Source organism: Centruroides sculpturatus, unplaced genomic scaffold (assembly GCF_000671375.1).
Source record: "Centruroides sculpturatus isolate CEXI.00-Female unplaced genomic scaffold, Cexi_2.0 scaffold395, whole genome shotgun sequence".
NCBI classification, from domain to species: Eukaryota; Metazoa; Arthropoda; class Arachnida; order Scorpiones; family Buthidae; genus Centruroides; species Centruroides sculpturatus.
The window spans coordinates 223,608-295,696 of NW_019384792.1; the positions used below are offsets into that span (position 1 = coordinate 223,608).

The 72,089-nt window shown below is 33.2% G+C and overlaps 4 protein-coding genes across 6 annotated transcripts in view; 3 read left to right on the forward strand and 1 right to left on the reverse strand.

The window, feature by feature from the left end:
• The first annotated feature begins 13,038 nt into the window (after nucleotides 1-13,038).
• LOC111629345 (RNA-binding protein MEX3B-like) lies at nucleotides 13,039-16,515 on the forward strand. 2 transcript variants are annotated; one of them, XM_023373236.1, is made up of 2 exons: nucleotides 13,039-13,974; nucleotides 14,096-16,515. In XM_023373236.1, the coding sequence occupies exons 1-2, from the start codon at nucleotides 13,759-13,761 to the stop codon at nucleotides 15,329-15,331; spliced, it is 1,452 nt and encodes a 483-aa protein (XP_023229004.1). In that variant the 5' UTR covers nucleotides 13,039-13,758; the 3' UTR covers nucleotides 15,332-16,515. The 2 variants fall into 2 exon arrangements, with proteins under 2 accessions (XP_023229004.1, XP_023229003.1); XM_023373235.1 differs by having other exon boundaries at nucleotides 13,039-13,906; nucleotides 14,028-16,515.
• Nucleotides 16,516-27,188: 10,673 nt separating this feature from the next.
• On the forward strand, nucleotides 27,189-35,215 carry LOC111629332 (patched domain-containing protein 3-like). The gene is made up of 3 exons (XM_023373222.1): nucleotides 27,189-28,065; nucleotides 32,060-32,380; nucleotides 33,855-35,215. Exons 1-3 carry the CDS (start codon nucleotides 27,189-27,191, stop codon nucleotides 35,213-35,215), a joined length of 2,559 nt encoding a protein of 852 aa, XP_023228990.1.
• A 6,448-nt stretch (nucleotides 35,216-41,663) lies between these two features.
• LOC111629348 (patched domain-containing protein 3-like) lies at nucleotides 41,664-60,313 on the reverse strand. 2 transcript variants are annotated; one of them, XM_023373239.1, is made up of 4 exons: nucleotides 60,073-60,313; nucleotides 53,766-54,753; nucleotides 46,490-46,810; nucleotides 41,664-43,799 (listed from the first exon to the last, which is right to left on the reverse strand). In XM_023373239.1, the coding sequence occupies exons 2-4, from the start codon at nucleotides 54,742-54,744 to the stop codon at nucleotides 42,475-42,477; spliced, it is 2,625 nt and encodes an 874-aa protein (XP_023229007.1). In that variant the 5' UTR covers nucleotides 54,745-54,753; nucleotides 60,073-60,313; the 3' UTR covers nucleotides 41,664-42,474. The 2 variants fall into 2 exon arrangements, with proteins under 2 accessions (XP_023229007.1, XP_023229008.1); XM_023373240.1 differs by having other exon boundaries at nucleotides 60,069-60,313.
• Nucleotides 60,314-70,288: 9,975 nt separating this feature from the next.
• Nucleotides 70,289-72,089, forward strand: part of LOC111629333 (patched domain-containing protein 3-like) — an 11,904-nt gene continuing 10,103 nt past the window's right edge. The window contains exon 1 of the mRNA XM_023373223.1: nucleotides 70,289-70,348. Within this exon, the coding sequence (XP_023228991.1) occupies nucleotides 70,289-70,348 (60 nt within the window). The remainder of the gene's footprint in view (nucleotides 70,349-72,089) is intronic.

A 72,089-nucleotide genomic window follows, 5' to 3' on the forward strand; every position in this document is an offset into this window, starting at 1 on the left:
TAAATCGCCACCGACTAGTTAATTACGAAAAAAAATGACGTTTACTCCAACTAATGTAGTTATCAACAGTTTAACTTAAACGGGTTTTTTCGATGTTAGAATATCACAAACAACCAGTTAAAATCATCAATCATTTAATTAAAAACTATAAAACTTATCCAACAATTGGAATATCCCAAGTAATATTAAAATTCGTTTCTCTTTCACTGTTAAAAATTTAATATTAAAAATTTTTTGCTTGTAAGAGAAAAGAAAAGAGTGTGTCTTCACATCCATTTCTTCTGCCAAACACACTATTATGTCAGAAGCTGGGAACAGGTTTTAAACGAAAAATACTTGTTTTCGTTTGCATATACTGTACTAGAAATATAGCCTATAGTTATGTAAGAGACCATCAATCAAAAAACGACCCCCAAAGAGTTTAACATTCTTGGACTCGAAGGACATTGAAACCTCGAGAAGTGCAGAAAAATTTTGCACGTTTTTCTGTATGTATGAATGTTTATGTTTGTCTTTGTGTAGGTGTGCAGAGGAAAGGAGCGAATTTGTTCACCCGATTTGTACCTTAATAACTTATGTAACTTTCATCGAAAATTTCTGAAATTATGCAAGGAGGTTTACGAATTAGAGGAATTTGGTGCTGTTAAATTTTGGAGGTTAAGGATCGAGGGGCGAATAGATAGAGAACTGCGTGTGGTATTTCGAGTGGAGTCGGATTTAACGATTTTACTCGTTACTAGCATTTAAAATTTTTTAAATAAATTCATAGTTACATTCAAGATTAAGATTTTTACCATTTTATAATAATTAATAGACGAATATAAAATTTTTTAAACAAAATGTCATAATAGATGGCGCAACACGTAACTAAAATTTTCCAGGAAAGTGATGCAAACGATTTTTATTTATATCAAGAGCTGGGTTTTTTATTTATATCAAGAGCATCGTTTGTAATTTACGCGGATGGACAAGAAACACGCCTGTTCTATTGCTGTAAAATTTCATTTATTTAAAGTTAAAAATATGTGCGATAATTATCGCAACCAATAACAATATTCAATTTCATAAAAAGTATTTAGTAACAGACAAATACTGTAAAGTTAAACGTATCAAATATATTATTGAAAGCCTTGTTACTGATAATCATGGACTGTTATACTAGTCACTTCGTCTTATTAGCGAGTTGCCTTGTAAAACGCGTGAAAATACACGTCTTTGACACGATAAATCCTAAATATATCTTAAGAATAAATTTAAATCCGTTAAGGGTTATTTATAACTTTTCGAAAATATTCGAAAATGTATAGTTGTTTGTATTGAAGGTGAAGTGTAGCATTAATTTATCAGTTTTTGTAAGAGACTACAGATATAGTTCTATCTTATCAAAGCAAATTACCGTACTACCATACGTAGATAAAAATAGCAGTTATCGTGAAAACGATTAAATTTATATTAATTGAAATAATTAATTAAAAATTTTAACTCTCCTTCCAAGGATAAATTATGACTAAGGGCGCCCGAAGAAGGGGCAGAAAAATCGCTTATCATTCGTGAAATGGGTTTATTATTCTTTTCCTTTTTGCTGTTTCGAATAACAATCTCGCACAAACAATGCGCGTCTACGAGAATAAATTTACGTCGATAATCATTGCAGTAAATTGATTACAATATGCCGGCAAGTGAATGACTTTTATTTCGACCCTGAAAATCTGCGTATAGACGAATGTAGTGTTTTAATTTTGACTAGCAGACCGCGCCACGCGTTGTTGCGGCTCAAGATGTATCTATTATAAATTTATAACACTTCCCCGTGGGGGGGAATTTTTCGAAAAATTTCTTCTTAGTGTACATTCTGTTGACGTACCCTATTAAAACGCAAAAAACCGCGTCTAAAATAGTATAAATAGAAGCAGAGTTCTTTACGGTAAGCCTTAATCTTAACCATCTCCCTTCAGTGGGGGGAATTTCGACACGTATATTATATAAAAACATGTCCGTATTCGAATGCAGCGTTGTGTCAAAATTTCAAAGGAATCGGTAGGAACAAACGAACATTACATTTTTATTTATATAAATAGATAGAAGATGATCCGCTTTAGTTCATTTTCACAGAAAAGCGTAATGCCTCGCAGAAAAGCAAACTTAGGGCGTCGTACTCGTAGCGCCATCTGTTGAACATAAAAGCCTTAACCTAGATTATATCTTTTAATTTATATGAATGTTTAACGGAATAATATACAGCCTACGCCCACCCTGAGGTTCCATTCTAAATATTGGTGAAAGAAGTTTTTAATCGGATGAGTAGTTTCGGAGATTACCTGCTGTATACAAACTTACATACATACACACATACATACTTACAAACATTACCTCTTTATAATATTAGTATAGATAACAATCACTAAATTCGAGTACAGAATTATCGGGAGAAGGAACGTTAAAATATAAAACGAGTAGACAATTCTCTATGCAAATTAACTACGAATTCTCGTCCACAGCCACTCACGCATCTTTTATGTTGAAATGTAAGACTGTGTTTTCCACGAAAAATGATAGAAAAGGACAACGATGTACAGTACAATATTTATAATCATTATATCGAATACGTTTTTCTGAAAGGAAAGTCGTCTGGATTGTGTAGAATAAGGAAAGTTAAGAGTATTTCTATAAAAATTATAAACATTACAAAGTATGTGCGTACGGGATGCGATTTTATCGCCATCGTTCGAGCCTAATGACTCGTTCGTCGAACATTTTTGAAGTTTTGCGGCGAGGTTTGCGATTTAGGAGGATGGACGCTTTTAAATTCTGGTGTTAGAAGTCCAAAAGTCGGATAAATAGAGAAGGGTTACGCGTCGTATCTCGAGTGTGTCGGACTTAACGATGATTCTAGTCGTTGCAATTTTTTTCAACCGATTCTTCATTTCAAAATTAAGCTATTTGCCATTTTATAATGATTAATGATATAAAAGGTTTTTCTGGCCAATGTAATCATTCTCGCTTTAAACGTTGAACGGAAAACCCGTATTTAGCTTTTAGCCTCACGTATAAAGCAGTAATTATCCTTTAATCCGCGGAACACTACATTACGAAATTGCTGTGTGAAAACTTAATTCCGTTTAAACGTAATAATCCCCCTAATTATCAAAAACGTATCGCCTAGTAATGTAGGGGAATTCGTTAAATAGGAACATCTGAAATTAACAAGGACACGACAAATTGTTACTCTGTAATAGAAAAATATGAGAATTAGCATTGAAATATTTAATAACAGTTATGTTAACTGTGAATTTCGACGTATTATATTTCCAAGTTTACGGGTTTAATAAAAAACTGTTATAAAATAGTAACAATATTAAGTTGTATACGCTTACGTATAGAGACAGTCCTCACTTAACGATCGAGTTTAATTCTTACAACGAAGACGTTAAGCGAATTGGACAACAACGGGGATCTTCATTCTTTTATTCCGGTATTTTATTCCGTCGTGAATTGGCGCCAGGCCGAGACTTCGACCATGCATTCCTACGTCGTACACCAGTTGTTCTCAACCTTTTTTGTTGATGTACCCCATTTTCCCATTGGTTGTTTCTCAAGTACCCCTGATATTTTGGTAACGCAGAAATTTTATAATTTCTGTGTTTCTGCGTTCTCATTATTCCTAATACGAGTAATCCAGTAAAAACACGAAAAGCCCCAATCTTATCGAGCAATAATTATAGAATATTTAACATAAAGGGGATGAAGAATCGGGACTACTCATTGGTATTGCGCGAGTATGAAGAAGAGTAGAGAAAAGGTAATTAAGGGAAGAGGAGAAGGAAAAAAGTAAAGCGAGATAGGAAAGAGGATGAAAACTATAATTATAGAATAGAAAGAAATATTTTTTTTCTCTACTCTAAAATTAATGCTCGGTTAAACCGTAATTTTACTAGACTACAGGTTCACTCGTGTGAGGGTCGTAAAAGCGCGTAGAAATTTCGACTAATTACAAACTTTAACGGCAGAAAGTTTCGAGGATAGAATCAGGGCAAGGAGACGTGTTAGTGACAAAGCCCAGATGAGACGAAAACTTTCTCGAATTGTAAAACAAACGCGACGCGACGATAAATAACAGGGGGGAATGTCGACAGAGAGAGAGGGAGAGCTTTGTCCGGATGCGCGCGAACAAATATCGGGTCGAAGCAAGCGGGAGAAAGGGGGGTCTAAGAACAAAAGGGATATCTGTTAAGTAAGAACGCGGTAGGGGATAGATGGCCACAAGAACATCTGGTGAACCGTTTGGGTTCAAAGATGACAGAGAAAAGGGACATAACGGAGTAAAATACGAGCGCGAACGTTAAAGGACCGTCATCACCTCTCCGACCTATTCCCGACCCGAATCGGTCTCGGGTTTCGCCTAGAAACAAAGGAATGACCAATCGGGGTAAGGGAGAGGGTGAAAGGGACCAATCAAAAGGGTGAGATTCGGGGAAAATCTTATAAAACCCCCGAATCTCAAGGACACGNCTAATCCAGCTAGCGGTACTTATGAACTAAGGAAAAGAGCTGAGGAAGTTTGGGGAGAAAAATACCACTAATTGAGTATTTGTCCATTTTCTGTCTCTTAAATTAAGAAACGGAATTACTCTCCGCGCAAAAAACAATAGTTTTTCTGCATAATTTCAGAATAACATTTTGTTTTCTTAAAAAGTGCTTTTATTTAACTAAGATAGCTGCGTGTTGATCGCCATACATTGTTAAATGTATTTAAAAATAAATTGGTATTGCGCGCAAAAATATTTTGATATAAAAATATCTTTACCTGAATATGATTGAGAATAAATTTTGAATTAAATTTCCTTTGATTTGAAATATAATACCTTAATATTATAGCGTCGGCAAAGATTGCTGAGCCGATATCAACTTGTATTTTGTGAGGAGAGAAGACGCTTGGATAAGTGGTCTGTGTCGCTCGTGTTTTTCCAAAAGTGCCTGTTGTCTGTTGTCGGTAGCCGTCGTACGTACACGTAGTTTTCTAACCTGTTTTTTTCCTTACAGTTAAACGTGTTTGTCTCCATTTTACCAGGAAATCCTTTACGGTAGCAGCCCGCAGTCGTTTACAACGTGAAAAATTATACACGAACGAAATTGGCACGGTTCCATTTTCGTGAGCATGCGTCGTTTCTGCATATTGACGGTAATTTTCGCTTCCAGACGGGCATTTTTCAATCGTTTTACAACGTTTTTAATCTGACAATAAACAGGTTCGGGTGCACGCGGTCTTTTGTTGTCAATCGTCGACAAAAAGCAAAATATTTTCAAATGCATGATGAACTCAGGATATTTTTCTTCCAAAATATAAATTAGAAGTTCAGATTATTTACAAAAAATTAATTTAATTTTTGAGTCTATCAATTCATCCTTTTCACGCACCATAGAAGTGCACCTTTTACATTGGTTTGAAGAAATCACTTCATAAAAACAATTAACAATAGGTAAATATTACATTATTAAAAATGATCAGAAGTCAGCCTTTCATTTTAGCCTATATCAGGTAGCCACTTTGTATCAGGTTCAAGTGTACAAAGTGTATAAACTTCACAGTTGGGTGAGAAGATTTACTTTGATTTTTAATGTTATAGGCGTCAGAACCTAAAATGAAAGGCTGACGTCTGATCATTTTTAATAATGTAATATTTACCTATTGTTAATTGTTTTTATGAAGTGATTTCTTCAAACCAATGTAAAAGGTGCACTTCTATGGTGCGTGAAAAGGATGAATTGATAGACTCAAAAATTAAATTAATTTTTTGTAAATAATCTGAACTTCTAATTTATATTTTGGAAGAAAAATATCCTGAGTTCATCATGCATTTGAAAATATTTTGCTTTTTGTCGACGATTGACAACAAAAGACCGCGTGCACCCGAACCTGTTTATTGTCAGATTAAAAACGTCGTAAAACGATTGAAAAATGCCCGTCTGGAAGCGAAAATTACCGTCAATATGCAGAAACGACGCATGCTCACGAAAATGGAACCGTGCCAATTTCGTTCGTGTATAATTTTTCACGTTGTAAACGACTGCGGGCTGCTACCGTAAAGGATTTCCTGGTAAAATGGAGACAAACACGTTTAACTGTAAGGAAAAAAACAGGTTAGAAAACTACGTGTACGTACGACGGCTACCGACAACAGACAACAGGCACTTTTGGAAAAACACGAGCGACACAGACCACTTATCCAAGCGTCTTCTCTCCTCACAAAATACAAGTTGATATCGGCTCAGCAATCTTTGCCGACGCTATAATATTAAGGTATTATATTTCAAATCAAAGGAAATTTAATTCAAAATTTATTCTCAATCATATTCAGGTAAAGATATTTTTATATCAAAATATTTTTGCGCGCAATACCAATTTATTTTTAAATACATTTAACAATGTATGGCGATCAACACGCAGCTATCTTAGTTAAATAAAAGCACTTTTTAAGAAAACAAAATGTTATTCTGAAATTATGCAGAAAAACTATTGTTTTTTGCGCGGAGAGTAATTCCGTTTCTTAATTTAAGAGACAGAAAATGGACAAATACTCAATTAGTGGTATTTTTCTCCCCAAACTTCCTCAGCTCTTTTCCTTAGTTCATAAGTACCGCTAGCTGGATTAGGAGAATCGTTTAAAACGTAGTGTTTTCGATCGGATTTGAATATGATAATTAGGGATCAAACACAAAAATTCGGTACGCAACTTCTGAAGCAACGTTTCCAGCAAATTTAGCCACGTGTTTAGAATTGTTATCCTGTTAAAAAATAATTTGTTTAGGCTTTAATTTATATAACTGAAACGCACTGACCAAATCATATTTAAAACATCGTAATGTAACTGAGAATCCATTCTGCCATTAATTCGAACAAGATTTCACAACACCATTATACAGCGGTTATACAACTCCGTTCCATGCTTTATAGTTCGTATCACACGATGAAAGTCGTCTTATAGTTAATTCTACTCGTAGCTGGAAACAATGATTACGCTTTCACTCGAAAACTATTTTGATGGAATAAACGTTTTAAAATAGTTATTTAAGTTTGAAAATGATATCGTTGAACGGAAAGAAAATGTTAAAGTTACCGATCGTCAAAATCCTAATAGTCCGTGCTAACCGTAAGTGATTATTTAATGCCACAACCCGGTACAATAATGTTTAGAGTATGCAAAATTTAATACATATTAAAATGAGCGTACTCGTTGGAATTTTGTCGTTTAAAATTAAAAAAATCAAAATTATCTGAACATATTTGTTTTTTGTATTGTCCACGTAGAGATTGTTTATAAATTGTGTGACGATATAAAAAACAAAATTCAAATATGAAGGACATAAAGGCACCAAGAATTATGTGAACATTTTAAGAATCACTATAATTAATTAATTAATTTAGATACTGGTTTCAATTCGTATGGTTGGTAAAGCAGTTTGACTAGTCCATAAGGAAAATTATACGCAAAACAAAAAAAAAATTTCCTTTGTTTATGAATTAATTTATTGCAGTAACGAAATTTTTATTTAATTTATTGCAGAAACGCAACTACATTTTATTTATAGACGTAATTTATGTAGAAACATTGAAGCTGTAATTCGCGATTATCTATGGCGAAACTTCTGATAATTATGAAAGTCTGACACTCTTCGTTGTCTCGCACATCTCAGCAAGGTACAAAATCAGTTAACAATAAGCTTTTGTTAAGAGAAATGTAATTTTCTTGATAAAAGACGATTTTATCTACAACTATTTTTTATTGCTGTTAAATTTTTAATGACGATTCGATATATCCTTCGTTTATTAACTCTCTTGCTACTTTCCAATTTTTGATATTAATGTAATTAAACATAAATTAAAACTGAAAAAAACGAAAGAAATGCGTTAATTTTGAAGAAAAAGCTTCAAACTTTATTTTCCATTGTCTCGCCTTTCCGCGAAATCTGGCACCCATAAGTCATTGTGTTTACAGCTGGATGACCTCGAGAACAGCTGGTGTTGGAATTCCCGGGACATTCTCATAGACGTCTCGGGAGGACAAGGGTTTAAAGTAGGGTGAATACTAGTGTGGGTAGCCTGAGGTAGGACGAAGTCGTACCTCTTTTTGATAGACAACAGTTTGGTGAGAACTGTCCACTGGTCAGTGGATGGCTTGTTTATGGGTTTTTCTATCCCGGAAAGTCCGGATTCTTTTGTCAGGTCGAGTGGAGGAGGTGAGAGGGGTCGTCGGTAAAGTGCGAGCGATATTCCAAGTAAAAACGACTTTTAACGACAAAACAAACATTTATTTAGACAACATACTATCCTAACATACAGGGATTAACTATTCGCGCGTAATTCGAAGTGACCGCGCCGAGAGAAAGTTTACAATAATTGGTCATACCTCCGGTTGATTCGAACTCGTTTCCTAGGATCGGTTGTCGCTTCGGCAAGGTCAGGAACGTCTCCCTGGGGCGAGGTAAGGCGTGGACGAGTTGGCTGGCGTTAGGCGTTGTCGGCCATTTTCTATCCGGATCAGACAAATTGTCTCGAGGAACGGACGGCGGCGATGAGGATCGGCACGGAGTTTCGGCGATCACGAACGGTGCTAATGGACCGTGTTCACGGACGGCGACGACGGACCACTTTTTCTCGTCGTCGCCCCTCTTTTATACCTTTCGTCACGTTACTGGCTTTCGCCAATCGCCGATTTTTAGGATAAGTTCCTCACGAATCATTTTTCGGTTTCCTGAGAGATAGGAAACGGCTCCGTGAGAAGGAAATGTGTATATCCTTTTTCGTAAAATTTCGAAAAATGCAGTTTTTCTTTGTTTAACTTTAATTAATTAATTAATTAAGATATTATATGACTCGATAAATACAGAAAAATAGCTATTTTTTGTAATACAGTAATACCTCAACTTACACAAACCCGAAGTTACGCTTAGTAAATTAGCAGCTTTAACAAGTAATGAAAGTCCAGATATCAAAGATGTGCAATTAGCTGGTATGTATTAAGTTTAAATCATTAATTAAATTTAATTAATTAATTAAGATATAATATGACTCGATAAATACAGAAAAATAGCTATTTTTTGTAATACAGTAATACCTCAACTTACACAAACCCGAAGTTACGCGATTTTCAAATTTCGTCGATTCGTCTCTTGTTTGAGTGNAAATCGCGATAAAATTTTTTCGCGCGGGTAAAAATTTTTAAAAAATTTGGAGACAAAAAACATCCAAAAATACAACAAAAAAATTTTTTCAGAGGGTCCAAACGCCCGAGTTTTATGTAACGCTACGGAACTTGCCCGAGTTATCTCCGGATAAGTCCTTAAAGCTTTTACGATTACTTTTTTGGCTCTGTTACATATAACAGAAAGAAAGTATGACGGTTGGTCAAACAAATGATCCCAGATTTTTATATTTTTGTATCCGAGACCGTGAAACTTGGAGGAAAAAAATGTAAAAAAAGAAAATCGTGGGTTTTCATTATTTTCATATGTGTGGATGTTACTGTTTTTGTGTGCCGAATAATCTACTTACAGATGAGCAATATAGGCCTACGTTATTAGAAAAGTAGTGAATTTTTATACTATTTATAGTTTTCTACTCGTTCACAAGATTCGCAAGAAAAATATTATACTATTAGTTTAATAATACACCGATAATACAAACTAATAATACTGTACACCGAGTGGTATTAGTTTTCATAAAAGCGTGCAAAGTATACTCTTTTCCTAAACCTGCTCACCAAATAAATGAGGGACATTTATTTGTGTAATCACATTTATTATTTATTAAACGTGATACTCATTATGTGTGAGGGTCGAAACGAATAAAATTAAACAAAACAACATTAAAATTAAACAATGAATCAATTTATTTAGAAAGAAACCCTCCCTTTTTCTCCTTTTCGGAATCTCGTCGAAACCTTATAACAAACGGATGAACACATTTCCTTCTCCGGAGCCGTATCCTTTCTCTCCGGAACACGAGAATGAATCTCAGGAAACTTACCGAAAAAAATCTGCTATTGGCGAAAAACGATAACGATAACGTGACTGGAGATATAAAAGAGGGGTGACGACAGAAGAAGGGGGTCCGTCATCGCCTGCCCGTCGTTCGCAATTGCGGTCCGTCGTCACTGTCCTACGTTGTCGTCTGTAGAGAAAGACGTCCGTCTCTGTCACGTCAGTCAGTAATCACAACCCTGGAGGTATGATAACAAATATTGTAAACTTTCTCTCAGCGCTCACCCATCCACTTCCGCTTGTAAGCTCGATATAATCTCAACGTAGCTATGTTATGTAAGTTGTTGTCCAATAAATTCTTCTTTTGTTGTTAAATAGTGTTTTTTACTCGATTATCGCCAACGCCCTACCGACGACTCCTCTCACTTCCTCCTCTCGACCTGACAAAAGAATCCCGACTGTTCGGGATAGAAAAACGTAGACAAGCCATCCACTGACCCGTGGGCATTTTTCACAAAACTGTTGCCGACAAAAAGAGGAACGACTTCGTCCTACCTCAGAGGCTACCCACGTACGTATGTTAAAGCACAAGTCATTAACATTTATAAAACAGAATAATACGAAAAGCTCATTATTCTGTTTTTAGTTGTGAGTGTAGTACTACACTGACAACAGTGTACCGTTAAAGATAAGTGTGGATAGCTCATTTTGTACTAGGGCATAAGATTTTATGCCGTGCTTGTTCGTCTGTGGAGCTCACGATTTTCTTTGAGAAGCGTCGAATTGTTCTGGAGTTACGGTAGGAAATTTTACCTACCTAATGTAAGGTAACCGAACCGGTAGAGATAGGGGACTCGAAAACCCACTCCTCGGTACCAGTGTAAGGTTGCCGTCTCTTAGGTGGGATCGGTTAATCGCGCGTCAGGATGAACTTAATATAAGTTTGCGTGTGGGCTGTGGCGGAGGAGGCAAGAAATGACGAGAGTTTTCCAAATAAAAGTTGTTTATTTTGTAACATTTATGCTTACATCGAATATTTGATAGTTCCACTTCTTTAAAGTCCTCCGGAGAAACGGAGAACTTCGAACTTGGTGGTAGCCCGGGGCGGACGAGATGGGATCGCTGGGCGAAGCGGATGGCCAATGATATGATGCCGCGGCGTTCTAGGCGATAACACAGCACAACTCAATAGTCACGACTTTTGACTTAATCCAGAGAAGACTGTCCTTCGACCTCGAATTTCGATTTTTATATGTTTTCTCCCGCTATCCGTATTTCCGATCGGCCCCTCCTCCCATTCCTCCTTTCCGATTGGTCTCTCATTTCGTTCTAGGTGACAACCGAGACCGACTCGGATCACGGGAAAGATCCGTTTCGATGTGTCTATATATACGTTATTGTCGATTATGCTCGGAGATTGTTGATAAAACCACAAGACTCGCGCTCATAATTTAGCCCGTTGTTAGTGTTTTCTGTCGTCTTGGAAGTTTAACGGTCATACGCGATTGTTTTTATATCCTTCAAATCTTTCCTCTTATCCGAAATTGTTTTACTAGATTGATGATTATTTACGAGCGCTCGAGTCAGAAAACCATGATTTTTTTTAATGAAATTACAAGTGTATCGGCATTAAAACAATAAAAGTATATAGTGTATTTTATAATTTAACCAAATTTATATAATCTAGTTTATTAAAGATTTGTTTGTTTATATTTTTAGAATGAAATAACGCAAAAAGTAATCGTAAACATTTTCTCTACTCGATTTTTAGAAGCGTGTGGTTTGGGGCACAACGGGACGGTTTCTCGTAAGGGAAAAGTAAAAGAAAAAGGTAAAGGGGAAGGAAAAAGCAAAGTCTAGTAAAAAAGAAGAACAAGGGGATTATTAGTCGAAAAAAGAAAATACGACCTGCCTTTACTTTACCCAGGCTTACAGTCGTTGATGGTTAACGTTCGCGTGTCTCTGAAAAAAATGGGCTCGTATGTCTTGCGCGGGTTTTGACAGCGACGATCACGATTTCGCGCTGGTTTGCGAGTTTTATAAGCGACAAAACTAATATTTTTCTCCTAATATTTGAGCCTTAATATCATACCTGATTCTGCCCCGAGTGCGGGACGGAACGAGATGTGGGCAAGCTTTTTTTTAATAATTTATTTTTCATACGAAATTATTGGTGTTTTAAAAATCTAATTTAAATAATTATGTGCCAAATATAATAACTAAAGGATATAATGTAATATTTTTATTATTTTTCTTTTATTGTTGACATACTTTTAACATCTTCGTTAGCTACTCCATTTTGCCCCGGGTTCCCATAAATCTGCGCATCATCTTTCGACCAACCGTCGTACTTTCCCTCTGTTATATATAACAAAGTCAGCCAGGAAAGTCATCGTAAATGTCAAGTACAGTACATAGTAAGAAGGCTAAAAAAGTGATTATTTTAGCCCGTGTAATTGCCGGAATTCGTGGACCTACATTTGTTCCAATAATTATTTCTGTGATCGACAGAATTATTCAAAAATGTATCTATTTGAAATCCAAGAGGAAAAGTTTAAATTTTTTCAGCCCTAATTATACGGTAAGTACTGTATACAGTAAATCCTCAGGAGTAGATAGAAGTAATAGTAATTGTATTATTAATAATAGTTTGCAACTCTTGTAATACGTTTTATTTAAATTAACAATGAAATTCGTTTTTCAATATAACCTTTTTAAAGTATTTTTATATTTGTGATACATTTTATAAATTATTCTATCCCACGATATAAATATGAAATAGTGCAGCCCTTATTCTGAAAGCTGAAGAATTTTCAACAGCTGTTGTAATGAACTAGAAATAAATATTTAAAGTGCTTTTTACTGTTTTGTTTTTTTTTTCTAATTCTTATTATNCATAATTATGACTCTGTTGTTACCATATCTTCTAGTACGTATTTACTCATTTTAAAAATGAAAACTTTTCGAAGTAAAACAAAGACTTTATCAGCATATTGTTTAGATTTTATACAGCGATCTGACAATTTTGTTATTTACCGAACGAGTTTTATAATTAAATTTATCTAAAAATGCAATCTTAACGATTTAAAAGTACCATAAAGATTTTAATGTTTTAAAACAAATCTGTTCAGTGTCTAAACGCTTGTAAACACAGAACATCCATTTTCTCTCACAAAAACTAAAAAATTCTTTCCTTTAATGGCCAACTTTTAAAAAACCCTTCTTATTCGCAAATCACCTAATTATTTTAAAAAATGGTAAATTGTTCAATTAATTAAAAAAAACTTTCATCCTTAACGAGACGGAGCCGAGATAAAAATCATTCGCAACTTATTTAATTTATAATTAAAGAAAGAACGGTAATAAATAAATAAAATAAGATAAAAAAGCGACCACGTTTCGAGTCGAACGCTAACAAATCAATTTCAATTTTTCCGCAAACGCCAACTCCACCCTAAGGAAAAAAAACAAGAACCAATTAAAATCCATCCGCCGGCTAATCAGAGCCGATAACCAATAGAAGCGAGGCCGGTGTTAAAATGACCAATGAGCGGAGGATCCGTCGTCACTGTGACGACACAAGTATATCCCGGGCCGAGGGATGATAATTTTGGAGCAGTGCGGCGCGGAAGCTGTGCTGGTTTGCGGCACGGCTGCGGATCCCGTTTGTAGATTAGTTTGGTGTTATAAAGGAAAAGAAGAAAAGAAAAAAAATTTATTTGTCTTTATTTTTATACATTTAAAAAGTTTTTTAATTTCATTTTATAATTACGTCCTGTGATGCCTGCTAGTCTGTTTACCGATATGGATCATCACGGGGGAGGTGTAGAAGAACAGAGAGCCTTACAGTTGGCGTTAGAACTGTCTCTGCTCGGTTTAACGGCGGATAATGACATATCCGCAATAGGTAATGGCTTCGACGTCGAAGTTCGCAACAAGAAGAGTCAGAACACGACGGAATGTGTACCTGTACCCAGTTCGGAACATGTGGCCGAGATTGTAGGAAGACAAGGTTGCAAAATAAAAGCTTTACGTGCCANACGTCGAAGTTCGCAACAAGAAGAGTCAGAACACGACGGAATGTGTACCTGTACCCAGTTCGGAACATGTGGCCGAGATTGTAGGAAGACAAGGTTGCAAAATAAAAGCTTTACGTGCCAAGACAAATACTTACATAAAAACTCCTGTACGAGGTGAAGAACCGGTGTTTGTCGTTACGGGAAAAAAGGAAGACGTGGCGGCAGCTAAGAAAGAGATTCTTTCGGCTGCTGAGCATTTTAGTCAGATTCGAGCGCAACGTAAAAATAATATGAACGGTTCGCTTGTTCCTGGGCCCAATTCTAATCTTCCGGGTCAAGAAACGATCCAAGTAAGAGTTCCTTATCGTGTGGTTGGCTTAGTAGTGGGTCCAAAGGGTGCTACAATCAAAAGGATTCAGCAACAGACCAATACATACATTGTAACTCCAGGCAGATACAAAGAACCTGTGTTTGAAGTTACAGGGATGCCTGATAATGTTGAAAATGCAAGAAAAGAAATTGAAGCTCACATTGCCATGGTTACAGGTGGAATGCTAGATTCACAAGACTTAAAGGATATTTGTGTTAATGACGTCGATTACTCGTTCACAGTAAATATGAATGCGGCAAATGGATTTATTAATTCTGTATCAGAATTAAATTCCGGTTTTACCTATGACAGCAATAATATTCTTTCGGAACATTTCCCAGACTTATATTCTTTTACACCTCCATCTTCCAATGAATCTGTGAAGTTAACAGATATATATTCCCATTCGGTATTTGCAAATGGTTTTACAAATAATTTTGGTTTTTATGATACTGACGAATCTCATAATTATGACTCTGTTGTTACCATATCTTCTAGTACAGCTTGGTCAGAATTTGATACTTCTCCAGACACATTATTCAGCACAGCAGCTTCTACAAGCACTAGCACAACATTTAGTAACTTGAATCATTGCAGTGATCCAGCTACAATTCAGAGTTGTGAAGACGCTTCTCGCATCCACACCGATGCAATGAATGGCAGCATATCTTCTTTTCCATCACTTTCAAATGGAACATCCGTGGGCACAAATGAAATTCTTATCAATAGTTTTCCTACAAATTCTAGTGGTAGTTCTGATAGCAACGCAAGCAGTCCTACTGAAGGAAGAAAAATAAAGAGAGACTGTGTTGTATGCTACGAAAGTGAAGTAGTGGCAGCACTCGTTCCCTGTGGTCACAATATGTTTTGTCTCGAATGTGCCAATCGTATCTGTGAAAAGCCAGGCTCAGAATGTCCAGTATGTCGTCAGTTAGCATCTCAGGCTATCAGAATCTATTCTTAAAATTTGTGCATAAGGCACCTTTTTTTATATAGTTATTAATTAGTCTGTGATTATATCACTTCTTTGATTCATTATCACATGACCAGTTTAGACTTTTTCCTATTAGAGAACATACCGCAATATGGCTTGACTTAGAAATAGTCTTTAAAGACTTTTCAACATTATTATAAAAAATATCTAAAAGTATTAAAAAAAGTACAGATGATTTTATTCTTTGATGTAAAATTTATAAGTAAAAAAAATTATATATATATACTTCTTACTAAACAAATTTTTGACAAATGTAGTGATTACCAAAATGCACATAGCTTGGTTGCTGTTTTAAATCTTAAATAAAAGTTGCTTTTTAAAAATATTCTATTCATGTTTTAGTCAGTTCCTACATATATTCACTGTTGTGATTTGTATGGGGGCTTCTATGCTTGAAAATGTAAACTATTATAGATTTTAGTATTATTTTAATATTGTTTAGTAATGGTTATTTTTAATATATTTATGTTGTTTGTATATGTAGGAACAAATGTTATTTTATGCTATATTTTTCAATGTTTATTATAAAACAGAGTTAACATTATTTTTCATGTAAAAAATGTGGAGGCAAGAACGAGTGTTTGTTGTCAAATGTTATTTTATTGTAGTCTTCCATTTTTTTTTTGTTTATCTACAAACCTATGCACATGGGTTTTGCCATATTTCTTTATCTGTTCTATATCATTATTTGCTGTGATTTCCATAAAACATCTTTCTTATGCAATAATTGGAGAGTGGAAAGATACCAATCTCCAGATATGCAATTTCTTGTCATTTTTAAGTATGAATTGATATTATGATGGACTTAGCGATGTTTTGTGCTAGATCTGACATCAAATGCTGTAAAAAAATCAAATTTATTTCAGAAATGCTCACACATTTTACAATATCAGTATTGCTACTATTTATAAAGAATGCTAATATAATGTTGCCTTATTAGGAGAATATTTATGTGAACAATAACTCATTCTTTAGCTTAATAATTTTAATAATTATGACCAGTTGTGTATTCTTGTAAACCAAGTCATTTTCTTGGAGGATACAGAGCTGCAATAGATTTACCATAAAAGAAAAAACTTTAGTGTTTTCAATTCTACATACAAATGGTTTATAAAACTATTTAAAAAAGAGAGAGAAAAAAAGGAATTCCAATTTGAAATTATTCCCATATATTTTATTATTCAAGTTTTAAATATTAATGAACAAATGTATTTTGGATTTCAAATAAACCATACCTCTGGGTACATACAAATGGTTTATAAAACTATTTAAAAAAGAGAGAGAAAAAAAGGAATTCCAATTTGAAATTATTCCCATATATTTTATTATTGAAGTTTTAAATATTAATGAACAAATGTATTTTGGATTTCAAATAAACCATACCTCTGGGTACTTAATTAGTGTAATTAAAGGTAAGTACTGTACGTGTCGTATTTTTGTGTTTTACTGTGTAAGGCCACAGTACGATAGAGACAAAAACGTATATGAAATGAGAATAACAAATATTGTTGTACGGAACAAAAAAGGCATTAATAATTAAAACGATCTAGAAGAAAACTAAAAATGGAATACGGGAAGTGAGCCTACATATCATATATTAAAAGAAATGTTACGGGAATAGAGGAAAAGAGGATAATTTTTACTACAAAGAAGAAACAAGAACTATTTTCCCGGGTTTTCTCTCTTATTTCAATTGTAATTTGGTTAATTGAGCAGGTGTCTGTCTATATACTATAATTGTACTTTAATACTTCTTGTGAAGTAAACGAAGTAATATCGTCATATTATATTGATAATTGTAAACTAAATTATTTCTCATTGAAAGTTTAATTGCAATGTTAACGATTGATATCAAGCTGTTTTTTTGCGGAGGATATAAAATTCCATTGAAAATGGCCAGACAGTCCCAAATGCAGTCGGTGACGATATTTAGTTTTCGTGTTTGTCACGGCCGAAAATCCGCTCTCGCAGACGTATGTTGTGCAAAATGGTAGAAAATATTTTATTGCCGCTTCGCTGACACGATAGTGATGATAATTGTACAATTAACACAAATTGTGTTTATTTTTCTCGTTTATGTATTATTTTGTTTCTCGCGTAAGAATTTCATTTAGGTATTGTCACAAATGCATTTTTTGATGAAATTTCGAGAATATTTTTAGTTATAAATAAACGAATTTGTACATTCGACATCGTATTATAAATTGCCGAATTTTTGATGGTCCACCCATTATTTTTTTGATTGCTTCATCTCATGCATTTAAATTTTAAATCGACCGATTTTAGATTGCCGCGCGTACCCCCAGGGGTACCCGTACCACTAATTGGGAACCATTGTTCTAGTGAACAGCACGATGCACGTAACTCTCTCAGCTCGCAACTCCACTGTTTACTATTGAAAAACTCTTATTTGTATTCTTTTTGGATGTTAGATGAGACAATTACTAGAATTAGTCCGATAACGTTTTTTACTTTATTATTATGGAAAAACAACAATAACACTCTATACACTGACTGTTAATTTTAACACAAATTAAAAATGACAGAGCCGAATGGAATGTGCAATTGTTTCAGTTTACAAAAGCCTATTTCTCTTCAATAGACAGCCCGATATAATTTATTAGAATAAATATGAGAAAATTCGTTTTCTTTTAAAAATATTTTTATAATTCTGACAAAACAGGAAAAATTAACCCGAATTAACGAGTGACTGTAATGAAGAGTGAAAACTCTGCAACTGTTCGAATAATCCGAAGCAAAAGTTCTAAATTCTTGAATATTTATCAGGAATAATTTGAAAACAAAAAGAAATTAATTCCATTTTATAAAATAAAGTACACGTCATAATTGGAAAAGTTGTGTAATAGAACAGAAACGAAAGGTTATAAACTTATGTTTCGATTACGTAGTCGATGAGAGATTTGTGTAAAAACTCTGGTAAAACGATCTCGGTCCTCGACACCACTTCCGTATTCTGCAAATTGTTTATGGAAAATCCTATACAGTATCTTCCTATAACCTATAGGACACGGGTTCCCAACCTATGGGTCGCGACGGGTTTTCTGTGGAGTCGCCAACTTATGCAGTAAACTAAAACAAAATTTTCACTATAATGCAATATTTATTTTTAATGGTGTCTTGAAGTTTGAATAATTTCATATATTTTTAAAAAAATAAAATAAGTGTAATCTGGGTAGGCTATTCTGTTACAGTTGGTTGAAACATGTGTTGAGAGTTTTGAGAGGAATAAATTAAATGTTGAGAATGACATGAGGTTGGCGTTAACAAAATCTCACCCGCGAATTTTGAGGCTGGTTAATAATACATGCAATTTCAACCATCTCATTAAATTAATTATTAAACATAATTTAAAGTAAAATTATACAAAAAAACTAATTTCATTGTCTTTTTAATTACCTTATTAAAAATACCTTTTTCAATTGTATCGAGGTCGCGGGTCACTTGGCTTTTATAAAAAGGGGGTCGCCACTCGAAAAAGGTTGGGAACTGTTGCTATAAGACCTAGAGAAGCATTTCATTCTACTTTGGAAAATTGCAACAAGGAAGTCGAAAACTTTTGATTTTGTTATATAATGTATGATTAATCGCGTCATTGTTCTTTTCTTTTTACCGACAAATAACATTATTTTATGGATTCGAGCATCGTTCGCAAATACTTTTTTAACCGTACAGATCGCGACTCTCAGTTTCAGTTCACTCTCCAATTCCGCATAAATACAAATTAAACGTGTTAAACTTTGATAATAACAGTCGGTAAATTCAAATACAGAATTATCGGGAAAAGTAACGTTGAAATTTAAAACGAGTAGACAATTCCCAATGCAAATTTACTGCGAATTCTCGTCGACAGCCTTTCACAATAAACTGTAAGACTGTTTCCGGATAAATAAATATGATAAAAAGTAATAGAAATTTTTAAAGTTTTAATATTTACGAACCTTAAATATCGTGAGTGTAGGGGGTTTGGAAAAGGGGCAGAAAGTGAACAATACGATATTTATCATCATTACGTCGGATATCAATAAAACGTTTTCCCGAAAGGAAAGAAAGTTCTGTGAATTGTTTAAAGTAAGGAAAATAAAATGCATTTTGTATAGAAATTACAAATAGATGGAAACTTTTTAAATTAATTTTTTCTGTTATTTTAATTTCGTAAATAATCAGTGCTGTACGAATGAAGTTTTTTCCGGATATGAGTGTATACGGAGCAGTTCATGGCGTCATCGCGACTTGTACAACTTCGTGTAAACTCTGTTTACTTCTTCGCAATAAAATTTTTTCTGTTTATATAATTGTTCTTGATGTAAGGTCTTTAAGAGAAACTATACTCTTCCGTGTATTCTAACAGAAAGTATGGCGATCGGCCAAAAATTCCCCATAATATGTTGTTATTTTGGATTCGTGGATCATTAAAAATTCGAAAAATACAAATTATTTAGGGAAACTTTTTCTGTATGTGTGAATATTAGTGTTTGGAGTACACAATTTTATCAAATATTTACCCCCTTTCAAGCTCAGTAACTCCTATATCTTTTGTTGATCATCTGTGAAGTTTTGTATATGAGAAGAATTGACGGTTTTAAACTTTGGTGGTGAGAAAGGAGGGTCGCGCGTCGAATCTCGAGTGTGTTCGTATACATTTTGATGATTTTACTTGTTATTAACAATTGCAAGTTTTTAAAATGAAATTGTTCGCTAATCTAACACAGATTTAAATTTTTTGTCGAAAAAGTGAGGCAACTCGAATAAATATACGTAAGAATTATTATATTTTTTATATTTCTGTACAAGGTTTACGAGGAAAATATTACATTATTAATAATACGCCGATAATACAAACTAATAATACTGTACGCTGATTGGTATTAGTTTTCATAAAAGCGTGCAAAGTATATCGTCTTTCTTCACCTCGCGCACCAAATAACCTTGCACAGGCAGATTTACTATCGGTGCTATTATTAAAACACGTGTCATAAACATTTATAAAAGTCCATTGTTTCGTTTTTAATTGTGAGGGGACATCGACTTACAGCAGAGCATCGTTAAATATAGGTGTCGATAGGTCATCGTGTACCAGTGCATAAGATTTTATATCGTGCGTGTTCGTCCTGGGGCTCTCGATTTTCTTGACGAAGCGTAGAATTTATTTGGAGTTTCACCGAGAGAGTTTTACCTTCCTAAATAAATATACGTCATGTATAAAACTCCTATATACCAGTTGTAACGTATAGGAAACATAAATTTGTGATGTACAGAAGAATAGATTATAACTCGCTGACATCCGCCCATTTAATCAATCAAGCTTGGACGAATAACTTATGCAAAATCAAAATCATACTTCTCGTTTGTAAGTAAATTATTAGGCTAATATAATATTAGTTCGAATATGATCATAGATTAGTTAAACAGAAGTATGCGTGTAATATTTGTTTAACACACATCAGCAAAGTTTAAAGGTGGATGTCGGGCATTCAGCAATGAGATATTTTTAAAAAGTAACTTTTATATTACTAATTTTAATAAAAAGGTAAATGGCTTAATTATAAAGTAGGGATAAGTTTTTTCAAATATTAGAAATGCCAAAAAATTTTTATGAACTCAGACCCCATCCATGTATTTCTCTACTCCATCGAAATTTTACCACCAGAAATCAATAGCATCGATACCCGTTACATACAAATGACCGTGCTAAATTTAGTTTCTAAATCTCTACCCCATCCTCACATATTAAACGTAATAGACGCCAACACACAAACGCACGTGTCCACGCAAATTTTTACCTGTAGTTTTAATTGTTTTGGGTCCAGGGAAATCCGAAGACGTGAAATTTGCAAAAAATCGGATTGCGAAATTTAACACAGTTCCGATACTTTCCCTTGTTATATAAGACACAGCCAAAATATTAATTAATAAGTAACGTTTTACGTAGTTCATTTCCTGAAAAAAGGCTCTCTTACGAGCCTTCTAAAGAGAGCTTTAAAAAGGGTGTGTTCGTAGCTACTTCGGTAGTTTAACAAATATTTAATTTAAATGATAAACACTGAGGCATTTATATTCTCTTTAATGAATAGAGAAGTTTTTGATTTTGATGACGCGTAGACAATTGTTTAACAACGTCTACCTAAAGAAGAAAAAGGAAATTATTCGTTGTATCGAAAGAGTACAATAAAATCTCAATATTTATGATAAAAGAATTAAATGACGGCAAACGACTATTATTGAATGATTACAGTCAAACCGGTAGCTTTCTTGTTTCGTATCAATTATGGTTATTGTTTAGCCATCTATTGTTTCGATCGATTTGCCTCTACGAATAAATTTTTATTGCATTTCACTCGGCTTAATTCGGTAATAGGCTTTTCCTTTCTCCTTCTTCTTATTACTTTCCTTACCTTTCGGTATTTTATCGCTCAGTCGAACACGTCCCTCTGCGTAAAACATTCAGCAATAATACTTTAATTCCGATGGAATTGAAGGACGGGGCAACAATTATAATAATTTAAGGAAAATGTTTTAGTTTTTCAAGTTTCCTTACAGGTGAGTGTCTTTCTCTCGAAATCGGGATGCCACATTTTTAGAATAATTTCGATTCCTAGACACATTTCGATAGTATTTTGACTTATTTCGGCAAGAATTCAGTTTAACTCGCAATAAAATAACTTTCGCTAACAATTTGCAAATTGTTTTCTAAAAAAAATCGATGCGTAAGCAATGAACGTTCTCTTATTCTCGTGTTTTTATCATATTTATTTTTGACGTGGGATTTTAAGAGCATTTTTGTACTCGTGTATTTTCTAGAAAGTCCTTTAGAAGTGCAAAATGTTTTCCGACTTCCCTCTAGATAAGAGAATCGGGAAATTTCTATTTTTAAAGTTTTAACTTTTTCTCGTCGGCGCATTTTATTTTTTCTCGGTCGTTCACGACGACACGTTACGGTGGCCGAATCTAAGAGGTCGCTAATTTTATTTTAAATGGTTAAAGGATCTTCAACTTTGGGAATTTAGAGTTTAAAATCTTCAAAGTTTAATCACGCTCTTTAGATCGGTCATTTCTAGAATTTACCAGTCTGTCGCATAATTCTTGTATACCTACTAATTTTTCTTATAATACTGTATTTTACATCGGCTCAATAATTACTTCTTGCTGCAAAAATGTAAAAGAAAAATAGGAGATTTCGAATTTCTCGATTTTATTTATTTATGTGGTGTTTGACAAGGATCTATTTTCGGTGGTTTCAATATTCACTCTATGCCATAAAAATTAATGCACTAAGTTGTCGAAATCTAACTAAATTTGTACAGATGTGAGTGTAAAGGTGATATATGTAAGTGATTACAAAATGAAAGCGAAAGGATCATTTATTGTAGGATAAACTACAAATGGAAGGAGTAGAGTTTCCTCCTCCATTCTGCATCTCCTCAAGTTTGTTTATCAGGTTAAACATGGCTTGGATAGGGCTAGATGTAGGTTCGTTGGAAGCACACCTCCACACTCAAGACAGTCAGTATATACATTTTATTTACAAATTTATACAAAGTATACAAGTTTGAAACACAGGATACACAAAACGTGATGCCTCGCTTTCCAGTTTGGCCTTGGGGAAACCATTAAATCTTCGAAAGATCTCGGTCGGTTAGTGGATTGGCTCTATCTGCACTGTTCGTCTTTATCTCAGCACTTACACGTCCTTGAGATATTCTGCAGAGGAGTATGCTCTTGTGAAAATCCGGAATTCGACGAAAATCTTTTTTCGATTTCGTCATGCATATTTCAACAACTGCCGTTGTTGATTATCTTGTACTTTCTTAGAACTTCTCATTTTGTATGTTTTCGGCGGCGAAAGCGACGCTTTCCCGTTATACCTCGACCCCCGGCCGTGCGCTACCGTTTTAATATCGGAATTGACGGCCGAATCAGGAAGTCGTCTTCAGTTCCTCTAGGAGTAAAAGTTGCCACCCTGTCCTATAACGGAAGTCGTCGCTAATTCTTCGACCGATACTGTTAACCATGTGCCTCCGAAACAGATATACGATCGACTCTGACCCGGAACATTATCGGGAACTCTTCTAACGCGACAACCTTCTCGTTTATTCAACTTTCCTAAGAGACAGACCGAATCCTCTCCTTCATCAGTCTACAAATGGATCCTTCAAACTACAGGTCCGAGAGAATCTCACGTGAACTCTCTCTCTCACGATCATTTAAGTTATATAGATCAGCTAATTATATATCGAAGTTTATATCACGTATTCTTTTTATTTGAAATAAAACGGTTATTAGTTGTTAACCTGGCATCCGACTGGTTCATTTCAGGCGCCCGTCTCTCGGGCTGCATGCACGCAACTTGCTGTCTGTCAAATCTGCTCCATCCCGAATCCTATTTGTTTCTAAAATGCTATACAAATTTCATCAAGTTATCCTTACTTAATATTTCATCAATGATTTTTAATGTAGTTTTCTAACAGAAGACCAAGTTTAACAATTTTCGTATGTAATTAATTAAATTTGATTTATTTTTAGTTTCAGTTTCAATTTCGGCACAAAACCCAGACTTTTATTTTATTATTTTTAGTTTTAATTAACTGGTCTCCTGGTATTAATAAATATTAATATTATAATACATAATATTATGCTAATAAACTTTTGTCATTAAGGGTGGATTTCCTCACCCTTATTATGGCGCAAATCGGGCCAGTCTATTTCAAACGCCTTTGTTAACAGATAAAACGCCCTGACATTACAGGTGATTAATTTCGGGAGCTGCGCATTGGATTTACGCTGAGCCTAAAAAATCGCAATGAGCTGTACCTGTATATTTAGTGAGTTTTCCTGAAATAAAAGTGAGAGCGTATTAACTAAATCTATGTCTATGTTATAAGTGATGGACGAGAAAGTGTCTGTAGTGTCATTAGTGGTAGTTGTTGTGTGTGCGCTATTATTAGGCTTATTGCTAGATTTTCCTGACAGGTTACGCGACGTACAGTACATTAATGTTAAATGTTTCTGTCTGTTGTTGTACCAGTATTTGATCAGCAACCTGTTGTTTGTGGGATAAGGTTGTGTATAATTGTTCTTTTTTGATCGACAACCCTTTGTTCGGCGACAGTGAGATGAGGATATTGTTATATGAATCTATGGTGTAGTTGTTGTCTATACGCTGTCATGTTTGTTTCGAATCTTCTGATGATGTAGTAAGTACAGACGATAAACTCGTTCATTTCTAATGTCAATTTCATCCGTTGGCATGGTTTTCTAGCCTTTTTGGTCTGTGGATGTATTGCCGCAGAAACATCAAAGCTAGATTGGTTCCTCACATCTGTTGAGGACATTGCAATAGCCATGCTTGGGCCGGTACTGCTTTCATCACCGGTAATCAATGGAGACTGTGGTCTATTTTTCGAACGTGAGTTTCTGCCTAACCCACGAACGTGGACCTTGTTAACCCGGGCGACGTCCGAGCCGGTATCAAACTTAAATCTGGTTACTACCACGATAAATATCTTCACAGAATCTGAATCATTCCCTATTATTTGGGGTCCTCCCCTGTATAGTTCTCTGTCAATATTTGGTAATATAGGTTAGTCAAACCAATAGCGATCTTTTGATTGTTATGTTCCCGAAACAGCAATAGTGACACAATCAGAAGATGTGTCATCTCTGGACAAGGAAGCAAATCCTTGGGGAAATGGAATCCCTTCCTGTTAGTGGTCGAAAATTAAAATTTTAGCAAAATTAATTAAGTAAATTAAGTAAAGCTTTTTTTATTTAGACCGGGTTTTTACATATACATGAAAATAGGAAACAGAATGTAAAATTGATGCGGTCGAAACATTTTGCCATCATCAGTGGAGAATCTCCTCCTAACAGCTATTCTCTTGACTGATTGGTTAAAATAATATTATATTTAAAAAGAAAATAGTAAGTAATTACTGTATTTACTCGCATATAAGACGAAGTTTTTATCCATTTTTCACTGCTTCAAATTCCTAGGTCGTCCTATACGTGCGAACGAAGGATTTTTTTCGTTTCTGTATAATTTTTATAAACTATGTATTCGCATATTTTGCCGGATTCTCACCTTCTGGCGTTTAAAAACAAAAGTATTTTATCTGGATCGTTTGAATCGTTTTTGTGTATTGTCAGGAATAAAGATGAATAGAAATAGAAAAAGCGAAGCTTTTGAATTCAATTTCAAAATTATTCGGGAGCCCGACATAAGTTTGAATTTATTCCCACGTGAAAACAGATGATTATTTAGAAATTTGAAGAAAATCATAAGTGTAATCGACGAAGAGTGAATTCGACTGTTAACAATTGACAAAAAAGGTCCCCGATTGTCCAGCTTGACGCGAACAAATTGTTTTCAATTTTGCAAGATTTTTTCTTGAAGTTTAAAACGCTAGTAATTTTTGCGGGACAAATTTACGTACATTTGATATTTTATTTGTTATTAAACGATATAAAATTAGAATTGTATTAATAAATCTAATTTTTTATTATTTTGATCTTTAAAGTCACACCTCGTCCTCTAAACGAGATCGTCTTATACTCGAGTAAATATGGTAAATAAATACTTTTAATTAATGGCAATATGAAAAGAATAAACATTCATTATATTTTAAAAATAGACGACGAATGTTTAATAATAGGTTGTATATCACGCGAAATTTATACTTTTTCGGCATTTAGGCCTATATGATATAGAGAGTGTATCAGTCAAAAAATTTCCCACAAAACTTAACATTTCTGCACTTAAGGAATCTTGAAGTATAGAAAAATGAAAACAGACAAGATTATTTTTTTCTGAATATATTCATATTTGTTTATGGGAAACGGTATTTTCACCCGTTTTGAAGCTTAATTACTGCTGTGTTTTTTGTCGAAAACTTTTGGAACTTTCCAGGGAGTTTCAGAATTTGGGGATTTTTTTTTTACATTTTTCAAGAAAATCGGATAATTGAATCGGACGATACGGTCCCACCCTCTTTATATCTGTACAACCAATCTCAAGACTGACGAGTAATGGTAGTAATTATTACGGATAAAACAAATAATGTCGAAAAAGTCTAGCAACAACGTTTTCGGCTTTATTCATTCCTAAAATCAAATTTCAATCAACTAATATATAAAAAATTTAACGTTAAAAATAAAAATACAGTAGAGCCTCGATTATCCGACTCAATTGGGGCTGGGGTCGGTCGGATAATTGAAAAGTCGGATAACCGAAAAGTATGAGGAAATCGATTATTAGTGTAGTATATTATTATATCCCATGTAATTAGTATATTAGTATATTGCTATTAACCTACTTCGCGTTGAATTTTCATCGATGTTAAGCCTAACAAAAATTTTAAAAAATAATAATCGTCGCTATTGTATCGTTAAAAATTAGAAAATTAAGCCTCGTTTAAATACTGGCTCCCTTTCATGGTCGAATTAGTGTTGCCAGCTAAAACACGTAAAAATAATATTAAAGTAGCCAAGACATAGACAAATATTGTAGCACCACATCACTAGCGGACATTTGAAATTTGCCGACTAGGACGGTCGGTTATCCGAGGTGTCGGTTAATCGGGGGTCGGATAATCGAGGCTCTACTGTAATACATTACAATCTTGAATGTGTATAATTAACAACTGTCATATAGGACATCATATAATAATAAATAATTTAATTTTACTCTACATTTTTACAGATATCGAAAATGTTTATTGGAATTGCGTACCGCTTTCTATCCAAAAAATTTCGTAAACACGGGATAAATGTATCAAGACACACGTCATGGTACATAATCGTGCCTATTTTCATGACATTGTTATCAGCCACAGGATTTCAAAAGTTCTTTCAAGATCTGGACGAAGATTGTATAGTCCCAGCCGGAGGAATTATCGACAAGTACAAGTCGCGTTTGATGCAATTATTTCCCATAGATCTGGCGTCAAACTTCGACCCCGCAAGATTGTTGCACTCCATTCATTACGGAACCGTTATTATCGAAGCGAAGGACGGAGGCTCGATTCTACGAGACTTCGTCTTTCGGCAAATTCTAACTTTGGATCGAGAAATTCAAAATTTCTTTGTTGATGAAGACGACGGATGGAACTACAAAGACATTTGTGCTAAAAATAATGGAAAGTGCTACGAAAATAAAATTCTTCGTATAGACAATAAACTGATAGCATTGAAAAACGGAAAATTTCGATTGAAATATCCAATTGGCAATACGAGCAGAAATTACGACGTTTTAACTTTGGGCGGTGTGGAACTGAACGAAGAGGGATGCCTAATATCTGCTAAGGCTGTTAAATTGTTCTATTTTCTAGACGATTCGAATAAATGGGCGGAAGAAAAAGCAATAATGTGGGAAAATCGATTCGTAGATTTCTTGAATAAAGTGAACTTTTCTCATGTGAAAATAAGTAAAGACGTGTCGCTTTCTAGAGATGAATCTAAAAAGCAATTATTTAACTCTATTCTAAAATATATTCCAGGTTCTGTTTTCTTGATGCTTACGTTTACCGTTGTCAGCTGTTTATGGCCAGACTTTCTTCGAAGTAAACCGTGGACCGGAATCGTGTCTTCGATAGCCACTGGAATGAGTTTAATATCGGGGTTCGGCTTATTACAGTATGCGGGTCTTGGAGTGTCTCCTGTAACAAATATAATTCCATTCCTTGTTTTAGGTAAGTGATATTCAAAGTAATCATAATAAATAACAGTTCGTTTGTCCGTAAGAGTAGTTGATAATACAAATATGAAAATCATTTCTTACATATAATCTTTAATTAAAACATACAACACAAATAATTTTGAATTTCATAATGACAATGCCAATAAATTCTTTAAAATAAAAATAATGAAATATTCTGAATCAAAACGTTAATTAATATAAAGTTTGATTGGTAATCAGTAATCATTTTCCAAAATCCAGTATGCAAAGTGCAATTGCACAAAGGAGGACATAACACTTTTGCAACTCCACGAAGGAATGCGCATAGCCACACGCATATGGCAGGACTGCTATATGTGACCAGTGTTGCCGTTCCTAGTACATTTGTACTTTTCTGGTACATTTTGCTCTTTCCAGTAAATTGAAAGTACATTTAGATTTTTAGTACATTTTCAGTACATTATAATATTTCAAGTACCATTTACGGTACAATTTAATATTTCACCGCCCTAACAAAAAATGAGAAAAAATTAGTTTAATAAAGTCTCGCTAGTGTCACTGCTTGCTAATTTAAATTATCCAATCACAACATACAAATGGTGTGTGTCCGTTGACGTCAGCAACATAGATAGTTGCACATAACGCCTTAGTTGCACGTGTAAACGGTCTTGACTCAGTGGTTTTCTTTCACACGTTCAGTTGTCTGCACATTCTCGTCAGGACCTTGACAAAATTTTTAATGCCACGTGGTCCAAACAATTCAACTCCGTCAAACAAAAATAATGGACAGGTAAGGAAATCAATGATTTTAAACTTTTGTCATCAATAATATCAAAATATTCGTTAAGTCAGAAACAAATTATTACAGAAAATAGTTTTGAAATTGTACGAGTATAAATAATATAAATACTTTTATATTATTTTCTACCACTATAATTTAATTCTTAAATTATGAACTTCAATTTTAGTAATCGTAGTAAAAGAAATAAGGGTTAATGTTACGTATGGTTCCAAAATGGCCGCGCTTCCGACTGTTCCAAGGTCTATATAAGAAGATCAGGACACGCGTGATCTACTTCTTGAGCTGCCATTTTGGGGTTTTTTGAGTTGCATGTTTTAAGCAAACTTGTACGAGCAGTCAGTTTTATATGACATTAATTAAACTAAAATTGCATAAATCCTGTAATTTCCAGTCAAAAATATAATAATAATTTCGGATGATTATGCAACCCCAATTTTATGTAACGTTTTCATCAAATAGTTTAAAAGAAACAAGCATCCTTATCTTTTGCTGTCATGATTGAAATTAATTAAATAGGTACTAAAACTGATGCAATTACGTATATACCACTTCGTAAAGTGATGCAATAACATCACAATAATTTAAAGTATAATAAAAAATAAAATAATATAACAAATTTATAATTATTTTTTTAAAGCACGATTGGTTATAAAATTAACTTTATAAGGTAAAATTCAATAGTATTATTAATAAATGTTGTCAATGTAATGCTCATTTTATAATAAGTAATAGATGTGTAGATATATTTTTAATTTTAAAAAGCTTTAAAAAAATTCCAAAAATAAGATTTAAAATTAAATTATTTCACAATAAACTATATAAACTATATATATAGGCTATATATATATAGGCACGTAAACAAAGTATTCATAGAACTAGTACATTTTGAAGGAAAATAGTACATCTTTTGAAGGCGCTTCAGTACGTTTTGAAATTTTATTGCGGCAACACTGCGGAGATATGCAAACAGTTAAAAGAACAAAGATATGCAACAGACATCCGTTTAATCAGTAACGAACATGGCTCCCACTGCCAGGCATACTATCAACCAAACGATTAACGAATTGTTACCGTGAAGTATCCCTTGCGAAGCCGAGTTCACTGCGGCGCACATATCGTCACGGTAGAGGCGGTGGTCCCCATCCCTCATACCAAAGACGTGCGCGTCACGTCGGACGAGGGTTGGTTGGGAAAGATGTTGGTTGGGATGTTGGTTGGGAAAGAGATCCAGACAGGGACGGATGCGAAATTGCTTCGGCCGGTCAGAGTTCGTCTTGAGAAGTGTGGTTGGGAATAGTCTTGCTGGAACACCGTGTCGTGTCGTGTGCGGTATGCACCAGTGGCCGAACCGTAGGCTCCACAATTTGTGTGACGTACCTTTTATACTTAAATCACACAAATTGCGACGTATTTAAGTATAAAATTAGCATTCCACAAACACGACAGCCCAAGAAATCCTTTAAATAACAGAAAACATGTAATGTTACAAACCAAATCACTGTTTCTAGCTCAATTTTAAACTACTATGAAAATTTCTGGCCTCTTCAAACCTCCTTCTCTTTTCCTAGTAGCTTTGGACTATACAGAAGTAGCTGTGTCAAGCTTCTACGGCCATTAAATTAACCAAGCTCCAAACTTATCCTGGCACATTACACTTTAAATCTATTAGGTTACAAGTACAGACTTCACAAAACATGTAAAATTTTATGAGCCCATGCGTGGAACTAGTAAAACAATATGAGCCCTCTCAGGGACTTCAAACACATATCATTAATATTTTCTGGCCTCTTAGTGCTCTACGAACGTAAAGAGGGTTTCGTTTTGTTGATGAAACTGATTGGAAGAAAATTACTATGGAACTACTCTTAGTAACAAAAAATTTCGACTTTTCAGTGCTGTCGTAACAGAAAGACTCTACAATCCACAATCCCAAATTTTATTACATCAAAACTATATAGCAATAAAAATGTATACGATATCCAGCTTGTATAAAATTCTTCCCAGATACGTCACATTCGTCTATATTCCGCACATTCAATAGTTTTTTCCTTTTGTATTTCATGCCGACTTTTCCCTTGCTTTTTATCTCATGTCCAATTTCAATAATCTTAATTTTCCATTTTGAGGAATTTGTTCTCCTGCCAATCCTAACAACAACGAATTATTTCAATCGTCAGTTAGTCCACTTACACGCACGCACACACACACACATATATATGTATACATACATACATATATATATATACAGTCGACCACCCTATAATTACGGTCCCTATAATTACGATTCCTATAAAACTACGAAAAAATTGTGACCGGTATCCGTAAAAAACAGTAAAAATTCCCTATAATTACCTCAAACGTCATCGAGCAGCCGAACTACTTTCCTGCCGTCCGTAGCGCCACGCTACGGAGAGATTTCTATCGTCTGGACAGTATTATATAAATTATATATAAATTAGGTACTGTACATATAATTATATATAAATTATATATAAATTAGGTACTGTATATATAATTATATATTAACTTATTGTAACTTTGTTATAATTAAATATATAATTTCCGCCGTCTAGCGTGGCGCCACGCTACGGAGATTTTTACGCTAACTATCGTCTGTCAGTATGTAAATTAGGTACCGTAAGTCTAATACAGTACTGTAATTTTATACATTTCTTGTGAAAGAAACATTTCTTATTCAACGGCGATTAAAATTATTTATATTAATGATGTCTCCGAAGTTCAAGGAACTATTCGCAGAAAAATAAGTTATTAGAAATCGGCCGCTGTATGCTGAGCTGTTGCGCGACGAAAACAATGTTGAGCAATGACGATGTCGAATGGAGACACTCGGTAAGTAATCCTACACTTTTTTGTTTATAGCGTAGTTTATACGGATTATTCCAAAAAAAATATACGTATTTTGGAAATGTTGAGTCGGATTAGTCTAGAATCGATTAATTTTATGGAAGAAAACCTTTCAAACAGCCGTAGTCCGTAAACTTGACACGTGTCGGGCTGTGATTGAAAGGATTCGTAAGAAATCGGATTCCTAAAGAATGGAACGTATCTCTATCTTATAGGGCGGTCGACTTGTATAGGGCTTATTTAACACGAAGATGATATTGAAGTTTTCCTTTATGTTCATGTTATACAGTTATGTTATATTACTTGAATATAACTCTAACTAAACATTCGTTCCCTTTAGGTATTGGTATGGACGATACATTTGTTATGTTATCAGCGTGGATGAAAACCGATCCAAAGAAATCTGTGGAAGAAAGAATGACCGAAACATTCACCGAGTCGGGTGTTTCTATCACAATCACTTCTCTGACTAATGTTGCATCGTTTCTAGTAGGAATATTCATTGCCACTATACCTGTATATAAGGAACTTTGCGTGTTCATGACAACGTGTTTGCTCTTCGACTACATTTATCAAATTACGTTCGTTGCAGCGACTTTAGTTCTATGTGGAAGAGCGGAAGAACAACACTTGCATTCGTTGGTATTTACGAAGCTTCCACGTAAAGTAATTTTCAAGATATTAACAATATTTCGGTTAAATTTATGCAAACCATAGCGTAAGATTTATAAGTAATCAAGTAATATAATAATATTACTACAGTAAGTTTTAGTAATACAATATAGTGATTACCAGCTAGATTATAGAATCGGTTTATCCTTGGATGCACGTCACTTCGCAATTACAAATACATAACCGGTATCGAGAACGCCATACATCAGAAACTAAATCCAGTAAAATTTTAAAATAAAACTACTCGATATTAATCCTTATAACATAAAATACATATTTACAGTACTGGTACATGATACGATTAAAATAACAATGTTTATTTATATTTCTAACGAATACATTTAAAATAGTAATAACGATAATAAATTCGGCCCACAATGGGATCGCTGGAAGGTGTGGAACGGGGTTCAACAAATCCAGGCAAAAATTTTTTCAACCCATCTGAGTTCGATTCTGAATTTCCCAGAGCCTTTCCTCCGTAAAATATTTTGGATTACGGAGCTCCGATTATTGAATTTCTACTGTTCTGTATTAATAATTTAAACATTTTTTAAAGTGTCTAGTACAGTAAACTAAATTCACACAATACCAAATATATTCCTTCCGTTTGAACAAGTTTTAGTAATTTTTTTTTGTTTTGAATTTTTAAATTATCAAAGAAAATATCAGAGATGCGTTAATTTTTATGGTAAAACCATGTTTGCATACGCAATTGCATACGTAAAAAACATTTTATTTGCAGATTTCGTCTAAATAAATCAAAGTTGCACCAGTGATCGAGTGGATAAAACCATTCGACACTAGTAGTGGGTAGTGAATTCCAGTTCGATCAGCTGGTGGACTCGCGAAGTATTTTGAATTTTTTCGCTTGTATAATGCTGTATGCCAGAATCCATAGACAGTTGCGTCCTAGGAAGTACAGTACAGTCATAGCCCGGACTTACGCGATAGGTGGGACCGAGCGATAACCGCGTAAGTCGAATTCGCGTAAGTCGGGGTATGACTGTACTCTGTTGTCAAATCGCCCGCGTGTTCTTCCCGAACCATATCTCATTTCCTGTCTCTGTAATAAAATATTTCCTACAATATTCTTTTAGAATGAAAAACTCGTAATTCTAAAATTTCAACATTTCCAGAAAACAAAAAACAACAACAACAACAACAAAATAACAAAAGGGTAGAGATTTTTCAATTTAGACAATTAAAACTTTTTACCTTAACTAAATAACGATTTTAGAACTTCAGCTTAACTTTTTCGACGTGTGAACTGCCTATGACGTCAATTCTTCGTTCCGGGAAGGTCTAGTCAATTCCCCGCCCATTGAGAAAATAGTTTGCGATCATACTGTTTATTATTTATATTGTTTATTTTCTTTACAACTTCACATTGAAAATTTAGTACATTAAATCGATTGATGTTATAATAGTTTTATACTTACGTTTTTAATTTTTTTAAATTTCAGAGAATAAAAACTTTTGTCAAAAAATCTTCTGTTTTGTGCGTTCAGATGTGCCGAATGAAAAAGATCATAAAAACGTTATTGCTTTTACTGAATTTATAAAGAATTTCAACAGGATATTTAGGAACAAGATGACGGCAGTCTTTATCTTATTAATATATTTTACTTATTTGGGACTTTCAATTTGGGGATTAACAAAATATTCGTACGATCAAGAATTAGATATGAATTTAATTCGAGGTACTTATCGATATAATTATTACAGAACAAATGAAAAGTATTACAATCAATATAAGTACAGGTTACAATTGTTCATCACACAGGAACTCGATTATTCAAATCGCACAATACAACAAAATATTGAAAATATGCTACAGACTCTCGAATCGGATCCTCTGATCGCTGCATCTTTGACCGAATCCTGGCTAAAAAGTTATTTAAAATTTTTTGACGACAACAGAATTAACTTGTTCCTTACCGGATATGACATTACAAATTCGAAAGATTTCGTTTTCGTTCTGCATAAATTATTCTTACGCATTCCAGAAGCGAAAAGATTCAGACAAGACATCGTTTTCGATGATTCCTTCACCAAAATCATGTCTACTCGTTTCTTCCTTCAAACGAACGTTACGAGTAACGGAAGCCATTTCTACAAGCAATTTAAACACCTTCAAGAAACGTTGAATTTTTTTCCATTTACAACTGTCGTGTATCATCCATTGTTTTACTTTTTCGACGTTATCGACGCCATACCTACGACAGCAATTCAGACTTTAGGCATTGTGTCGATAACCGTTTCTATTATATCTGCCATGTTGTTACCAAATGTCATTTGCATCGTCTGTGTGTTATTCAGCGTAATCTCGGTAGGAGCGGGTGTTTTGGGTTTTATGTTCATTTTTAATCTGGGACTTAATCTGACTTCCTTGGCTATTTTAATTGTTGTTATCGGATATTCTGTCGATTACGCGGCTCACGTTTCCTGCGCGTACATATCTGCGAAAAAAAGTAGTCCCGACAAACGTTTGGAAAATGCAATAAGCTTGACAGCAATTCCTATCGTACAAGGAAGCGTGACTACGATTCTTGCCATTATAACAGCATTAAACGTTTCGGAGAAAGAAATATTGATAACGATAAATGTTGTCATTTTAGCTTGTGTAATCGCTGGAATTCATGGACTTACATTTGTTCCAATAATTATTTCTATCATTGATAGAATTTTTCAAAAATGTCGTTTTTTCAAATCGAAGTGCAAAAGTTCAAATTCTTTCGGTCCAAATGTACCATTGCCTCTCGGTGCCCGCAGGTTGGAAACAGTTTACAGTCTTAATGTTGCAGAACGAGACACAGATCTGTAAGAATGAGTGTAATTAATAACAATTAAGTTAATACTAGTGTTTTATGATTGAGAAATATTTTAGTTTAAATAGTTAACTTCATTTTTAATATTACCTTTAGTCCATAGTATTTTTATCATTGTAATTTAAGATGTTTTATAAAAAACTATTGACATACGAAATGGAATTGTTTTTAAGGCTCTAGAATTTTCAACAACAATTGCGAAAACTGAAACGGAAATGAAGATTTTGAAAGATTCGTTTACTGTTTTCACTTCCTGAAATTTTTTAATATTTTACAGGAATTACAGTCACGGAGAGATTATTGTATAGTGGGATTACAAAATTGTAATGTTCGTTTTGAGATCCTAGAATTTCTTCGTTAACAGACATTATTATCTCGATGAATAGTTCAATTTTGAAAAATAGAGATGTGATGTGAGATGTAGAATACATAACACAATACCATTTTTATAAATAAATAGCATTACGCTTTTAATATTTCGTTACTTTGAACAAATGCTCTGTTTCAGCACTTTTTTCGATGCTCGATGATAAGTTTTTTTACGTATCAGTTAAATAATGGTTTATTTTCTGTATACATACATAACTGTTACAAGAAAACATTTAAAAGTTCCTTTCTACTTTCCTCAATGTTATATATAACAGAGAGAAAGTACGGCAATGGGAATAAAATAAGTCTTCAAGATTTTTACATTTTAGACTCGGGGCACCTTCGAACGTCGATAAATGCAAAACCTTCAGGGATTCATGAATGTTAGTGTATGGGATTTTGTTCGACCTCGTTGAAGCTTAATAACTCCAGCGTGTTTTGCGTTTGCTTCTTGAAAAATGTCAGGGTTTCCGTCTCAGAAAAAGAAAACTCTTTTGCTACTGTCTTAAGACGGATTATCATAAAATGTAAGTAAACGAAATGGAAGCGACGAAAATGTCTCGAGAAAGTCGATAAAACAGTTGATCTTGTCTTTTATAAGTGCCGAAAAGGAGATTAACGTCGAAGAAAGAATTAGACTTTTATTGAAATTATAAGTTTCTTCAAATAGTAAACTACAAACTCTTTTGGACCGTTTACATATAATGCAAGCCTGGATTGAGAATATAAGTACTGCTTTAGTACATTTTGAATCTAACCTCTCTGTCTTTTGAAACAGAGAAAAAATATATGTTAAAAAATGGCAAATTAAACACGGAAATAAGTGCAATTTGTAAGAATTTGCATGAAATGATAACGAGAATAGAAAATAAAGAAAGAAGAAAGAATATTTTAATCTCGGGTAGTTGGATAAAAATGATAATAATAATATGGAACTACTCTTTTACAAGATTGCAGGTTTACATAATACTGTAAATACTGTTTCCCTAATTTCTGGAATCTGATATAAAAGATGGTTATATTCTCTTTGGTGGAAACATGGCGTACATCTTCGATAGTTGAATCAATCTGGTTGTTGTTAAACTAAGCGATACCGTCTAGAGCGTTGCTAAACTCGTTTTCTTGAAGCGTTGCGCGGAGCGATCTTCGTAGTGGTCTCATTGCTTCCGCAGCGCTTGTTTAGTCTCACTGTAACAAGATGGCTGCCTCCACGGGAAAAATGTGCGAAGTTGATTTCTTATATAATGTGACAATAAAAGTGTCAGGTTTTGATCGCTTTGATTCGATATTCTGTCTTTACTAATTTTTCTTTTAAAATACTCATTAGTAAAATAAAATATTTGATATTTCAAATGTTTTACCGTCTACTTTATGCTACAGAAAGAAGCTGCATGCATTAAATTTAAATCGTTAGTTTTACCTCTCAAAGTCTTATTTCGCAGAAATGTATTACTTTTAAATAAATATTAAAATATTCTTCCGAATACAATAAAGTAATATCATTGTATTTTGACCGACTTAAAATCAGGAAAAGAGTTTTCGTTTACAAGACAATAAAACAATTAACGACTTATTGACATTAGTAGTAGCGGTAGTTAGTCAGTGTGTGCTACACAGACCATGTACTGTACCTGGACCTCAAAGATAACATCTTCCTCTCATATTTCACACAAAGCGATATTAATATGTATAAGTTGAGATAATTTACAGAAAAGTTTTGAAATTTAATATGTTTGTTTTTATTTTTTTTATTCAAATTATACTAAAATAAACTTAAAAAGCACTTTCGGCACTCCTCGAGTATTTTACGCCGTTAGAAAGGAGACAAAATATAGAAAAATCGTAGTTTTTATGCAATGTTGACAGTTTCACAGACGTAGAATAAAAAACGCGTTGGTGTTTATAATGCGCCCTCTTGAGACAGATGTATAACCTCATTAAAACCGGTACTCCGGTTTTTACCGCACAAAAATATATCATTTCATGGTTTCCCTCTATTATTAAAATCTGCGCATAAAATCAAGTTAGTTCCGTGTAGCGAGTAGTTTTCTATAAGTAATAAAGTATTCTTGAAATCCACGCCATAGTTATTATCAGGCAAAATACATCACATCATTAACTGAATATTAGTTAACTTGTCAGTATCTAATTGTAAAATTAATACAAATCGTGTCTGAAATATCAGTTTAACCTTAAATACCGTTCATAATCTAAGCCAGACAATTAAGACTCCACTGGGTCTTCCAGGACCCTCACGGCTATGAGATACCTGATGATAAATTTTATAATCATCACAGAATATTCGGCTTGTTATTAAATTCGGCGCCGCTGCTTCCGCCGCAATCACTGCTGAAAGTGTTTTAATAACGCACGCAGAGCAGCACTGCGATTTTAAAAAGGCGGGTTTCGATGCAGCTGTTAAAACCTTTTGCGAATTGTTTAACTCAAAACATTTTAAAAACTAGTTTTGCTAAGCCCCATTCATTTTCATTTTTAGTTGCACTTTATCCGGCATCCCTAGGTTGTATGCAGCATGCCAGTCAATATGAGAAAACAGAACAAAAATAAAAATATTTACATAATCTGCCTTGCCATATTCCACGCGGCTATAGAGGATGGCTGATCTACAAATGCCAATTGGTTATTGCTAATAAAAATCCATATACAGTCGATTCCGTTTAATTGAGCCAAAATGGATTAGTCCCAACGTGCCCTAATTAAACACCCATAACCTGCACGTAAACCTGAAGACATTGCTTAACATACGGCTAATATTCAATATGAAAATCTATACTCTGTGCAACTTATAATATTATGAAAAAAATTCTTATGAAATTATAGAATAGTAATATGAAAACTTTTTGACAATTAGGAAAAAACATAACATATATCAACACGAGTTTATAATAATAAGAAACGACACGGAAACTTTTTTACCATCTCAAATCTTAGTGAACTTGAAAAGTATAGGCCTATATTTCACCTTTTTGTATAAGTATTAGAAGTGCATTCATCACAATTATGAAATGCAAAGTTTAATTTAAAAATTCTTAGTTGTGTGTAATACGAACGATGACGCTTTTAATTTCGTATGATAATGAATAAATTATCTTCGTCAGATAGATCCTGCTTCACACATTTCGATAGTGAAATTAGAATTGCATAGCGTTTGTTTTCTGAAATATTTGATTAATAACTTACGGAATAAGTGATTCAAGACACGTATAATTCCATTAAACAACGTCGGTTTACATGACAGTATACCAGGATCTGAAACTGCCATCTCGATCTGAACCAATATACTATAGTTTCATCCAAAGATATTATTGAAGCGTAACAACTAAAATTTAAAAAGAAATATACAGTATATAATAAATATACTAAGTCTAATTACATTATTATAATTAACTTTTTACGTTATAATATAACGTAAAAAGTTAATTATAAATAATAAGTGAATGAATAATTAACGATTATAAACGAAACAAAACATTAAATACTAAAAGATTTGAAAAATGATGAAAATTTGACGATTGACATCATTCTTCATTAGGATATTTAGTAAATAGTTTTTATCACTTTTATAATATAAATACAGTATTTCTCGACAAATTTCAACGAAACGTCAAATAAACTGTTTTGTCTGCAACAAACCACGCAGAATAGAAAATTAAGAAGAGTACTGAAATAGGACATGAGACAAAAGGCTAGAAAGAAGTCGGCATGAAATATGGAAATAAAAATAAAATCAATACTGAATGTGCTGAATATTGATGAATATGGCGTACAATACCTGGAAAGAACTTTATACAAAGAAATGATTGTATATAATCTTGTTACGATATATTTTTTATTGTAAAGAAATTTGAAATTGTGGATCGTAGACCGCTTTCTGCTACGACAGCAGTAAGTGGTTTAGATTATGTTTTAATGCAATTTACTAGTTTCATATTGGATTTAAAATTAATCTAGTAACTGTGATTGGGTTTGTAACATTTCCATTCGTTATGTTTACTGTTATCTGAAAAAGTTTATTCGGTGTATTGTGTTTGTGGAATGCTCATTTTATACTTACCAATCAACGTGCAAAGCTTAAAAAGAGAGACTTGACACAGGAAAATGTGTTACTTCCTATTTTTTCTAGAGTGAGATTTAAGCACAAACACGGCAGTGGCTAAACCACTGATAGTTCGCTCAAAAAATTTGAAATAAATTTTAATTTTGATTAATTACTTTGACCAGTCGCCAAAAGAGCGCCCATCGGGAGGACTTGCAACAGATAGGCTACTGGTCGCTATTCACGTACGAGATAACCTGGAAGAAATTTGGAAAACTCTTCTGGACGTAACAATTCAGCATAACTTGGCATAAGTATCTACCAGTATTCCAGTTTTCTGTCTGTCTTAGACCGGAAAAAACATTGAACTACTAAAATTATTTCAAAACTTATACAGTAGAGCGTCGTTTATCCGAATCAATTGGGGACGGGTTGTTCGGATAATTTATTTTTCGGATAACCGATTATGTACGAAAAAATATATTAATTTATCCCGTGTTGAAATTTTCTCCGTTGCGTGTCGCTTCGCGTTGAATTTTCGTCGATGTTAAGCATAACAAAGACTATTGTATCNATATTATAGTATAATATAAGTGATCACATATTAGATGGAAGTGTAACCAACTTTATTTTGCGATGGATAAAATATTGTCACATTCTGGACGTTTATTTAATATGACAGCGAGATTACCGACAAAAAATTGAATATGACGAAAGCTGTATCTCTGTTTAGAAGAAAGCAATCTCCCGTTCACATATTAAACCAAGACGTTTAAAAGCAATAAAACTGTATATATATATGGTAAATCCATATGTACCGTACATTACATATTATACACTGGGACTTAAATACACCCGGGAAATAAATAAAGGTGATGCACAAAATAAACCCCGGTGTTAAATAGACAAATAAAATATGCTGAAGCACTGTATAAAGTAACGTAATTTACAATGAAAAGTAATGCCATCTCTTCTGATTGTTTGCGGTCGGATAGCACTTTCTATTTCAAGATTCGCGGAAACATTTTTTAAAATAAAATTTAAAATATTGTAGAATATTAAGCGTAAATAAGTCGCGATGAAGTTCGTAAGTCGAGAGTTCAAGCGAAGGGTAAGCGAAAAAACTGACATTAAAGAGGATGAGTTTTAACTAGAAAATAGTCGTAGATACTTTGATTCCTAAAACGACGTGGAAGCAAACACCAACGACAACGCGATATTTGAAATAGAAGACGTCGAATCGGGTTAACTATGAAAATGCTAACTACAGTCAGCTATCGGTTTTCGAACGACTCACTTTTCGAACAAATCAGTTCGGGAACAGAATTTCGAACTCGTAATTACACCGGTTTCCGTGTGATAACGCGATTGACGAATAAGCTAATCGGCAGAAGCCAGCCACACATTAGAGAACGTATAGATGATTAACACCCTGCATTACGTTACGCAGATGGCGTACTTCCTATGTTAAACTAAGTCGATGGCCCCGTCAATCGTCGACGGGACTACGGATTCAGAAGTCAGTGGCGCTTAGATCGTCACGCGTCATTAGACGTCACGACACGAATCGTCGATGACGTTGCCGTTTAAATTACATTCGGTTTCAGAACAACTATTAGGGACGATTATGTTTGAAAACCGTATTTCAAATCTATTAACTGTAACGTGTAGATTAACATATTTACGGAGTCTCCTTTTAAATTTATCCATTCGTTTTCTGTTGCAAATTAAGAAACACATGCCTCGAAAAATCCAGATGTTTAGTTGAGATACATAATATACTGTAAAAGACAATAACATTTTCAAAAAATTCAAACATTACTTCATAATAGCTGAATAAATATAACGATATTTTTGTTTCAACTTTTGCCTAAGATTTCCTCTCGTTGCTAATCACAAACTACACCAGTATAATAAGTACTATTAATAATTAAGTAGACAATATAGAAAGAAAATATAGTTTATAATACTTTTAATTTTATTATAAATAATTAAATTTATTCCTATTAATCTGACATTCTACATTTGACACAATAATTACAATTTATTACATCAGAGTTGAGGTGATGAATTCAACCAAAGAAAACAAATGTCAATTTATATGTGTTTTATTGTATGATCTTGATTAACACAAGCGTAGACCCGCGTTGATTGCACGTTTAGAAGAAAATTAATCACAAATTCGAGGATTTGTTTATTTAGTTTATTTTGGTTTATTTAGAAAATTTCACTCGTAGATACATACTCCGAAGAGGTGGAATTAACTGACGAGGTAAGGTGTGACGAGATTCCGAAAATTGCAAAGAATCAGATTTTATTTAAGAAGGATGTCTGATGTTTTGTTGTTCTCTTTATCGATGACATAGACAAGTTCGACACTTTTAAATGTAAAACTAGAGAAACCCGAAAGCCTTCAGTCTGCATATTTTTGAAAATTATATGTTTAGACAAAACAAAAGTGTTTGTCAATGAAGTTTTGGATCCCAGAATAGAAAAGTCACACTTTAATCCCATGATCCAATAATCTCACAGTGAGTGTAAATACTGTAAAATATAAAAAGAACTGAGATAAAAATAGTAAAAAGCACTGTAAATATTTATTTTTAACTTATTACAACAGCTGTTGGAAAAGTCTTCGTCTTTCATAATATAGATATACCAGACTATACTATTTAATATTTATATCCTTGAAGAGATTATTTACAGAATATCTTATATTACATAAAAATGCTGAAAAAAAAATCATATTAAAATACGAATTCCGTAGTCTAGTGTAAAATATATTACAAGTCTTGGAAACTATCAACATTTATTTAGTTGTTAGCACTTCTATCCATTCCTGTGGATTGACTGTATATTTTCCGTTTGATTAAGACTGAAATCGTCTGAACTTTTCCACTTGAATATCAAATAGAGACATTTTTGAAAAATTCTATCGATTACCGAAATAATTATTGGAACAAATGTAAGTCCGTGAATTCCAGCGATTACGCAGGCTAAAATAATCACTTTTATCGCTAACAACGTTTCTTTTTCCGAAACGTTCAACGCCGTTACAATGGCAAGAATCGTAGTGACGCTTCCTTGTATAATGGGAATGGCTGTCAAGCTTATTGCATTCTCCAAACGTTTGTCGGGACTACTTTCTTTCGCAGATATGTACGCACAGGAAACGTGAGCCGCATAATCGACCGAATATCCAATAACGATAATAAGAATAGACAGAGAGGTCAGATTAAGTCCGAGGTTAAAAATGAACATAAAACCTATAACACCCGCTCCAACCGAGATTATGCTGAATAACACACACACGATGCAAATGACATTTGGTAACAACGCGGCAGATATAACAGAAACGGTGAACGACACAATGCCTAAAGTCTGAATTGTTGTCGTAGGTATGGCGTCATTTATATCGAAATAGTAAAACAATGGATGATACAGGACAATGGTGAATGGGAAAGCGTTCATCTTTTCTTGAAAGTGTTTGAATTGATTGTAGAAATGGCTTCCGTTGTTTGTAACGTTCGTTTGAAGAAAGAAACGAGTGGAAATGATTCTGGTGGAGGAAGAATCGAAAACGATGTCTTGTCTGAATCTTTTCGCTTCTGGGATGCGAAAAAATAATTTATGCAGAACGAAAACGAAATCTTCCGAATTTGTAACGTTATATCCTGTAAGGAACAAGTTAATTCTGTTGTCGTCAAAAAATTTTAAATAACTTCTTAACCAGGATTCGGTCAAAGATGCAGCGATCAGAGGATCCGATTCGAGAGTGTGTAGCATATTTTCAACATTTTGTTGTATCGTTCGATTAGAATAATCGAGTTCCTGGGTGATGAACAGCTGTAACCTGAACTTATATTGATTGTAATACTTTTCATTTATTTTGTAATAATTATAGCGATATGTGTCGAGAATTAAATTCATATCTAATTCTTGATCGTACGAATATTTTGTTAATCCCCAAATTGAAATTCCCAAATAAGTAAAATATAATAATATGACGATGATTGTTGTCATCTTGGTTTTCATCAGCGCTTTGAAATTCTTTACTAATTTTGTAAATGCAAGAATATTTTTTTGAACCTCCTCATTCTTCGCATTTTCTGAATGCACAAAACAAAGTATTCGCTGAAAACAGTTTGTATTCTCTGAAATTAAGGAAGATTAAAAATATAAGTAATTTTCATAAGATTAACCGACTAAATATAATAAAATGAAACTTCATAAATTTCTCATTAGAATTAACATTAAAATTAGTATGTAATGTAAGTAATATTTTACAAAATATAATTACTTTTTTTCGATAAATTACAAAATTCTAAAATGAAATTCTACTTATATTTTATCTTAAATATCTTTTTAAGAAATTTTTTACACTCGACCGTAATCGTAGAGTCAGTTTCACTTTCGCCGACTCGAATAAAACGGTCTTTGTTAAAACATATTAGAAGCATCGACGATTTATTTGAAGCTGTTTCGTCACAAATTGATAAAATTCATAATCGGTCAACAGCGAAATTTCATATTTTACGAATAACACTAGGAGACAGAGCTAATGATATTTAGTGCTTACAAGTGCTAGATTTAGTAACGAAATCAAATCTTGACGTGTCGATGTAATGTAACTTTTAACATCTTGTGGTAAATTAGACATACGCGCTTTAGCAGTAGAAAGTAACTAAAGCCAGTTTTCTTTTATATCGTTAAGAATTGCGATCGAGTTAATGCGTTTAAATTGTTAAAATTCAAAAATATCTAGAGTGTTTTTTTCTAAAATGCTGGAAATTTAGGATTAGAAACTTTTCATTGTAGAGATCTTGTGTAAATATTTCGTTTCAGAGAAAGGTAACGGAGTGTAGTGTAGGCCGAACTCGCTCGAATAAATACTTTTCTGGGTTATCTGTCAAGGTACTGTCTGTATAATCTGACGGTCGAAATTACATAAGTTACGTGAAAAAACTCCAGAAAACTTCGCATCTGTTCGTAATCGCAACTCCGTTAACGACTACCACTGTTCGGTAGCTTATTCCACTCGGGCACTGGTAAAACATTAATTAGTTTGGATTAAATCTCGAAATAAAATGTTTCTTACGTACGCAATAAAAATATTTTACTGTAATTGGGAACGTAACTATGTGGCATTTGTCTGGTATAGTACAAAGATGAAGAATAAATACATAAAGAAATAAATATTAAATTTGTTCAAATTAAAAAATATATATTCAGATTTTGCAAATTCGGTTTACACAGGTTTTACTATATTTGTTATAAGTGCATATATTAGTTACTATAAAGATAATAATTAAATTTCGAATATTATAACATAGCAGAATTAACGAAATTCTGCTATGTCATCCGATGATGTTTATTACACAGTTACAGCGGCGGCCTTATCCATTGCGAGGCTATGGGTGGCAGATCTTTGCGAGGCCCTGGGCGGCAGAACTTTGCGAGGCCCTGGGCGGCAGAACTTTGCGAGGCCCTTGTCCTTTGTGCAAAGAATGTGAATTGAAATAGTAGGCACTTATTAATATTAATATATACTGTACTATAAATTAAATTTATTTTATTGTTATAACTAATAGCCAAAGATAAAATAAAAAGTTTTAAATATCAATTTTTTTCTACTTGGTTGTTGCGCGAGGCCCCTCCAAGAGCGAGGCCCCGGGCGAGTCCCCTGCTCGCCACCCCCTAAGGCCGCCACTGCACAGTTACATTTTGAAAATTACTCGATAACACGGACTTAACACCTAATAGTACGACATCGTTCTGATCATCTTAGTGTCGAATTAACGAATTTCCACTGTAATCATAAATTAATATTTTGCTGCGTAATAACGATAAATATTACATAAGGAAATATATGTATAATTGCAAATCTGACTAATGGCACAGTTGAACCTGTCTATTTCTAATATGTTTAGCACGAAATTAATTTTTCAGTTTAAATTAAATATATTTTCTATGTTTATCTGAAAATATTATTTTTCCGATACTTCTTTATTCCAAATTATGAACTGAATAGTTATTTACTTATTTATAAGTTGGACTGCGTATTAACAGCATAAATTGCATTTGAGAAACATCTCTTTCAATGTAATTTTTAGTTCTAATTAACGCTACTTTTCTCTGATTGGCTAGGAGTTTATCTCGCGTCTTATTGGCCGAAGAAAGTCAGGCATCGGAACCCAGTTATTTTAGAAGTGCTTTATTTGTTCCTAATACAGGTGTGCTTGTACTTGCTATTGTATTAATAAAATAGGGTACATTCAATCGAACCTCAATCTACTACTGATTACTGTGTAGGAACTTGTATATCTCGAATTTTATTTTATGGCATCAATGACCCATTGGCAGAAATTCGGATTTTCCAATTAGAAATCTTTTTCAGATTATCCTATATGGCAAAATTGTTTAAACAGGTTTGAAGACATACGAAAAGTTCTGAGATTTGACGTTCGCAGAATATTAACAGCGGTTTCAGGTTAAACTTACAATTATCAATCGCCCATAGACTACATGGTAAAATTTCACCTGGAATATTTCACTCCGTAGAAAGTGTCGTGACGCAGCCGGAATTTAAAATTCTGGTTTCGTCACGACATCTTACTTACAAAGATGCATATATTTGCAAAAAATCGTGATTAACGTTCGTGCGTTTGCGATAAACTCCGATGTAAGACAGAACACTTTCTGATTTATAAAGAGCTCCGCTCAAAAAATTACAGTAGTAATATCTTTTATATTAATTCTGTACTTATAATATAAAACTTACGCTATCGATCGTGTAACTTTCGCCAGAATAGTATATTACTAATGTCATCAAAAATTATTTTACCTGGAAGCTTCGTAAATACCAAAGAATGCAAATGTTGTTCTTCCGCTCTTCCACATAGAACTAAAGTCGCTGCAACGAAGGTAATTTGATAAATATAGTCGAAGATCATACACGTTGCCATAAATACGCAAAGTTTCTTATACAAAGGAATAGTGGCAATGAATATTCCTACTAGAAACGATGCAACATTAGTCAGAGAAGTGATTGTGATAGAAACACCCGACTCGGTGAATGTTTCGGCCATTCTTTCTTCCACAGATTTCTTTGGGTCGGTTTTCATCCACGCTGATAACATGACAAATGTATCGTCCATGCCAATACCTAAAAGGTAATGAATTATTAATTAAAATTATTTTATATTCAAATCATATAACATTATTGTATAACATGAACATAAAGGAAAAACTTCAATATAATTTTTGTGGTGTAGGCCTATATATATAATTATTTATTTGATAAAAAATGTGTGCACATAAAATAAAAGTTTAAATATTCTACATTTATGTAAATTAAAAATTAATTATAAATAATAAGTGAATGAATAATTAACGATTATAAACGAAACAAAACATACAATACTAAAAGATTTGAAAAATGATGAAAATTTGACGATTGACATCATTCTTCATTAGGATATTTAGTAAATAGTTTTTATCACTTTTATAATATAAATACAGTATTTCTCGACAAATTTCAACGAAACGTCAAATAAACTGTTTTGTCTGCAACAAACCACGCAGAATAGAAAATTAAGAAGAGTACTGAAATAGGACATGAGACAAAAGGCTAGAAAGAAGTCGGCATGAAATATGGAAATAAAAATAAAATCAATACTGAATGTGCTGAATATTGATGAATATGGCGTACAATACCTGGAAAGAACTTTATACAAAGAAATGATTGTATATAATCTTGTTACGATATATTTTTTATTGTAAAGAAATTTGAAATTGTGGATCGTAGACCGCTTTCTGCTACGACAGCAGTAAGTGGTTTAGATTATGTTTTAATGCAATTTACTAGTTTCATATTGGATTTAAAATTAATCTAGTAACTGTGATTGGGTTTGTAACATTTCCATTCGTTATGTTTACTGTTATCTGAAAAAGTTTATTCGGTGTATTGTGTTTGTGGAATGCTCATTTTATACTTACCAATCAACGTGCAAAGCTTAAAAAGAGAGACTTGACACAGGAAAATGTGTTACTTCCTATTTTTTCTAGAGTGAGATTTAAGCACAAACACGGCAGTGGCTAAACCACTGATAGTTCGCTCAAAAAATTTGAAATAAATTTTAATTTTGATTAATTACTTTGACCAGTCGCCAAAAGAGCGCCCATCGGGAGGACTTGCAACAGATAGGCTACTGGTCGCTATTCACGTACGAGATAACCTGGAAGAAATTTGGAAAACTCTTCTGGACGTAACAATTCAGCATAACTTGGCATAAGTATCTACCAGTATTCCAGTTTTCTGTCTGTCTTAGACCGGAAAAAACATTGAACTACTAAAATTATTTCAAAACTTATACAGTAGAGCGTCGTTTATCCGAATCAATTGGGGACGGGTTGTTCGGATAATTTATTTTTCGGATAACCGATTATGTACGAAAAAATATATTAATTTATCCCGTGTTGAAATTTTCTCCGTTGCGTGTCGCTTCGCGTTGAATTTTCGTCGATGTTAAGCCTAACGAAGACTATTGTATCGTTAAAAATTATTTTTTTATTTTGTACAAACAAAATAAATATATTGAAAAATATAAAAACAATAAAAAATTATACTTCAGAAGTTAATTTAGTATCAAAAACGTGAAATATTCGAGTAGCCGAAGACATAGCCAAAGATTACAGCGCCACAGCACTGGCGAAAATTTAAATTTGTCGACTGGAATTCCTTCGGATAAACGACGCTCTACTGTATGTTATAAATTCATCAAAAGTGATTACGTTGTGTATACAACGTAAATCACTTTTGATTTACGTTGATACACAACGTAATCACTGCGTGTGGAGCTTACCGTAATTTATTTTGGCAGGTTGTGTGTTACATACACGTAATATATTGTACAAAAAACAAGAAATAGAAATGTTTGTAACGGATGAATTTTATTTACATCGGCGAATCAGTGCAAGCACTGAGATGAAAAATTCGAAAAATAATACGAATCACTTTAGTCGAACTTGTGCCTAGAAAAAATTATGAATATTGGAACTTAAATTCTTAATTTAATTTTGTATTATTATTGTCATTAATACACAGTTACAGAGGCATCCGCAGTCTGTCGAATAAGCGTGCGATTGCATACCTCGCGATTTACACTTATCGCGAAGGGCACGAAACGTAACAAAGCGAAGAGAGCTAACGAAGGAACGTCAGCGTACGTAACCCCTCGAAACGACTTAAAAACGTTCGTGTCGGCCAATGAGAGTACGCCACAGCTAGGCGCTTGGCAAGCACAAGCCGATGAAATCGTTTTCACCTCATCTAGAGTTCTCGATTCACAGCGAGATAAAAGATCCACATTGACATTAATACCAGTATATTATTTAATTTGGATAAGTCTACATACAACAGTAAACAAAAATAACGTTAATGTGGCAACTGCAGTATCTTGTCTAGTCTTTGTCTTTTGGCTTAAGTTACACAGACTATTGAGATCCGTGGTGGTAAACAGTGGCAGAAGTTACAACTGCAGTATATATAGAGATTTTAAAAACGCTATCTATTAGTAAAAGCGTGAAAATACAGTACAACTCGCGACCACGCTTACCATTTCTTGCAGTGTGTACGATATTCTCTCGTAGCATTTTTTCATAGAATGCTGTTTTTATATAGAAGAACTTATTGCATTTTCATTCTGTCCTAAAAGTGAAGCAGTGACTTTAGCTGACCTTTTTCATAAAACACCAATTAATCAACTAACCAAAACACTAATTCAAGAGTATTACATTCTAAGAATTTCGAATCTATGAGGTTGTAAAGGCGAAATTTAGATATTTCGGGAAAATTCTTTGTTGACAATTAAGCAACGATTACACTTAAATCTTGTACGTAATCACCATCAATATCAATTACATCTGGCCAGCTTTTCTTGAAACTTTCATTCCAGTAAGCATAAAATAACTGGAGATTTTCTTTGAAGAGAGTCTCGAGCTTCAGCTATTATCATTCGCGTACCACCTACTATCTATTTCGCTTCGGCGCGAAATAGATAGTAGGTGGTACGCCAAGTCTTGGAGGAGTTAGAACCTCACATGAAGACTGGCAAGCTTCTCTAAAGTCGTCTTTGCTGTGTGCAGTAGGTATCACTATCAGCAGTTTGTCACTTTCCGGGCGAAGTTCTTTGATCTAGGTATTCGAACGAATCAGTTCTCAGTAGAGTTCTTTCGTGACAGTGATGTTGGTTGATCGTGATGATCCCAAATATAAGCGGTCATTGCTCTCTTCTGTACTATCGACACTTTTACATTTGCAACAGCTTTTGCGCTTTGTTCACAAATGAACGCTTTGACGAACGCTTTTCAGATGAAATTGACATATTCGTTACCTTGGGCCACATTTGAAGTAATAGAGCAAGAGCAAGCTGATGTGTACTTTGTAAAGTTTCAAATTATCAGACAATGGTCGTGCGTCTATTTCCAATTCAGTGTGTGAAAGAAAGTTCATTTGGTTACTCTAAGTATATATCCATATTGAAGGTTTTTGCTAGTCGTTTGTAGAAAAAATCTAAATGTCCAAATTTCATTACAACCTAGTATTAATTATGCTATGAATTATCGCTTTTTAGAGAGAATCAGAGATTGATAATTATGTGTTTTATAATTTAAAGTTAGTCAACAGTAAACTGAACATTTGTGACTTATTAACAGTCTGACCACATTTTTTCCGGGTTTTTGCACGTGTGTAACACCTAAATAGGAATGAACTTCCTATAAAATTCCCCTTCGTAGAATGCCCAATTGTTACCTTGTTCCATCAATCTGGTTAAATCCAGTTCGGTTACTCAAAAAATATTTACAAAAACTACTTTGTATAATTTATTTGATGTTACATGTCAATTTGTGCATATTGTGCAATTTGTTCAATTGCATATTAGGACGATGAATTTTTTATTTAAAATATGTATTCCAAACAAAAATGCACGTATTCAGAATGATGCAAACACAAAGTAGACAAAGAATTATCTTTACATTTTTTATTGGCTCTGTTTTCCATAGCTTTATAATATATTACAAGCACTTTTTCCAAATTTTCAATAGAAAAGTTGCAAAGTTTGTCACTGAGAATTAACTTATATGCATAGAAAGAGCATATAATCCGTTATTTTCAGTAGATGTGTTTCATATCTACTGAAGATGACGGACAATATTTCAACCTTGAAAGAAGATGAACTGGGAATTCACTTTCAGTTTTGCTTTTTTTTTCCTGCCAAAATATCAGCCACAATAAACAAGCACTTTAATCTAAGTCTCTTTCGAAGCACTTTTTTCAACTCTTTCGTCACTTTGTTTTTGCAGCAGTGCCTGGTGCATCAAAGTTACTGGTTTGCTCTGTTGAAGAGATTACTTTGTTCATATATAGGTTTCCCACTACTTTCGAGAGCAGTAATAGTATCTGCGATGAACTTTATTTATATCAACTTGTTCCGAACATAAATGTCATTCAAAATTTTCTTGGCTTTACTTACACAAACTGCATTGTCCGCTAAAGTGGCCAGAAGATTTTTGATATCGAAGAAATGTTCACTGTAGTAGTTAGTACAAAATCTTAGCCATGTATATGCTAAGGGGAAAATAGGCATTTGCCAAAATCCGCTGTCTAAAAATGACAAATAAAGCATCTCTAACGCTATATTTATTAAATAAAAGTATTTATTTTAAAATATTTCATATAGTTTTAATTTTATTACTATAAAATTGCATCAAGGGTTTAATTTATTTCCGTTATTATTGCATCCTAATTTATTCTGCTCGGGATAATACATCCAATAATAATAATAATAATGAATTTGATTGCATTTTTAAGAAAAAATGAAACTTAAGCAGTTTAATTTAAGAATTAAAGTAAACCTTTGCGGAAAATGAAACGAAAAAATAAAAACTTTTTTAAAATATGAAAACAGACTAAACTTTGTTTTAGGCAAAAATAGGCAGCATCATCGAAATAAGCATTTTTAGGCATTATAAAATACTATCGTTTCGGTGTAAATGTTCATGAAAAGTGTTCATACAAAATCTTAGCCATGTATATGCCAAGTTAAAAAATAGGCATTTGCCTAAAATCCGCTGTCTAATCATAGTACTGTACAGAATAAATAAATTGTGTGTAGCGCCATCTGTTATGAGACTTTATCATGAAAAACTTAATTCATACAAAAGACAAAACGCTTAATTTTGAGGGTAGAAATGAAATTTTATAAAAAGTTGAAAATACTAATAACCAGTAACATCGCTAAATTCGACTTTTCTCCAGATATGACACATAACATCTATTTATCTTCACACCTTTCGATCATTAACCACCAACATTTTATTAATATTATTAATCCCACTTATACAGGCACACACACACACATATAAAATATGTCAGGGCCGAAAAAAAATCCCTACCGATATGATTATATCCTTTCGCACGGACTTCTTTCCTTGTTTCGGGTGACACATCGAATGAGTCACTAAGAATCAAATGCAAAAATCGCTATTGGACGTAAAGGACGATTTTACCAAAACACGACAAGAGTTGCGAAAGGGAGGACCCAAAATAAAATAAAAGAGTTCGCCTGACAAAAGAGTTGGTCTACATCGAAGGTTGGTTGTGTGTGTACAGTACACTCGGATACACTTCGCCGCCGATGCTCTTCCAATAGCCAGCAATCAGAATCTTAACCGCGGATAGCCGATGTCCCCAAGTATCCACCAATGACGTGTCTCCACCGAAAAAGGATCCAAATCAAGAGAGCGATATTCAGGCAAATACCACGCGCGAACGTTTGTAAACTCTCTCTCTCTCTTAAAGCATATGTGTAACTACTTTATATAATCAATAAACAAGTATCATTTTTTATAATCGAATTGTAATATGCACTTCTTTAGCCCAATTGGTCTCCATTTCGAGTTCAACCGCCCACAGACACGACAGCTTGCGCGTAAAGGAGAACTTAACGGTCTCAGTGTCTACCCAGAAGACACAGTGGTGTCAGTTTTGACGAATTAGACATTGCAGTCTTCTCCGACACGATGTCGACTCTTCGGTCTTGTGGTGCCGATGCACAGGGCGCTCTTCGCGCATTGTTACAAGTATTATATACATATCCACGAAATCTTTTGCTGCTACTCCAATTATTTTTTTGTTGGTGTGTGTGTTTTAGCTGGCAGCACTGGCACTTTCGTGTGGTGTTTTTCTGAGGACTATGTCGTGCCGAATCGAACGTTTTTGATACCACATTCAGGTCTAAAGTATAATTTTTTTTGTTTTTATATTTTTGAATATATTTATTTTGTTTGTACAAAATATCGAAATAATTTTTAACAATACGATAACCACGATTATTATTTTAAAAAGTTTACGTTAGGCTTAACATCGACGAAAAATCAACGCGAAGCGACACGCAATGGAGAAAAATTTCAGCATGGGATAAGTTAATATATTTTTTTAAATTATCGGTTATCCGAAAACCCCAGTCCTCAATTGATTCGGATAAACGACGCTCTACTTTATATGAATTCCATGTTGTACGAGTCACTTAGATTTTACAAATACGTGTGCCGGGCTGTGAACTGCTCACGTGTTTGTAAAATCTAATTGACTGATACAACATGGAATTCATATAAATCGAAATTATCAACACTATTATAGGGGGATCGACTGTATACAAATAGAAATCAATCAACATTTATACGATATAATTTTGAAATGCAATTCATAACTGTAATGTGTTTAATAAACAAATATTGTGTATAGTATATGTGATAAGCTTTCAACTATTTCAAATCGGTACACTGTAATTATATATATATATATATATATGCCTACATTTAAAAAATAAGAATTACGTTGTTATATTCTCTTTAGTGATATTGCAATGTGAATTGATCAAAGTTTAATATATGTAAAAAATTTAAATTAATATATTTCTATTTATTTTATCTATAAAAAGACAAATTTGATTACTGCATTGATTACGTAATTAACAGTTTCAGAAAATTCATTGACATGGCAATTCAAAATTTTTTAAATTGTATATACTTATATGGTTATATTAAAAATGACTTACCTAAAATTAGAAACGGAATCATCATTTCCATCGGAGACACCTTAAGTCTCGCATACTGTAATAAGCCGAAACCCGATATTACACTCATTCCAGTGGCAATCGACGACATGATTCCGGTCCACGGTTTACTTCGGAGAAAGTCTGGCCATAAACAACTAATAACGGTAAACGTAACCATCAAGAATGCAGAACTCGGAATATATTTTAGTGTAGCGAGGAACAATTGCTTTTTAGATTCGTTCACAGAAAGCGACACGTCTTTACTTATTTTGATATGAGAAAAGTTCACTTTATTCAAGAAATCTACGAATCGATTTTCCCACATTATTGCTTTTTCTTCCGCCCATTTATTCGAATCGTCTAGAAAATAAAACAATTTAACAGCCTCGGCAGATATTACGCAACCTTCTTCGTTCAGTTCCACGCCGCCCAAAGTTAAAACGTCGTAATTTCTGCTCGTATCGCCAATTGGATATTTCAACCGAAATGTTCCGTTTTTCAATGCTTCCAGTTCATTGTTTATACGAAGAATTTTATTTTCGTAGCACTTTCCATTATTTCTAGCACAAATGTCTTTGTAGTTCCATCCTTCGTCTTTTTCAACAAAAAACTTTTGAATTTCTCGATCCAAAGTGACAATTTCACGAAAGACGAAGTCTCGTAGAATGGAGCCTCCGTCCGTCGCTTCGGCAATAACGGTTCCGTAATGAATGACGTGCAATAATCTTGCGGGATCGAAGTTTGACGCGAGATCTATGGGAAACAATTGCATCAAATGCGACTTGTACCTGTCGATAATTCCTCCGGCTGGGACTATGGACTCTTCGTCCAGATCGTGAGAGAACTTTTGAAATCCTGTGGCTGATAACAATGTCATAAAGACAGGCACGATTAAATACCATGAAGTATGTTTTGATACATGTATTCCGTGTTTATGAAATAGTTTTGAAAGATAACGATATGCAATTCCAATAAACATATTCGATATCTGCAAAAATATAGAGTAAAATTAAGTAATTTATTATCATATGGAATTAAATATAATAGATGTTAATTTTATACACATTTAAGATTATCATATATTATTTTTGTCTTTTACATTACATTAATAATATACTGTATTATTTAATCGAAATTTATGATGGTAAATGAAACAATGCTTGATATTTAACCGATTATTATAGAGTGGTACGTCAGGACACAAAATTAATTCGTTCCGAAACTGAGATCGTATCATGAAAATGTCGTAAGGTAAATAATTTTTCCCATACGATTACATGTAAAACCAAATAATTCGTTCCAACACCAAAACATACTCAAATTAAAGCTAAGTAGTACATTAAAAAAATTGATAAGTATAGTAAGGAAAACACTGAAAAATGCGTTTTGTAGTTCTAAATATATAAATAACCATAATAGAATAATAATGTAGTTTTATTTGCACTTTACCTTTGAGGATAGACTACGGTGGAGGTGTAAACTGGTGGCAGAAGAGAGAAAGAAGGGAAATGATACTAAAAACTTAACTTATATAACATAACGTAACAATAACTTAAAAATAACTTATAAAACAACACTAATTTTTTATCTTTTTTTTTACTTTTATTCACTACTTTTTCCTTTCTTTCCTTTACTTCCACCAGCACTTTTACTGGATAGAGATCGCTTGGTAAAATATCTATCCAAAGAGGTTTATCTTTGCCTACATTTTAAAATGTTTCGAAAATGACTTAGGCAAATGTCGTTACTCCGAGCGGCAATACGGCCAGTGTGAACCTTTTCGGAATGTTTCTTTTTAATAAAATCAGTCACTTTCTGATAATATCTCGAGATTTCCTTTATCGAGCGAGATCCTTCCACTACGCCGCAAACACGCGGACTGAGACCGATGAACAGAAGTGAATGAAAAATGGCGCTGCGAACTAATGTAACGTCGTATGGTGAGTTTTTGTTCGTATCGTGGAGCAAAAGTATGTTCGAATTTCGTGTCGTATCCTGAAAATTTCGTATGCTGGGGCGTTCGTATCAATGTTGCCGTTCCTAGTACATTTGTACTTTTCTGGTACATTTTGCCCTTTCCAGTAAATTGAAAGTACATTTAGATTTTTAGTACATTTTCAGTACATTATAATATTTCAAGTACCATTTACAGTACAATTTAATATTTCACGCCCTAACGAAAAAATGAGGAAAAATAAGTTTAATAAAGTCTCACTAGTGTCACTGCTTGTTAATTTAAATTATCCAATCACAACATACAAATGGTGTGTGTCCGTCGATGTCAGCAACATAGATAGTTGCACATGTAAACAGTCTTGACTCAGTGGTCTTCTTTCACACGTTCAGTTGTCTGAGCATTCTCATCAACACATTGACCAAATTTTTCATGCCACGTGGTCCAAACAATTCAACTCCGTCAAACAAAAATAACGGACAGGTAAGGAAATCAATGATTTTAAACTTTTGTCATCAATAATATCAAAACATCCGTTAAGTCAGAAACAAATTATTACAGAAAATAGTTTTGAAATTGTACGAGTATAAATAATATAAATACTTTTATATTATTTTCTACCACTATAATTTAATTCTTAAATTATGAACTTCAATTTTAGTAATCGTAGTAAAAGAAATAAGGGTTAATGTTACGTATGGTTCCAAAATGACCGCGCTTCCGGCTGTTCCAAGGTCTATATAAGAATGTCAAGACACGCGTAATCTACTTCTTGAGCTGCCATTTTGGGGTTTTTTGAGTCGCATGTTTTAAGCAAACTTGTACGAGCAGTCAATTTTATATGACATTAATTAAACTAAAATTTCAGAAATCCTGTAATTTCTAGTCAAAAATATAATAATAATTTCGGATGATTATGCAACCCTAATTTTATGTAACGTTTTCGTCAAATAGTTTAAAAGAAACAAGCATCCTTATCTTTTGCTGTCATGATTGAAATTAATTAAATAGGTACTAAAACTGATGCAATTACGTATATACCACTTCGTAAAGTGATGCAATAACATCACAATAATTTAAAGTATAATAAAGAATAAAATAATATAATATAACAAATTTATAATTATTTTTTTAAAGCACGATTGGTTATAAAATTAACTTTGTAAGGTAAAATTCAATAGTATTATTAATAAATGTTGTCAATGTAATGCTCATTTTATAATAAATAATAGATGTGTAGATATATTTTTAATTTTAAATAGATTTCGACAAATTCCAAAAATAAGATTTAAAATTAAATTATTTGACAATAAACTATATATATGCTATATATATGTATATAAATTACGTGCCTATATATATATAGGCACGTAAACAAAGTATTCATAGAACTAGTACATTTTGAAGGAAAATAGTACATTTTTTGAAGGCGCTTCAGTACGTTCGTATCCTGATGTACCACTGTATATTCACAAATAATTCAGACAAATTTTTTGATGTGTAAATTAAATACATTGATTCAAGTACTTAATTGAGTGCGATTTTAGTTATAAATACTACACATAGTTGACAATTAAATCCAGAGAATAGCTGTTAAAAAGTGAATTCTCTGAAACTCCTGTCAAAATGTCACATCTATATCAACTGTGCATTTATTCCAATTTCCATGTATAATTTTTAATTGATATTAATTAATGTTTACCTGTATGAAAATCTACATCGCTTTCTTTCATAATTTAGGTTATGTATGCATTATGAAAAATGCACAATATAATAATTGAAGAACGTGGTTAATGTTTCCCCGTCTCATCTGTTGAAATGACTAAAAAAAAATATAATATATATATAAACGATTAAAATATTGACTGTATGATTATAAATATTTTGTCGTAATAATCGATTCGTCGATAACGTTTTCTTATCTGCCTCGTATTCTGAGAAACGGCTCCCGTTTAACCACATCACTTTTTCTTCTGACGACCCGTATAAGATACTGAGCCTGTTGTTTTTCCCTGTACTAATTAAACCTAGACTAATTGACAAACAGGTTTTACTCTTGGTCTATCCACTCTCGGTCCAAATTTGGTTGGCAGAAACATATTTTGAATTTAGTCTTACAACTCCATTTAATCCTATGACGTTCCAGTTGTAGTGGTTATTACTCGATATCCACTTACCAGGAAAAAGATGATCGCGTACACGAGTACGTCTTCGTTTATAATACATAACGAAAATAACAATAATTTTTATGTACAGGAAAGACTACTTACAATACCGATGCCGACCTACTATTTTTTATGTAAAAAGTATGTTTTATGATATAGATAATGCTAACGTAAGTTAAGAGGAACTGCGGGATTACTATATTTTAATTTATATAAATTCGTATTATTTAGATTATCAGAAAATAATGTCGATGAATTACAAATTGATTTGTTTTCTCAATAAATCAAGATGTAAATTTGCAGCAGGAAGGTGAAACATCAGAAAGTGGTAAATAATGAAAGAATGTCTCGCAAAAGCATATTTCCCACCATCTGTTGATCTCTCGATTATAAAAGATCGTTTTATTAATTCAGTAACTCGATTCCTTTGAACGGAAATTAACAATTCTGGTGTATTATAGCTGGTGATCGTCTATTTTTTGCTTTCATCAGGAATCAGATAAGTGGCTAAAACGAAACTCGATCCTTATTAACGACACCCGGAGGAAATTTGAATTGCGCTTGATTTGTGACCGTTCTACCCAGAAGGGATAGGACCAAGCTATATTTTTACATTAGTAGAAAGTCCGCTGGAAAATAATAAGAAAAATTTATTCTCATGCATTTTTTTATTAGAAGCATACTTTTCGAGTTATTGGCTAGTAACAACTTACGTAAAACACAGTGTAAAAATCACAAAATGTACAGTACAGTACATTAATGTTTCGTAAATATTATTTACAACTATATCATATTTCTGTAGAACTATTATATAGGCCTAATTATAAACGGACAACCTTACTTCTGAATCCGTGCGCGATTGAAAAACGTCGTCTATAGTTTCCGGTGATTTACGGTCCGGTTGATACTAGACTGGCCGATTCTCAAGTTCGGGTGGAATGATAGACCGATAGCGACGACGTCATTACCGTAATCAAGCAGACAATCGGTAAGCATTTTCGTTCACTTTTTTTAAGCCCACCGCGAACGAGTGGATGTCCGACCGTCTCGTTTGGAACTGTACTAAATAAACATTCCGATATTGCGCTCTCTTTCGTCACTTCTTCGGTAAGACGATATCAATATTGTAATCGTAGGCTTATATCTAGATCTGTTCGAAGACTAGTGACCCTCATTCGCGGTCGATCTTTATTCTCTGCCCACAATCGGAAGCGAAAGAAGACAGTCACGTGACACGAAAATCAGAAAACGCATCGACTGGTTTGAACCCAATTTTTATTTCTTTCGGAATAAGATCGGATTATGACGTTTATATAGAAAATAAGAGATGATGTAAAAATACAATTAACCCCACGATTTACTTCAAATATAAAAATAATATTCTGTATATTACATCTCATAAACTATGAATCGAGTACCAATGTATTATTGGTACTCGATTTAATTAATCGAGTACCAATAATACATACTGGTAATTAATTAATTTTATTACGCTTAAGGATAAAATTCGATAGACGATGGAGTAAACTTTTAAAGACATTGACTTCGTATTGTCAATGCTCGATTCAATGATTAATTTCTATCAAATCCTTTTTGGGGATTATTAAACAATGAATAAATAAATTTCTGAAATGTTTACAAAGCACTTTATCTACAATTATTTTATCGGATTAAATATTTACGCGACATAAATATACATTCGTTAATAAGACAACGTAATATGTGCGTACATAGATATAGATTATACAAATTGTAAATTATGAAAAACTAATAAATTTGTGTTCGTTACTATTAATAATAATAAATGATGTTAATTATTAAGTAATTATCACTTTCGATGCTCCGTTGCGAATCGGTAGAATTGTTATTATCTTAATATCATTAATAAACCCTTGACAAATCAGTAATAACAAGTTTGTCGTTATCGAAACTCTCTATGTGCCGAGCTAGCGCACGGGAGGAAAAAATCGACCTTAAAACGACGGCGGTCATTTATTTGCTCAGATTGATATGCTCGAACGTTCTTTACTATCTCGGTCACCCTCGTGTTTATATATATTTGATTAAAATTAAGTTAAATAATATAACATAAATTGATTTACTCTTACGTAAGGATAGGATGTTTCGAAACAAAAGTATTCTAATTTATCTTAAAACAAAAAAAAAAAAAAACAGGAAGCTTACTTACGAGGGAAAAAAAGTGTGACAGGGATAAAGCTATTTAGAATGAGCAGACGTCAGGAACGACCTCTGAAGTTACCACTTTTGAAAAGTAATCTTAATTTATGCATAATTATAAAAATAAATCAGTTTCTAAATTTAGACCCGCTTATTCATAAAATAAGCCGTAAAATTTTTCAAAGATATTATTAATTATTCATCCGGTAAAATCCATATTCGGTGTTAGCAACGATAGTAACGAGCAACGTTACTAAACGAGAGGCAGTAAGGGCAAAGGAGTGAGTAAAGGTCGTATGCGCTTGCGACGCGAGTTAACTCGCCAATCAGATTAGTACGATAACGTTCGCGTAACTTCAGTCGCAGATTCTTACTTTATCGGATATTGATGGATAAATTATGTTAATATTTTGCAATACCAAAAAAGTCGAGTAAAATTAAAGGCGAAATCGATTTATTTAAGCGCATTTGGTGAAAATTTTATGCGTTTCGTCATTCGTTATCACGCCTTTGAATGCACTGGTAAGAATTCTACGCTGCAGCCTTCCGAGGATCCTGATGGTGGGATACGTGCTATTCAGGTTTTATTCAAACTACGTCTTTCTTAACATATCAAACAAAAAAAAACAATTAATCGTATCAGCTAGTACTTAACAGGTTTCTAGATATATGCTGTTACAGCAAAGATGAACAGTTTAAAGGTCATTAATAGATTATATTAACTGATAACCAGAGATAACGGTAGAATACTAAAGCAAATTTATATTCCTTTCTTCGAAACACAAAAGGCAAAAAGAACCCGCTCAACCTCTGAGTCACATCCAATCCGTGACGGCCTTGTGTACTTGTATTACGTGAAACACGAAATGCCAATAACAGAAAAAGTAATCGTCGGTAATTGAGGATACGAGTGAATCCGACTAACGAAATAAACTCGACGTCACGCTTGTAGACGAACTTTATTCTATTTCGGTATCGTTAGTTGTGTCGTAACAAACAATTGTTATCAACTTCGAACACTGGATTTTGGGTTAAATAATTATTAATGCCATGTGACCAACATCCAAGATCCTAGGGCAAATGATTTATAGTTTGCATAAACTGTACGTATAGGTAGACGTAGCAACACCAAATAGGCCTATAGTAGAATAGGCTCCAACAAACTGTGAGATGATCTTACGGGAATTGAAAGTTCGGAGTGACGCTCGAACAGGATTTCTGAAGAAGAAAAAGGTCGAGGAAGTTTTTTCAGGAACATTTTTGAAATTTAATATAAATCAGGGTGAAACTATTAAACAATAGATATGCAGACATACAAAACTATTGGAAATTTAAGCGTTAAACGTTATATACTTATCTAAACATAATCAAATAGAATTTAGCCTCTTGTAAAAATTCACACGATCCTGCAAAAACATGCAAAAACAGTCGAAAATTTTTCTGAGGACGAGTCCAAAGCAATTAAAAATACAGTATTTCTTTAAATATTACTTTAAAACTGTAAATTCCCAAAGTTGAAGATCTTTTAACCATTTAAAATATAATTAGCGATCTCTTAGATTCGGCCACCGTAACTTGTCATCGTGAACGACCAAGAGAAAATAAAGTGCGCTGACGACAAAGAGTTAAATCTTCACAAATACAAATTTCCCGATTCTCTTACCTAGACAAAAGTCAGAAAACATTTTGCGCTTGTAAGGGAATTTCTAGAAAATACTCGAGTACAAAAATACTCTTAAAATCCCACGTCAAAAACAACGAGTAAGAAGCGACGAATCTGTCGACAAAAATCCCTGTCACAGACGTCTATTACTAATAATGTCAACGCATTGTCTGTCATTTGTACATTTTCGCGTTCGATAAATAAAAGAAATATAAGAGTTAAGTCAAACTAATGTACTGGTTTATTGCAAAAAAAAAGTCTACGAAGCGCGCGCAAACAAACCAACCCTCGTGGCTTACGAGTCAAGAAAGTGACGTCGATTCGCAAAACGGGCACTTCTCTACCAATGAACTTAATCAGGAGTTTTCTATTGTTTCTCAATCTGTCCCGTACGAAGATATCACTCTTTGTCTTCGCTACGGAAAGACTGTTTCAAAATGGATTCCTCCAACGCTTACACCAGAACACATCAAACGAATGGATTTTTAAATCGTTTAGTGATAGGAGGCGAAGAACGGGTCTCGTTACGCGCCTTAAACAAGCGACAATTTCTTGAATGGAAACGGTGAGAAAACGAAAAATCTTGTCTATTTTTGTAATCATTTAATAAAAAATCAAGAATTCGGAGAAATTGTACGTTATAGCAACGAGATTTCGAAGCGGGTAAGTGGTTGTTCTGCAGGCTTCAATGTTTTTACCTACAGAAGCGATCTTAAAAATTTATTTAATTATTTCTTTTTAATTTTAAACTCAATCAAACTCAACTCGAAACCCACGTATCGATCCATTTAGTCAACGTTTCAAATTCTGACGTAGTGAACAACTTTAAAAACTGGGACGACCGAAAGCCTTTTATTATATTTCAAAGCATTTACATAAAGCGACTTTGGAAGAAATAGTAAACTACGTCATTATTTTATATGGTAATGCAGCCCGACACATCGGGCATAAGATTTAAATAATGCGAAACGCCTTTTGTCGTTCGCATTTGAATATGGATAGGTTTACATCTGTCTGGCCTTATTTATATTGGGAATTTTACCTCAAAAACAGTTTTCATCGTACAAAAAGTAATTTTTTTTATAATTTTGTAACAATAAAACACTTACTTTAAAAATGTCCGTCCCTAAAAATGATAAAAACACGAGAATAAAAGAACGTTTATTGCTCACTCGTCGATTTTTTTAGAAAACAATTTGCAAATTGTTAGCGAAAGTTATTTTATTGCGAGTTAAACTGAATTCTTGCCGAAATAAGTCAAAATACTATCGAAATGTGTCTAGAAATCGAAATTATTCTAAAAATGTGGCATCCCGATTTCGAGAGAAAGACACTCACCTGCAAGGAAACTTGAAAAACTAAAATAATTTCCTTAAACTATTATAATTGTTGCCCCGTCCTTCAATTCTATCAGAATTAAAGTATTATTGCTGAATGTCTTACGCAGAGGGACGTGTTCGACTGAGCGATAAAATACCGAAAGGTAAGGAAAGTAATAAGAGGAACGAGAAAGGAAAAGCCTATTACCGAGTTAAGCCGAGTGAAATGCAATAAAAATTTATTCGTAGAGGCAATTCGACCGAAACAATAGATGGCTGAACAATAACCATAATTGATACGAAACAAGAAAGCTACCGGTTTGACTGTAATCATTAAATAATAGTCGTTTGCCGTCATTTAATTCATCTATCATAAATATTGAGATTTTATTGTATTCTTTCGATACAAACGAATAATTTCCTTTTTGATTTTTAGTTAGACATTGTTAAACCATTAACTACAATTTTTCAAATATCTACGCCTAATCAAAATCAAAAACTTTTCTATTCATTACAGAGAATATAAACGCCTCCGTGTTTATCACTTAAAATAAATATTTGTTAAACAACCGAAAGTAGCTACGAACACACCCTTTTTAAGGCTCTCTTTAGAAGGCTCGTAAGCGATCCTTTTTTGAAGAAATGAACTACGTTAAACGTTAATTTTTAATTAATATCTTGGCTGTGTCTGATATAACAAGGGAAAGTATAGGAATTCTGTTAAATTTCACAATGAGATTTTTTACAAATTTATGTTTCCCATATTTTACAAGTGGTATATAGGAGTGAAATATATCTCGTATATTTATTTAGGCAGGTAAAACTCTCTCGGTGAAACTCGAAAAGAATTCTACGCTTCGTTAAGAAAATCGAGAGCCCCAGGACGAACACGCACGATATAAAATCCTATGCACCGGTACACGATGAGCTATCGACACCTATATTTAACGACGCTCTGCTGCGAGTCGATGTCCTTTCATAATTAAAAACATAACAACGGGCTTTTATAAACGTTAATGACTCGTATTTTAATGATAGTACCGATAGTAAATCTTGCTGTGCATTGTTACTCGTAGTTGGTGCAGGAGGTGAAGGAAGACGATATACTTTGCACGCCTTTATGAAAACTAATATCAATCAATGTACAGTATTATTATCTTGTATTATCAGCGTATTATTAAGAGAGTAATATTTTCCTCGTAAACATTGTACAGAAATATAAAAAATATAATAATTCTTACGTATATTTATTCGAGTTGCCTCACTTTTTCGACAAAAAATTTAAATCTGTGTGTGGCGCTATCTGTTATATTTTATTTTAAAACTTTTCACGTTACTAATTGTTATAAAATTACGAAAAGCTTAATTGTTAGGTTAACGAATAATTTTATTTTAAAAATTTGCAATTGTCAATAACAAGTAAAATCATCAAAATGTATAGGAACACACTCGAGATTCGACGCTCGACCCCCCTCTTTCTCACCACCAAAGTTTAAAACCGTCAATTCCTCTCATATACAAACCTGCAAGAAAAATTTCACAGATGATCGACAAAAGATATAGGAGTTACTGAGCTTGAAAGGGGGTAAGTATTTGATAAAATTGTGTCTTCCACACACTAATATCCACACATACAGAAAAAGTTTTCCTAAATAAATTGTATTTCTCGAAACTTTAACGATCCACGAATCCAAAAATAAGAAAATATTATGGGAAATTTTTGACCGATTCCCATACTTTCTGTTAGAACATACGGAAAATTATAGTTTCTCATAAAGTCCTTACATGAAATATAATTTGTAATCAAGAACAACTGTATAAACAGAAAAGATTTTATTGCGAAGAAGTAAACATTGTTTACACGAAGAAGTACAAGTGCTCTGCATATAGTCAGATCCGGAAAAAACTTCATTCGTACAGCACTGATTATTTATGAAATTAAAATAACAGAAAAAATTGTTTAAAAAGTTTCCGAATATTTGTAATTTCTTTAGAAAATACGTTTTATTTTCCTTACTTTAAACAATCCAGAGAACTTTCCTTTCGGGAAAACGATTTATTGATATCGGACGTAATGATGATAAATATCGTATTGTTCACTTTCTGCCCCTTTTCCAAACCCCTACACTCACGATATTGTGAAAGGCGGGTGAAATGTCTACTCGTTTTAAATTTCAACGTTACTTCTCCCGATAATTCTGTATTTGAATTTACCGATTGTTATTATCAAAGTTTAACACATTTAATTTGTATTTACGCAGAATTGGAGAGTGAACTGAAATTGAGAGTAGAGTCACCATCTGTACGGTTAAAAAAGTATTTGCGAACGACGCTCGAATCCATAAAATAATGTAATTTTATGGTAAAAAGAAAAGAACAATGACGCGATTAATCATACATTATATAACAAAATCAAGTTTTCGACTTCCTTGTTGCAATTTTCAAAAGTAGAATTAAAAGCTTCTCTAGGTCCTAATACTCCCGCAAATCCTATATCTTCAGATTTTCTATAAACAGTTTGCAGAAAATGGAAGCGGTGTCCAGGACCGAGATCGTTTTACCGGAGTTTTTAAACAAATCGCTCATCGACTACTTAATCGAAATATAATTTTAAAAGCTTTCGTTTCTGTTCTATTACAAAACTTTTCCGGTTATGATGTTTATTTTAAAGGATACTCTCGATTAATTTCTCTTTGTTTTCAAATTATTCCTGGTAAATATTGAAAAATTTAAAACTTTTGCTTCGGATTATTCGAACAGTTGCAGAGTTTTCACTCTTCATTACAGTCACTCGTTAATTCGGGTTAATTTTTCCTGTTTTGTCAGAATTATAAAAATATTTTTAAAAGAAAACGAATTTTCTCATATTTATTCTAATAAATTATATCGGGCTGTCTATTGAAGGAGAAATAGGCTTTTGTAAACTGAAACAATTGCATATTCCATTCGGCCTTGTCATTTTAAATTTGAGTTAAAATTAACAGTGCGTGTGTAGAGGGCTATTGTTGTTTTTCCGTAATAATAAAGTAAAAAACGTTATCGGACTAATTCTAGTAATTGTCTCATCTAACATCCAAAAAGAATACAAATAAGAGTTTTTCAATAGTAAACAGTGGAGTTGCGAGCTGAGAGAGTTACGTGAAGTGTGCTGTTCACTAGGATAAATACGATCAGTGGAGAATTAAGGTAGTTTGTTTAATAACAATTTTTTTTCTTTTAGAAAAAAGTTAACTAAAACCAGTAAATCGAGTTTAATATGTTCACAATGAATTAAATTAACTATTTATCCGATATGCATTTGGGGCCGTCTGGCCATCTTCGATGGAATTTTACAAACAATACTAATATCCCCCGCAAAAAACAGCTTGATATCAATCGTTAACATTGCAATTAAACCTTAAATGAACAATAATTTAGTTTAGAATTATCAATATAATATGACGTTATTACTTTGTTTAATTCACAAGAAGGCTTAAAGTACAATTATAGTATATAGACAGACACCTGCTCAATTAACCAAATTACAATTGAAATAAGGGAGAAACTTGGGAAAATAATTCTTGTTTCTTCTTTGTGGTAAAAATTGTCCTCTTTTGCTCTATCCCGTCACATTTCTTTTAAAATGTAGGACGTGTAGGCTCACTTCTATTAATTCACTTCTATTATAGGTTTTAATTATCAATGCGTTTTTTGTTCCGTACGACAATACTTGTTATTCTTATTTCATACACGTTTTTGTCTCGATCGTACTCTGGCCTTACACGGTAAAAAACAAAAATACGACACGTACAGTACTTACTTTTAATTCCAAGATGCAATAATTTTACCGTGACTTTGAACACTGTGAAATGAAAAGAATTAGAAAAAAAGAAAACAGTAAAAAGCACTTTAAATATTTATTTCTAATTCATTACAACAGCTGTTGAAAATTCTTCAGCTTTCAGAATATAGGCCATACTATTTCATATTTATATCGTGGGATAAATAATTTATAAAATGTATTACATATATAAAAATACTTTAAAAAAGGTTATATTGTAAAACGAATTTCATTGTTAAATATAAAATATATTACAAGACTCGTAAATTATTATCAATAATATAATTGATAATACTTCTACCTACTCCTGTGAATTGACTGTATACTTACCGTATGATTAGGATGAAAGAATTTAAACTTTTCCTCTTGGATTTGAAATAGAGACATATTTGAATAATTCCGTCGATCACGGAAATAATTATTGGAACAAATGTAAGTTCACGAATTCCGGCAATTACATGAGCTACAATAATTACTTTTTTAGCTTTCTTACTATATACTGTACTTGACACTTACGATTACTTACCTGTCTGGCTCTGTTATATAGGCTATAACAGAGAAAAAGTATGGCGGTCGGTCAAAAGACGACCCGCAGATTTTTAGATTTTTGGATTCGAGGGACCGTAAAACGTAGAGATCGAAAAAATGCAAACAACTAAACCTACTATATCAAAATTATTATACCCGGAAACTTTGTAAATACCATATGTTCATTAAAGTTTATAGCTGAAAAGTGTAAACTGCAAAGAAGCAGCAGAGCCAGCCATTCAAGAGTTCATCTTTATGGCTCATTTTTTTAAAGGGGAATTCCCGGGTAATCTAGAATTTATCATTTTATCTTTCGCTTTCCCGTGAACGAGAATTGCAAGAAAATTGAACGAACTTTCTCTAATCGTTCTGTAATTTAATGCGTTTGAAACCGAATAAGCAAATTTGTAATCTTCAAAGTTATTTTCAGATTCTTTTCTAGTCGAATAAGTATGATTCGTATTAAAAAGCTTCTTGCCTGTATGACAAATTTTAGAAAATTGTTGTTAATATTGTTGTTAAATTGTTGTTACATTGTTTAATGGAACCATTAAACCTGGCTTATAAAATTGTAAGTATAATATTAAAGAAATTATACCCTGTAGGAAAGTGTGTGTATATATATATATATAATTTCCAACTAGCGTATGAGCCGTCACTTCCACATCGATTAACTTCACAAAACAAAAAGTATAAAAATTGATAATATAAATTATTTTTTAAAATTCCTTTTAAACTTTAAATTTAAATAAACATTTTGGAATTAGTTACGCGATTATTTTAAGGATTTACGAATAGAGTCAATCGATTTGGCCCGTGAACGGCTCATATAAAGGTCATAAAACAAAACTATAAAAACTCTTCAGTAACCAAACATTATAAGTTAATAGTAAAGGTTGTGAAACACGTTTAACTACAGTGAAAATTGTGAAGTCGGAATATAATATCAACTAGACGAATAGAGAAATAATCAGAATTAATAAAAACAAAATACATAATAAGAACGGGCACGAAATAAATCGAAGGTGGTATAATATTTTAAATATAAAAATTATATTTAAATTGTCCAAATTCCGTAGTCCCATAATTTTTTTAAAATTAAAAATTGCTTATTGTAAATCATCGCAATGTTTAGCAGCAATTTTAATTACATTTTTGATTTGTTAAATATAAAATATATTACAAGACTCGTAAATTATTATCAATAATATAATTGATAATACTTCTACCTACTCCTGTGAATTGACTGTATACTTACCGTATGATTAGGATGAAAGAATTTAAACTTTTCCTCTTGGATTTGAAATAGAGACATATTTGAATAATTCCGTCGATCACGGAAATAATTATTGGAACAAATGTAAGTTCACGAATTCCGGCAATTACATGAGCTACAATAATTACTTTTTTAGCTTTCTTACTATGTACTGTACTTGACACTTACGNTTTTTTTAAAATTAAAAATACACGTGATACTTAGGTAGCCGCATATATTAGTGAAAGCACTAGTAAAAATTGATTGTGTGAACATCAACGTGTTAAACTATAGTATTTTGATTTTGGGTTAGAAAGTAGGTCACGCGATCGGATTCGGACGGAGGCGAGTGAGACAGTGTTGGAAGCGAGACACTCAAATACTAGGTTAACAAAACAAATACCTGTTTAATTTTGTTACTAGTTCTACAGATTTACAGTAGCGAGGCAATTAGACATTGGATACGAGAGTGACGTGGACGCGTTTCCCGATAGACAGAGTTCACCTAAAATCTCGCGTTGTTATAAATACCTGGAATCGGAAGAGAACCGATCGTATATGAGATGCTCGTTCGATCGTCTTTAGAGTATTTTGTAGTTGAAAGTTTAGAGCACACTGGAAACAGTTCGAAGAAAGGTGTGGAAGGTTTTATCCGAGACAGGAGTAGGAAATTTCCTCGGGCTGAGGACATGACGGAGACTCTGGAGACATTACATTACATTACACTGGAGTAAAGATTAGGAGGGTTAAATTAATTAAAATATCTATAACCATAAGGCAGATAATAGGAAGGGCATATCACACCAATGATAATGGGCACAAACGCTCAAGAATCAAAGTAAAAATTTAATAAAACAAAAAGGGGGTACAATAAGATGATTACATAAGTATAAAAACCGTAAAAATCCAAAATGCAACAAAATGCATCCAAAATTAACAGTGACATCTGGCTGCATCATATGTTGTCACCACATGTGCTCCAGATGTGTAAGGTAACACACCTCCTTTGTAACTGCTCCCTGCATCTTGTAGAAATGTCTGAACCTGCAACTCTGTTGTTCTACTGTTTTTGGTATGTACATAATTTAAACTGACTGTATAATATTACTTCATAACTGTTAACCAATATTTCGGCTAACTCATAACTGTTCATCATGTTACCATGCAACGTTAGGAAGAAATGTTAATCCTGTCTACATTGATAATGCTTACTGCTCATACAGTCATGGCGATGGTTTCATCTTTATATTGTATAGTTTTAAGCATAGTTTTAAGTTTAATTTTTAAATTTGATATTTTTTCTCGCCTTGTATAATTTTAAGTATATTAAGACCTCTCGCTATTACTAACTGACGAGGGACTATTTTTCCATTGGAGAATAGTCCGAAATGCATTTTGGATTTTTACGGTTTTTATACTTATGTAATCATTTTATTATACCCCCTTTTTGTTTTATTAAATTTTTACTTTGATTCTTGAGCGTTTGTGCCCATTATCATTGGTGTGATATGCCCTTCCTATTATCTACCTTATGGTTATAGATATTTTAATTAATTTAATTATACTTAGGGCTAAAAGCAATTTCTGTAATGACAATTAAGAGGGTTGTCTGTCTTGTTGACTGACTTAGCCCTGAAAGAAATGAAAGGAAAGAAGAATAGTGATAGATTAGATGAAAGGTTAGGAGGTGAAGAAAAATGGGTATGCGAAGCCGTCTTGCCTCGGCATTTATTAATGAAAGAAGACATCAGCAGCCTTAATTAACACGTCGATGTTCACACTACCAGCTTTTACTAATGCTTTCACTAATATCTGTAGTTACCCGTGTTTCTGCCGTTTGAAAGGAAATTATGGAACTACGGAATTCTGGACGATTTAACTATAATTTTTATATTTAAAAAATCATACCATCTTTTGCCCATTACTAATAATAGTAACGGGTGAGGACCTTAGGGGACAGGAATGAAAGTATAAAAATTAATAATGTCTTTAATTTAGCCAACGTAATCGAATAATAGAAATATGTCATTAACGGCGTCCTATTGTATAGCAATTAAGGAATGAAAAGGTATTAAAAAAGTAAAAACAGTGCGTTTACTTTCGAAAGTAATGAATTGTCACACTCCGATCGGGCGAAATAACGGTATTTTTCCTTTCTTTAATATATATTAAAAAGTATATATTTTCGTCGACAGATGGCGATACACGATGACTGGAGTAGATGCGAAGTTTTAAGTCTCTTCCCCTTAATACCTTTAATGTTATTAAACAGTACTATAACACGATACTATTAAAAAATATACTGTATGTAAGAAACGGTACAAAAATTTTCAAAATTTAAACATAAATAATCGCTCTATAATCAATTTATTTATATAGTTACATAGGATATATACAAAATTTTGTCATTTGTAACAAATGGTACATTTGCTAACAATTAAGGGTGGATGAGATACCTTTAGCCTTACTTATCTACGGCTATGTTAAAAAACGGTAAATCATAACTTAATTAAAAACTGGCTGTTATGAATTTGGCAACTTGTAACCATTTGTTAGTAAAAGTGATAATCCTATTCGTCCAAAGTATCTAACCACCCTGTTAAAAACCTATTTTTATTAATAAAACATTTTCTCACTGATGTCTAAGTGTAAAAATAGATAACAGGTGGCGCTCTTATCTAAATATAAAACACTAACTAAGCAGACAAGTGTAGATTAATAGCGAAATGCAGTAGGAAAGAACGAGTTCGTGAATAATAACATAAATAGCGCCGGTGAGATAAACAGGTAATTGTAATATTAAATTTTAGCTTAAACAATAATACCAGACCAACTTTAATTTGTACATTTGTAGGTTAATAATCCGAAAAATATTAATAGATCTTGCGCTTTAACCAAAGAAATTGGACAATATAAGAAATATGCCAAACGAATTATGTTCGTTAAAATATTCATTAGGTATTAACAATAATAACTTAATTAGGTTTAGGTAAAAAATTTCCTAAAGGTTATCAATGGATATAAAAAGGAATAAGTACACGCCAGTGAAAGATAAAAACATAATTTAGATATCAGTGAGAAAATATTTTAAAGAAGGGCAGTCCTGACCAACTTATAGGGGGTGAGATGGACCTTCACCAGTTAAACTCTACAATGATTTACTTCGCATCTTTGTTTTTCTATACAAGCTTAATAATCCATTCTAATAAAATTATGCCGCAAAAGACTTACATTTATTTATTGCGCGGCAATTAACGTTACAGATTAATATTTTTGTAAATACACTAAAACATAAAGAAATAATTATTTTATAGGTAAATGTCTCTTCAATCCGAACAAAATTTCGGTAGACTTTCTCACAGCTCTACAGGTTAAAAATGAAGCTGCCATACGGTTAAAACATGATAATTCACCTTGGTATAACCACATCAAAAATAGTAAC

What these genes read in the sequence shown, in the direction of transcription:
- LOC111629345 (XM_023373236.1), top strand. Translation starts at nt 13,759, where the DNA reads ATGCCTGCTAGTCTGTTTACCGATATGGATCATCACGGGGGAGGTGTA. An exon ending in GTTCGGAACATGTGGCCGAG is followed by an intron (nt 13,975 to 14,095) that starts ATTGTAGGAAGA and finishes CATGTGGCCGAG; the next exon opens with ATTGTAGGAAGACAAGGTTG.
- LOC111629332 (XM_023373222.1), top strand. Translation starts at nt 27,189, where the DNA reads ATGACATTGTTATCAGCCACAGGATTTCAAAAGTTCTTTCAAGATCTG. An exon ending in AATTCCATTCCTTGTTTTAG is followed by an intron (nt 28,066 to 32,059) that starts GTAAGTGATATT and finishes CGTTCCCTTTAG; the next exon opens with GTATTGGTATGGACGATACA. An exon ending in GGTATTTACGAAGCTTCCAC is followed by an intron (nt 32,381 to 33,854) that starts GTAAAGTAATTT and finishes TTTAAATTTCAG; the next exon opens with AGAATAAAAACTTTTGTCAA.
- LOC111629348 (XM_023373239.1), bottom strand. Translation starts at nt 54,744, where the DNA reads ATGTTTATTGGAATTGCATATCGTTATCTTTCAAAACTATTTCATAAA. An exon ending in GATTCCGTTTCTAATTTTAG is followed by an intron (nt 46,811 to 53,765) that starts GTAAGTCATTTT and finishes ATTACCTTTTAG; the next exon opens with GTATTGGCATGGACGATACA. An exon ending in GGTATTTACGAAGCTTCCAG is followed by an intron (nt 43,800 to 46,489) that starts GTAAAATAATTT and finishes CCTTAATTTCAG; the next exon opens with AGAATACAAACTGTTTTCAG.